Consider the following 72,089-nt stretch of genomic DNA (forward strand, 5'->3'; position numbering starts at 1 on the left):
ATTTATATATTCATTATACTGTGTATACATGTGAAAATGTCTTGGTCCGCCTGTTTGCCTCGGTGACAGGGAAAAAATGGGTGGAACTGACGTCAGCACGCCGACGAGGTCCTCTTATGGCTCAGATGACGTCATACGGTGTCGCGAGCGAAGCTGTGCTATTATGACGTCCTCGTTGACGTGGGAGAGCTAGGAAAGAATTTCCATGGAAAGCTCGTGCAGGGGATATTCACCTAAGTGTTCAGGCTAGTCCTTTGGGAGCAACTGTTTATGTTGACACTCCAGAAACCGAAACCCGTGATCCGAGGGCAGAATAACACAGGATCTTCTCTTTGTATCTGGCAGGAACACCGGAATTAAAATGCCCAAGTGCCAAAATCTAGAATTAGTGCTACAACGGTCTTCAGGAGGACCTGCGATGCTGCTTCTGCCTCCCATACCCTGGGGCGGCACATGGGTCACGCAGTACGGTCATACTGCGGTGGGACGCACCCTCGTTGACCTCTCATGACACTGCTCCACACTTCAGGGAGGACGCTTTCCATTAGCTATGTTTTCTGATGATGTGTCACGCCGGCCCAATCCAACAACAGAACTCCTTTAGATCCAAAAAGACTCTTCCACTCTCTCACCGGAAGTGAAACCAGGCCACGCAGAAACTTTCACAATACAGCAGCCGCTAATGCACATTTCAGTAAAAAACACCACATTCCTTCCTCCTAATTAATCAACTAAACATCCCACTGAAGAACAGGGGCCAGCTTCAATCGGTAAACAGCAGTTACAACAACTTTTTACTTTGCGATACCATTACAACGCATGCATTACTACGCATGCGTTGTACATCACAAAGTCATTACTACGCATTTTTTTAGAATGCATGGTCATTTACCACGCATGCCTTATTAACCAACACAGCAATGCTCCACTATTTCGAAAAGACCCACCATGGGTCTTTTCGAAATAGTGGAGCGTTGCTGTGTTGGTCAATATTTCCGACAAACGAGGTGATTGCCTTCGTAATACTTTTGGATTTGGAATATATTTTTTGCATAAATATATGGAAACATACTTGGATAAACGTACCTTGAGAACGACATAATAGAACTCAAGCTCACACCTACCTAATGGATAAAAACATAGGAAGTAACTGGATATCTAGTAACTCTGATTCATGATTGTTCTTATTTGACCGGCATTGCATTACAAGAGTTGAATATTATTTGCTGGCTTTGGATAAAGGATTTTTTGATATTACCAACTTTGACATGACATCGCCCTGAAGAAGTTCTGTTATACAGAACGAAACGCGTCGGCTGGCTGTGGTTCATATTTCTAAGGAACATTAAATAGCATTGAAATACACATCAAGACTCAGCGTCCTAATAAGGACTTTAAAATTTGATATTATTGTTTGTTTGGACTCATTCTTTAAGTGGTGCTATTCCGAATTCAAGAATAATCTTTATTTACCCTGCTGAAAGGGTGGTGCTCTTGGACAGAGGGCACTTTTGGAATTGGCACGCAGAACGCAAACTTTTGGATTTGAAATAGTGATTGGTGTTTATAAGCCATAGGGTTGGTGCTTTTGTTGTGTGTGTGGGTCCACAGTCCAGTGAAAGTGTTTAATCTTGAATTTATGTTCTTATGGAATAGGGAAGATCACCATGTGACAGATGGGCTGCCGCCTGCATTTTTTTGTATTAGGTTTAGTCAGTCCCACATCTACTTCCTCTGAACCATAATAGCTCAAGGCCCTGTTGAAGAAAAGGTAAGGTCCACCTACTGAAAAAGAGCTGCATTGGGTCGTGTGAATCTTTCCAAAAATGTAATTTCATCTGTCACTGAACCTATGTGACCTAGGTTCCATGTAAGTTAGAAACTATGCTATGCAAGTTTCTCTGGACCAGCTCACTTGTGAAGCGAATGGCAGGAAGAACTTTTATTTATCATCAATTCGCTATTGGTTGATTCAGCAATGACTGCATATTTACCATCAAACACAAATGCCCCATATCTATTTCTTTCTTCTTTAGTTTCAAGCATGAAGAGCCTTATTAGAAGTAGTGGAATTTGACTTGAAGCAACAAATCTGGACTGAATTCTGCCACCCACAATTCTGATTGTTTTCAGGCCTGAAATGATTGAATTGATTAGGTCCACACACTCTAGACCTGTTATCACTGGACTCTGTACCATGCAGCAGGGCCTGCAGGTACCTCCCAATGCTACAAGCTCATTAGACTTCTAAGGTTATTGTGGGTAACTTCCAAAGCTACGAGTGGATTAAACATCTAAAATCGCTTGCCCAAAGCTAATCCCATTCCATTCACCTTAGTACAAGTATTTTGCAGAGACATTATTGCACATCCAAGTCTTCTTCCCTTTGGATTTTCTCTCTCCCCATCTCCACCTGGACACACACCCACTGTAGTGCCAAAAGCTACTAAAGCGTGTTATGTTTGAACTACGCATGGACTTGACAACCTTACGTTAATTACCCTGTTGTGAAGTGAATGCCAAGTGATGCTGGTGCTCGGCAAATAAACAAATTAAATAAAACGTTTGCAAACATAATGTAGGGTTGTTTTAAGAATGGGCTATTTCTTTTGTAATATGTAAGCTTGAGAAGATGATTCAGTCATAGAAGCATTTGTATTCCTCTGTGCTACCCAGAGGTACCAACAGACAATGAGTTAAATAAACATGTAGACTTATTATGGTTGAGACAAGAATTTTTTTATTAGGATTACAAGCCCACATTTCTATAGTACCAAGTTGTCACTCTTTTCTGACAAAGGCAGCAGAAAGTTCTAGCAGCACTTTTTTTTTTTAGCAAATTTAGTGCCCTTTCTTTAAAACATTTGATATCCTTCTCAAACATTCTCGTTCTTATGATGCTCAATTTTATCAATCTAATAATGTTAAAGCAAAGTGATGAGGAGGGGTCATGCTGCAATGCAATCACGGTTAATTCTGCAAATAATTTTCAGTAAAGCTCTGCTTAGCAAATAACAGAAATCTCCTGATGCACGTTTCATGCGTTTGCCAATCACTCAAGCACATTCAAATCTTTTCAAGGCGAAGGTGCCAATATGGTGTTCCTTTAATTAATTTCGGTTCAATACTAGGAAACAAGGCGCCCATACGAAATGCTAAGACAACTCGTATCTACTTAAGCATGTCATGATCTAGCGAGGCCATCTGAAAATGAAATCTGTTGACCAGTGAAAGTTAAAGCCTCATTTTTTTTTTTTTTTTTTTTTTTCTTCATACACCAACAACGAGTATACATTTGTCAAAAAAATTGTTATAGGCACATGCACTAATCTAAAGTACTAAACAACTGAAGCGTAAACGCCTGGAGAGGCCACAAACATTATTCAAAGATTCAAAGATACAGTAGCAACACAATGCTTCAAATCAGTATTTACAGACACAGGTCCGAAATAGTACACTAGTCAACCAAAGCGTATCAATTCAGGGCTGCAGGACCAGCCCGAAGTCCACCAAATCACCTAAACCACCACCAGGGAGACCTTCCCTGCCCCTGTTATAATTCTTCAACTTTTCTTTCAGATAGTTTCTGAAAGGGCTCAAGATGTCACTCTGATGGGACGAACAACGAAAAAATGTTGCACCTGTTTGAGCTGTATCAATGTGCTGTGCTAAATTTTTAACCCAGTCTCTTTTTCATGCAGGAACCCATATCCTTTTTATAGCCACTGCCTCTTAGCCTAAAGGAATCTCAATTGTGTCAACTTTCTTACAGGTATAGGGAATCTGCCTCTTAGCCTAAAGGAATGCCAATGATGCCAACTTCCTTACATGTATAGGTACTTCTGCAAGAGCCTAGTTTGGCTACACTTCGGGGTTTGTAAATGTTTAATCTAAAAAGCTAGACAAGGTGTGGGACACCTGCTTCCACTCAGATTGCATATCTGGGCATATCCACACCAAAGAAAAAGTTAGCCGGAGGCCCATGATACTAGAGACAGGTAGAAAGCCCATCTGGATCGAGTGTGCATAGGAACTGTGGAGTGTGCATGAAAAAATAGAGGAGCGTAAGCTAAAGAAGCTTGTGTATACCGTTGTTGTTTACATGTTCAGTCTACTTCAACATTACTCGTAACATGCACCTGATAGTGGTTGTCCCAGATCACTCTCACAGTGTCTTCTAGTCACACCTTTTTTCAATTTTTCCTCTAAGCGGTTGTCAAATTACATAAAAAAAGACCACACACATGCAGGTGTCCACACACAGTATAATCTATGTTGAATGTGTGAACTCATGCTGTTCATCTGGAAATGCTGGATTTTATGTATGCATTGTATATTACAAAAGATGTTACATAAATATGTAAGTGCAGCCCTTCTCCTAAAATTGTATAAAGTGAGCCATTTCCAATATGGCCCAGTTCAGCGCCCTCTTAGACAGAGCTACACATTTTATTGGTTTCTTGGGGTTAGCTAATAAATATATCTTTGGGTAACAGAGCTGTGAAGGTTCCTCATAGTCTATCAGACTGTGCCACGCTAGAATTGAGTATGCCACTGGATTAATTTCTGTAAATTACACCACTGACCTAACTATTTTAACCGTCTACGTGGTTTCAATCACAATGTTTTCTCTCTGTGGTATTAAGAAGTATGTAGTTGCAGGTGATACCAGTAGGACATGATTTGTGCTTGTGAAGCTAGGAAGCATTGTTCAAGGAGTGAAGAAGAATATGTCAATATCAATAGGTCCCATTTAACAAGAGCCTACTTCCCTGACTAGATGAGCTTAATAAATAATTGATGTAAAGTCTTAAATAAATATTCTAAAAATGAGATAGGTATATTCATAAATAAGTATAATAATTCAGGTGGTCGTATCACCTTTATCACAGCAGTATCCTTCACAATCAGTAAAGCATTGGGTCATAAATATCAGAAACACAACATAGGTATTTTAAAGAGCCTGAGCAGCACCTTGAAGGATATGCTAGCTATGGCTGTGATATAGTAGTAGTGCTTAGGATTCTCCTAGTGTATCTGCAGTCCTGACAATCATCCAAATTGAATGATATACCTAGTACCGTCATCAGATTAAGTTTGGGCACTCAGAGGCAGATTTACAAGCCCCTTGCAACACTTTTACGCCACTGTTGCGTCACTTTTGTGCAGCAGCGGCGTAAACCATGTGCCATGTTGTGACTTATTTACAATGTGACGCATCTAAGCAGATGCGTCACATTTTAAAGCCCTGCGCCACATGAAACCTGCATCAGGTTTCATGTGGGCGTTCTGTCACAGGGTGAGCGTTCCCTCGCAGGAAAGCCCTGCAAAACTGATGCAGTGAAATCTACAAGGATTCACTGAGTCAGTTTTACGACGCTGCTGCGTCAAATCCTTACACCTGTTTGAAGTGTGAAGAGTGATGCACCACGTTAAGTATGGGTGGCCCCTGTGCATTGCAGGAGTTGCGTAGTGCTTGCGACGCGACTCCAGCAATGCGCCATCTGTACGCCACAAGATGCATTATGCATCTGCCCCTCCTTGCACCATGGTGCACCGCATTGTAAATGCAACGCATTAGTGGTCGCACAAGGGGGGATTTCGTGACACATCTATTCTGGCGCATCCCTGCTGATTTGCAGAGATGCGCCAGAAGTTGTAAATCTGCTCCTCTATGCACAGTAGCCCATCATCTGCATACATCAATATCAATATGCATGCCCAAGCTTACATGATGTTCTCATGGCATGCAGCCAGTGGCTCAACTGCTGCAGCAAAAAAGAGACTACTGAGGACATCCCTGTCATGTATCTTTACCAATTAAAATGCTGGTAACCATTTATGTGTAAATGTGTCACTGGGTTTGCATATATCAATATGTTCAAATAGATTGTCCCACAAACCCATTCTGCTTAGCACTGACCAAGAATGGCCATTCAATCAAGTCAAATGCCCTTTGAACATGTAAAGGCATCACATGGTTTAGCGGTTCTGGATTCAGCTGGTAAATGATTGCAAAAAGAGTTTTCACATTCTTGCTTTTTTCTAGGCGTGTGAGAAATTTCAGAAAAAGGTGAAATTACAGATAATTGTACAAAATGTAAAACTGACACTTAGTGCTGTATTTTACTCGCTTCCAATCCAATCCAATCCAAAAAATCTTTATTTCGGTCTTTTAGACCATAAAAGATGCATAGCATATACAATTACACGTTCATATTAAAAGAAACAGAACATGTTATAAACCACATTATATAAAATTGGTTAGCAAGAAATACCATGCATGATAAGGATTAGAAAACAATTAATAATTTGAGGAGAATTCAGAAAGATAGTTCATGGCTAAGAAGTGATGGTTTCATATTTTCGGCTTTTGTGCAATTAACAGTTTTTTTCTAATCTGCCACATAGCCAGAATGAATTTCGCCACTGCAAAAACTATATGGGGCAGAGTACTGGTTTTTAGTACTCTGTACGCATGCATATTGGCTCCTGAAACCCAAGTTCCTGCAAAGGGGGACCAGCCAGTATTTCCTTGGTCTAAGATATGCAGGACAAAAGAATAAAAGATGAGTTTACTCGCTTCCAGTTTGGATGCATCATGCAAGGATTCATTTCAGCTACAAAAAATTGGGAACAAAAGCTGCTCATATTATGCTGTTCACAATGTTTTCATGCTTTCGCCATAAATGTTTTCAGCAGATAACATATAAATACACTGCATGACATGGCATAACAGTATCATATCGGGAATCTTGCATAACAATTGCAAAACACATTTTTCTGAAATTATGCTAGATTACACAAATTTTTCACTAATTTCAGCCAGGCATAATTGTTACTCAACTTGTAATAAAACCTGATTGTTCAGAAAGTGTAAAGCGTCACATCAGTGCCATAAACCGATTGGCAACAATTTGGGCAATAATCTGGCTAATGCATTAATTAAGAACATTGGTCTTAATAACTGACTTCTCTGCTTATCCTTACCTGGCTTTAGGAGAGCCAAAAAGACTGCCTCCCTCAAGGAGTGGTAAAGGGTGATGTTCTCCAGTGACTCTTCATATAAGACCAGGAGATGAGGAGCTAGAATATTTTGAAAGTTTTTATAACATTTGGCTGTCAGGATAGCCACTTCTGGTGCCTTCCCATTTGCCAGAGGTGTTATAGGGAACTTAATCTCCAATGCAGACATTTGCTCAATAAAGGTTTCCCTATTTGCCTCATCCACCCAGGTCAATATGATCTGAGCAAGATAGATACAAATCTGCCAATACCATCTCATATTGCTGTTATTGTAGTTAAGGCATTGCGTGTCATAATAAGACTTGACAGCATCTGGGCAGGGTTTTGTTTTTCCCGTATTCTTCTGAAAAATATTTTCCTAAAAACCATGCCTCACTATAATTGAGTTCTCTATTCATAACTGGAGCTATCTTAATTTCCTCTAGGCTCTTTGCACCATTACAAGCCAAATAATTTGTTTCAAAAATGCATATAGAATTCTTCAAACAGTCCAGCTGACTTTGATTGGAGTTCGTAATGTCAGTTTATTTAGAAATAAAAACAACTAATTGTATGCTTTAAAATCCCCGACACAGTGGCTTGATGTTGCACTATCCTTATGTTTACCTTAAAAAAAACTGTGATTTATAATACTGATAAAATGCACCTATATTCCTAGTGGGAATTGCCAAAATGTAACTCAGAGACTTGATAAGTGGGACTCATAGGTTCAACCAAACCAGAGTGTAAGGACTGGGCCTGGCAAGATATTGAATAGCTGTCGTCTACAAGGTCAAAACTTTCAGAAGGATCAAGCAATCAATTCATCAATCTTGTACTGCCAAACAGAAAACGGTACTCTTCTCCACCCGCCTTATAATTCACCAGGCATACACTAAATGAAGCATATCCAGAATCTGCTGCACTGGTTTCCTCATTAGGCACCATGGATATTTTTGCTCAGCTCTATTGATCTATTACTGTATCCAATATCAGAGCGGGTTGTCATTCTTTTTTATGGACATTGTCCTAATGTCCTCAATCTAATACACCACAGATACAGAAAATTCAGATGTCTTAATGGGAGGTCCACGGATATGAGTGAGAGAAGAATCAAAGAGAGAACTTTGCTGGACTAAAAAAAGCCTTGTGCTGGTCAGTGTACTGTAAGCCTTGTTTTAAAGTCAATAGTTAAACATATCAATATTGCAACACCCCTGGATAACTGCTTTATGAATTAAACTATCTGTGGATTCCATATTTGGTTTCAAACTGGGGTTGAGAGAGTACGTCAAGGTGTATCACTTACAACCTGGTTATTTCCATGTAGTAAGTTATACAACCTCTAAAGCGTACCAGATCGAGATAAATCTGTACCCGTATTCTCTGGGAACTTCTCCTCTAAGGATACCTCTTTTCTTGGATAATGGACCCTCAACCACAGACTGTGGTATCTTATATCATAGGGTTTTATCTCATCCTAAATTAATGTTTGAGAAAGTCAATTAAGCTGTGTGGCTTCAGTGGCCTTCCTCAGGACTACCAGATCTCTAAATAAGGTCTCCTTCCCTAAGCTAAGAAGCATGAAAATACATAAAAAAGCATTCAAATAAATTCATATACTCACAGGATGCAACTGTAAACTATTTCTTAAAAAACAAAAGCAAAATGTGCATTTAAAAAATGATCATTACCATGCTCTTACACAATGGCCATTCAAATTCACAAGTGCCCCAAACAATATGCTTGCACCATAGTGTTTCACAGCAAACTGTGTGTGAATTTAATGCACTCTAGAGATATATGTCAGAGCAAAACCCCTTGTTGATGCTATAATAAGAATAAACAAGCTGCATGAGGGTCAGAAGTAGACATCTCCCTATAGTCACATACTCAGAAAAATAAAACATGAACATAATGCCTAATTCATCAAGGGTAGATGTCAAGAAAGAATCTATATGCCTCAGGTCTCGTGCAGTCACAGTGGAGAAGCCCACATTTGCATTTTGCCTTTCCTCAAAACAGTGTTCCACTGAAGTTTTATAAACACCTGAAAACAAGTGAGGCCACTTCTGCTCAGGCCCCCTGCCCCACTCAGTATGCACACATTAATTGGCCGGTCCAGCGAGAGAAAGGGAGTGACACCTCTGACTGTTGATAACAGGGAGGTAATGGATGCCCCTCTGCCTCTAGAAAGGCCACTCAGAGCCCCATGGGCCACTGGTGACATCTGAACACACCTGACACAACCCAAATCGGCCTCTTGGGCTTCCCTAAAAGCAGCCAACAGCTGGAACTTCGATACCAGCCCCTCTGCCATTTTCCGGTTGCCAGCCTTACCAATCCGACCCTGACTAAGACATATTATCTGGTCACTCTATCTAGCTATGCCAAGATTCACTCCCTGAAGACTGGGACGTGTCTCTTATCACAAGAAATATGCAAGGTCATTGTAGTGAAGTAACTAAGGATTTATGAAAGGAGATGTGGGCAGAAGCTGCCCCAGAGAAATCAGTATGCATCGTTCCACAATAAGTGTTGATATTGTTGCATTCTTACAAGTGTCTATGCAGTGTCTATGCATCTATGTTAGTAGTGCCTCATATTTGTGGAATTATTAAGACCCTATACATTCCATGTTAGCATGTTAGGCACAGATTTACTATGATTTGGCATCAGGGGTGCATCACTTTTATGATGCATTACAAAATTATTTTGGGCATTTACTAAGCCATGCAAAGCCACTTTGTGTGGCTTTATGTGGTTTAGTAAATTCAAAATAACACAAGACAGCACATTGCACTGCAATGTTTTATTTTGTGTCTGTAGGTGTTACATGGGTAGAGCATGGGAGTTCCCATACATCCACCCACATATTTTGACACAAAACCAGATTTGCAAAGGCTTGTAAAACTGAGTTTGCACCTAAATGGTGCACCAACCCGAAGAGCCATAATAAGGATAAATATCTTTATTTCTCTTTACTTTCTTTTTCCCTTTTCATGTGTCCTGCATTCTGCAGTATACATAGAAAGGACATGCCTTTAAGGATTGTTCTTGTGCAGGATGGTGTACCTTCCGGCCCAAACACAATCCTGCCCTTATCACTGTATCACAGGCGCCCTTGCACTAGGGTGCAAGGGTGCTTGTATTGGTGCTTGAGAACACAAACTGCCTCCACGCAAAAAAAGAGCAGAAATGTTCAATATCTTGGTAAATATGGATCATTAGTGCTCTCTGTCTTTCACTCAATGCAACACAGCAAGTTTCCCTACTGTGCTTTATTGCTTGAAATAATATTAAATATGCCCTTTAGTCTGCACAATTGACCTTTTCACTGTCATTAGCATGCTAAATTAATATACAGGGTAGTTTCTTGACTATGTGTGCAAATTTCTTATCTTTGCATGTAGGCACTAAGCAAATAATTGATAGCATTGTAATGGTAACAAGCAATAACTTCCACAACCCCCACTATGTACTTCAAGACTCATAGGGCATAATTACAATGTTGTTCAGAGTTGCCTCCAACCAACACCATTTCGATGGAGGAGCCGACCGACTGCACTCATCGTAATGCGTCAGTCGTAACGCAGCAGTAGATGCAGTTCAGACCGCAACTGACAGGCCGTCGGTTGCTATCAAAACGGCATCATAATTAGGTCCTTCATGATTTCCATTATCAATTACCCATCTAATGCAATACATGGAGATGATGGTTCACCTTCACCTGATCTAATTTTCTGTCTGTTCAGGAACTGCATGACTTCCTTGGAGTGAGTGAAGTGTCTGGACTTGCTATCCATTCTTATCTTAATGTCTGCCAGCTAAATCATGCTATATTGACCACAATAGAGTAGAGCTAGTTTTTACATTGGTAAACTAGCTTTCTGTGAAGATTTTGTAACATCAGATGTAGGAATATTGTGGTTTCTAGATACCTCAACTCCATCTTTTCACTAGTCACTCAAAGGGCTGCATTTCGGTTGTGTTCATTGAGAAAGTAAGCAATCAGGGGCAGTTTTAGGCACACCACAGATTGCATGGGGAGCAGCGATAGGAAGGCAAGCTCTATCACAAATAGAGAAGTGCGGAGTGTCAAGCAGTTCAGCCAGTAGCTCCTCTGCAAACTTTTCAGATTTACTAATGTCTGTACTCTCCACTAATCCCACAATCCGAGTGTTATTTTGATCAAGGTTCAAACTTTCATTTTGTACCTTAATATTGGATAGGACTTTCTCTTTTTGAAGTAACTTTTCTCTGCAGGATTTTGCATCATCTTACATGTATGATATATGGGGCTCATGTATATAATAGAGGAGTGTTTTTTTGGATGCTCCTTCAACTGTTCCGTCTACTAAGTCAGGGTGACTAGCTTACTCTATATCATTTTTAGACATTTATTTTTATGTCTAGCACTATGGAGCACATGTTGTCCTTTCCTGATGCAGCGTCTTCTTCCGTGGTCATGTGGTGCTCCTGTTACTCTTTCTGGCTCACTGTTGGCTGTGGTGTCTTCTGCTCATAACATATTTTTGTTTGTCTTGAGTCATGGCCTCCCATCATGTCACCAAATTGTGACAGACTACATTCTCTTGTGTTGTCTAGGCCCTAACAGATCAGGTTGCATGAATCCTGTTGCTAGTGTCGACCCACTCATTATCGAAGACTTTAGCACTTCTGTTTCCAATAGCAATCCAATCTTGCAACAAGTGAGAATGCCCCTCCTCCTTAGACAAGCCAGGCAATAGGTTCTAACACTTTTCTAGCTATGTTTTTTACAATAGTGCAGTACAGATCCCCACAGATGATCCCCATTAGTTTTAATTATCTTGGTGCATGTCACATCCCAATATTCTGCAGGTCCATTCCGTAGAGATAGTGCTCCTCTCAGTCTTCATATGTATCCACACCAGGGGACAGTCAGGTAGTCAGCCATCAAATCCAAGTCTGCGGGTATTAAAAACGTTGATTGATCCACCGCAGTATATTTGTGCTTTCTCCTTCAAAATCCAGTTTTCCTAAAGGTGTAATCATGGCTACAATACAAGTCAATTTGGCACCCTCTCTCCTCTGAATTAGCTATCGTCCATTATACCCTCATGCCTGCCTATGCCTCCACTGGGCCACTTCGCATAGATGCCTATCACTTAAGTTGGTTAACAGAAGCGCTTCTGACCTGCCAAGCACAGCAGAGCAAGTGTAGGAGTGTGGGGGTGGTCTCAGGCGGATCAATGGCCCCTTGTAATGTAGTTCCCCAGTGGGTAGGGCAGTGCAATTCTTACCTCCAAAGCAGGACAGAAGGATCATTAGGGGAACTGCCACATGATCCCATCAAGGTAATACTCTCAAAAGTAAACTGAAGAATCATTTTAGTACAATGCAGGTCATCTGGCACAGAGCTCTGTGATCAAGAAGTCATCTTGGTGGGACTCTTGGCCACGCACTCAAAGCTTACTGATCATACCATCTTAAATAACACGGCTGTACGTGATGCAACAAAGGTTTAAAACATGGATTATTTGGAATCTTAAACGTATTTCAAATGGAGTACTAGTTCTCAATTATCCATTTGTTAAAGGCCACCATTCTTGTTTTTCTAAAGATGGAGCAGATATTCACCATTGAATTCATCAAATAAAAGCCCTCCACTGCAAATTAAAGCTGGTGAGAATATAAAATGGACAGTGATGGTCACCTATTTATTTGGTCCCAGTGTTAACCCTATATAATGCATAGTATTCAGTAATCCTTGTATATCTTCTTTGTATTTGGCTAATTGTGATGCACTAAGTTGCCACTTATAAAGAAAAGATGTCAAATCAAATCAAAATATTCTTTATTAGGTTTCATGTTATTAAACCATAAAAGCACACATTAAATATATTAAAGCGATCCTCAGAACATGTCAGTTGGAATAAAGGCCTAATCTGGGCATAAAAAAACACAATACAAATGATATCAAATTCACACAAACAACACCAGGTACATAAAAAACCAATGCTGCCCATTAGCTTTTGTAAAAAGATAAAAGCGGGGCACACTTGCTTAAATTTAGGCTTTTTCAAGATCAGGACTAAAAAGGTCTTTCTAGGTAAGTCATGAAAGCTGCGGAACATCAAAAAATGAAGCATGTCCTGTGGGGATTTTCCATCACAACCACGGAGAGGTAAAGTCTGGCCCTTGCACTGCCCCCTTGGATTGGCAAAGAGGAGATAGAAGAGGTCGAACCGAAACCTGGTCAGTAAACAATGGTTATAGGAATTTACAAACCCTAATAGGTACGTTTCCGCCATCTACGTAGTTCTTAACATGATGAAACAACGTACACTGGACTTGAGTAACTCCTTGTCTTCCCTGCCAATTGACTGCTGTTTATGAATGACATTGTGACTCTCCTGCCTACTGCGTCCTTCATAAGTAAGTCTACCACTAACTTACCCTCAAACAAAAGGAATTCAAGCAAGGGTGTCAAAGCTTCTGGCCCGGACGGGATCCCCATTGACTTGTTTAAGTCCAACACTGATCTTTGGGGTCCCATTTTTACTCTGCCCTTTAGTGCCTGCCTGGAAAACGGTTTCTTGCAAACCTGGCCTGATTCTCTTATTGTTCCCATATACAAGAAGGGGGACCATAATAGCCCATCTCAATATAGGCCAATTTCCCTCTTAGATTCCCTGTTGAAGGTGGCTGGGTACATTCTTTTAGATCGACTGCAGGACTGGCCACTAACCTGAACCTTCCCATTGGTAAATATACACACATTAAGGAAGGAAATCTGTTTTTAGCCATTGTGGATTTATCTTCTCCTTTTGACTTTGTGGTTCATGAAAAATTATGGTTCATTTTGAGCAGTCTGAGAGTTGAGTGCACCATTGTAAATTTCTTTAGAGATCTGTATGTTATAGGTGGCGGCAGAGCACGCTACGGCCCGGCATCTGTACCCAGCCATTTAACATAAGAAGAGGGGTACGACAAGGTTGCCTACTTAACCCTTTCTTGTTTAATCTCAATCTTAAAAGTGTAGGTGACACCTTGGCAAGCAAGAGCACTGACTTACCTCAAGTAGGTCAGCGTCCTATCCCAGCACTTTTTTTATGCTGACAATACTGTTTTAATGGCTCTCACTCCTCTTGGACTTCAGCTCCTAGTCGACACATTTGTTAACTTTATGCAGAATCATGGCCTGAAAATCAACATCGGTAAAACCTTTCCAATGAAAATTGGGCACACGGATTCTCAATCCCTTGACAATTTTATGCATAAAAATGTATCACACAACTACCTTCTCTTACCTTGGGATAGTATTTAGTCATACTGGAAAGTGGCAACGGGAAAATAAAATCAAGGCAACTTCATTTTGTTAAAACTACTATGGCCCTGCTGCAGTTTGCTAGTACTCAAGGAATTAAACATCCAAGGGAAATGTTGACCATTTACAAGGCTAAATGCTGACCCACTGGCATGTATGAGTCTGAACTATGGGGACATGGGCAGATTGATAGCCTTCAATTGGAATAAAATGCATTCTTAAGGAACCTTCTCGCTGTTCCGATAAGTAGTGCAACTTATGTCTGTCACACAGAATTAGGAGCCCCTTACATTGCTGACCTGATCAGGATACAGCCAGTGCTATTATGGCATAAGATTTGGTCATCAGAACATGCCACGCTTAACCAATCTATCATAACTGATTGTCCTAGATCCATGTCGACCCTCAAATTCCCATGGCTCAAATTTTCTGGCAGATATTGGTCATCCAGAGTACTTCGACCATCCGGAGACCTTGGTTTCTGTTTCAAGAAAAGTACTCAAAATTAATGTTTATCACTAAGAGAGGAAACAAGGCTAGCATCTGAAATGTTGAAACCTTCTGTCTTGAGGAATCAGATGATGTTGACTAGCTTTAATGTGCAATTTTACTTAGCCAATGTGTATAACACGTGCCATAGGTTTGTGCTGACCCGGATTTGCTTGGATATTTTCCATAATCTAATCAGTTTCCCCAGCACTAATAATTGATCATCTGACCTGGGGAAATGCACATGTAATGACATCCCTCTGCAGAGCACTATGCACACTGTCATGATTTGTAAACACTTTTCTGTGACGAGGAAGAAACATGTAAAACCCTTGTTACTGCAGCTGGCTCTGTACAATGCCGTCCAGCATTTTTGTACCTGCAAATGCTACCAAAAAATTTATATATGTGCTGTAATGTTCCGATTCCTGTGGGCCGGCATTAATCGCAGGAAGCAGCTATAGTTTGTAATGGAAACTGAAATTGATTATGCATTTGATGATTGTATTCATGTCTACATACCACAGTTTTTAAAGATTTTTCATCTGTTTTAATTTTTATACTGGTTTTTAAATAATTCCGCTATGGATGTAATTTTGTAGCTTTTATAATTCATGAGTGAATGCAAATAAAGCTTATTTTGATTGATTGACTGCTGTTTAAAAAAGGCCACCTTAATGTTAATCAAGTCCTTCTTATTACTCAAATCAGAATTAATAAAAAGTTCAGCTCTGCCCATGCTCATAAGACTCTCCTTGATGTATTTGAGACAAAGGACTCGGGAGACAGATCGAGGGTCATACAGTCCCTTAAAATCATTTTGTTTAATGATGTGCCCTTGCCCACCCAGATTTTTAGCTATAGTGATACCGGGCAGTAAGCTATTGGGTTAGTGATATAGGTCAAACGAAGTTCCTCGTGGACGGTGAAGGGGGGGGTGCCCTGGGGAATGAATAAAAGCCAGCTCAAGAAATTATGTTCAGCAATTTGGAGATCGCCGGGATAGAATAACCCTAGATCTCACTACCATCCTGCATTTTTTAGATACACTTGGCCTTATAAAGCTATAATATGGCCCCACCAGTCTTTTTCCCGTTTGGAGGCGAAGTTCAAATAAGCTGCAATCTCCCGGGTAAGATCATTCTTCTTGCAAATTATTAGGGGCCCCCATTTCCTTTTAGCATCCAACAGAACCCCCAGGTGTTAGAATTGGGGGTCTCTAGTTGACACAGGTAGGTACTTGTGACAAATAGGGACCCTCTCCTCTAGTCAGGATAAGGGGATTACACTCCTAAAATAACCCCTGCTCAACCCCTTGGTAGCTTGGCACGAGCAGCAAGACCTTATCTCAGAGGCGTTATAAGTTAAGCATTTGTGACCACACAAAGTAACCCAGTGACAACACTACAAAGGGACACCACGCAAGGTTTTATATAAAAAATAAGTATATTTTATATAGAGTTACCACAAGACCAATAACGACGAAAATAATCCACAGTACTATTAGAATTCAAGAGTTCTGGTTGAAAAGGCTGAAATCAAGGTCGGTAGTCCGGTCCGGCTACAGCGTTGTTGAAATAACACAGAGTCTAACAAATCCAGAGGACCGCGTCGGTCCAGGCCCACTCAAATGTCGACAGACTCAGTAGCAGTACCTTTTACTTGAGGCGTCCAGTTCCGGTGTTTGTCGCGGTGCAGAAAAGGAAGCGTTGCAGGACGCATTGCCCCTTGATGCGGTGCAGGCAGCAGCCCGTTGACTGAGTTGATGGATCCAAGGCGTGCGGTGCAGGGAGAGACGGTGCTTCGATGCGGGGCTTGCAGCTTGCGGTGTGGCAACAGAGCTGGAATTCGGGAGCTGGCATTGATCATTCCGGACAGCGGTGCGAGTCGGGCAGTGCGTCACGGAGCGTGCGAGGCGGTGCCCAACTCTGGCGCGTTCACAGGACTCGAAGTCGGCAGCAGTGACCTCGCCGGTCAGACCACTACGAGTCGGTTAGGGTTATAAAATGTACTAATTCTAACAGCCCATTGTGGCCTATGGAGAACAGGTAGCCTTGCAATAGTGAAAAACGAAAATGGCTGTAATTCACTATTAGGACATGCCACACACATCATGGCTGGTCCTACCTTATACTTACAATGCACCCTGCCCATGGGCATAGCATAGGGGTGACTAATATGAAGAAAAGGAAAGGTTTAGGGATGGCAAGTGGGTGCACTTGCCCAGTTGGCATGACAGTACCAGACTGCACGCAGGCTCTGCAATGGCAGACCTTAGACACGTTTTACAAGGCCGCTTCTGTGGGTGGCACAACCAGTGCTGCAAGCCCACTAGCAGCATTTGGAATTACATACCCTGGGCACACTCAGTGCACTGTACTAGGGTCTGACAAGTAAACCAAATAGTCAATCTTGGAATCACCAATTAATACATACATTTACAGTAGGGAGCACTCGCACTGTGGCACTGAACAGCAGTGGCACAGTGCCCAAAGCATCTAACACCAGCAAAAACACATGTGACAACAGTGAAAATGGAAGAGCGACCCACGCCAATGGTGCCAGGTCTAACACCAGGTATGAAAAAATGCTCGTCCTTGGGACCGGAGTAGACCCTACCTTGAATATATAAGGCCTACTAGAGTGTGCACCTACTTGCATGACATAGGACTTTGAATTGTTGACCAACAGGTCCTGATCTCCCATAAATTGTACAAAAGAATTTAACAGTGTTTGTAGGTCCCACTCAGTCCTAGCCATCAAGACAGCATTGTGTAGGTATAGCAGGAACGGAAGGCCACGGCATCCCACCTTAGGGTAATCCACCTTGGTCTCCAGAAGTACCTTCTCTAGGTTGTTTATATATATGTTAAATATAAGGGGGCCCAAAATACAACCCTGACGGACCCTTCTCAGGTTAGGGAACAAGCTGCCTTCGTGTCTCGATGGAGATCTTGTAAAAAGAGGACTATGTCCCTGTCCGACCCCAGGAATAGCAAGGTCTGCCACATCTTGCATCTGTTCACACTGTCAAAAGCGGAGGAGAGTTCCATAAAGGCCAGGTAGGTGGCACCAGGGTGGACAAGTGTGTACTTATTCAAGACCATGAAAACATTTGGATACTGGTCTATCCTTGAGCGACCTTGGCGGAAGCCGTATTGGACTTCTGACCAGATATTGTTCTCTAGACCCTATAGTCTATCCAGTAAAATCCATCCAATCACTTTGACCACAGAGTTCAACATAGAGATATGCCTATAACAATGTGTGCTATCTCTGTTTCCTTTTTTAAAAACTGGTACACTGGTGGAAGTGGCCCATGAGACCGGGGACCAGCCGTAACAGCCGCATTGATAACAGAAGTAAGCACCGGGGGCCAAAATTCCAGATTGGAGATGTAACAATCAGGAGGGATTCCATCCGGTCCCAGAACCTTGTTACGTGACAGCTCAGCTATTCCCAACCTAACTTCTCCCTCAGAGACTGTCGCAGCTTATTTGTCTGCGCCCAATCCACAAGATGCCCACTGGGCCGGAAGACCCCCCAAACATTTCCGCAAAGTGGCTAACCCATTCAGTCTCTGTGATATGGGCATCAAGAGCATTAGCTGTATCCACTGCCATGAAGAGACTATCAAGAATGCTCCAGAACTTGGTACTACTCTCAACTGTACTGGCTTCCATGAGCTTACTCCAGGCTTCCTCCTTACTCCTGGCCAGAGCTATTTTATACTGCTTTCTACAGGTTCTTACTTGAGAGCTATCTCTAGGGATGGCACGTAATGCTTCCTTGAGCGTCCTAGCAGCACCTGAACAGACAGTATTGAACCATCTTGGGGACCTATCTGAGCGTCCTTTAGAAGCAGGGACCGTTGATAGGGCAGCGATACAGTGTGAGATGGACTGTCACTGATCTCTTCAGACTCTGACTGTGCAGTCAGACATATCTGTATCTCATATTGACATTTAGCTAAGAGGGTCGTGTAAAAGGAATCGGGATTATCTGGGCCCATTTGAGCCTTCTGTCCCTATCTGTAACCTGCAAAGAACCCTCCTGCCTCCCCAGTTCTTCATACCTAGTAAGGGCCAGCTGGCTTTAAAGCACAGTGGGTTATGGTCACTATAGATACTCGGTTTCAATGAAAAATTAGATTGTTATATTCATTCTCTATGTCTTATTCCTTGTCTCGTTCTGAGCTCGTGACAGCTTCCTCTCGTGCCTGCGAGCCGAGCGTTCTGGTGACAGCCGTTGGCAGGGGAGAGAGCCTAGCACTGCGGTTGGGTTTTTCTCTGCGCTCTTACTTGTGGAATAAAGCTTAACTACACTAAAGAAACCTGCCTCCTTTGTTGAATATACTACATTTTCTGGAGACTTGGTCCACGCAGCAGTAACTCGAAGGGCAGCCCAAAGGAGAGGCAAACGAGCGGAATACAACAGAAAAAGAATCCAGGAAAACCCGACAGTGTGCAACTCGCAAGGTACTTCGTGACTCTTGTGAGCAGAAGGTATGTCGCGCATTTCATTTTAAAATGGAAATTTAAAGATTTACCACAGCAGTAGCGGCGACTGTAGAACAAGATTCAAGGTGCAGACTCGAAAGACCTGTTACTTCCTACCCCTACGCCAGTGTTTAAAGCGACGATTAATGTTGAAACAGGGAGTTCAAAGGGAAATACCTTTTAAAGCGGCGATGTAAGAAGCTGCGGGCCCCACTAACTAACTGTAATTTGTAATGCGAGTTTGGCCAGCAAAGGTGACATAGTGTACCGCAACAAGCATGAGGTAGCAGCTATACCTGCTTAAACGGGAAGAAAGTCAGAGAGAATTGTACAGTGGGCCCCACCAAATAAAAAAAAAAGACAATTTTGTGAAAATAAAAGCTAATGAGCTGTAAATCACATAGTAAACTCCACCAAGTGAAACTTATTGATACAAGGGCAAGTAAAGGAGGCGGCATTGCGTGGCAGTGAATTGTTTTTGGGTGGAAATACTTTCAAAATCAGCATCTGTGATACACACACATTAAAAAAACGTGTATCATTTGAATTACGATTGTATAAGTTTCAAAAACAACATCTGTGATACACACACATAAAAGAAACGTGTATCATTTGAATTACGATTGTACAACTTCTGTGATACACACACATTCATCAAATTAATTTGACTTCTGGTATAGTGTTTATTGAAATAGGATTACACCTGTTTAACTGTTCGAAAGTTCAATTCAACCACCTGTACAATTTTTGGTTGTTCCTGGTGAACCTGCTATGGAGTGCTATGGAGTGGGATGACTGGTGTGAGGCATTTGAAAATTATATCATGGCGCTAGATGGTACAACATTTTCAGCTGTCAGGAAGAAATCGTTGTTGTGAGGAGCATTAGGCAAGGAGGTTCAAAGGATCTTTAAATACTTACCAGCTCCACCTGTTGAAATTGATGATGTTTATAAGGATGCATTGTTCAGATTATACACTAGATTTGCAAAGCAAGAAAATGTTGTAATGAGAAGACATAAGTTCTACACCCAGCCGCAGAAACAAAACGAATCAATTGATGATTTTGTTTCCAGGCTAAGGGAGTTGTCCATTAAGTGTCAATTTGGTGGCATACAGGACGAAATGATCAGGGATCAGTTAAGTGCAGTGTCACAGTAAGAAAACTCAAGAAAAATTATGTTCTGTTAAGAACCCCACACTAAATGAAGCCATTACCATAGCGAAAGTGGAAGAAGAAAGTGACAGGTGTGTGAGAGAATTTAAAACTAGTCAGCAAGGTAATACCACAGAGATTGCAGCGGTACAAGATGAGAGTAGTGAAACTATAAATCCCATATGCACAAAACATGTCCCTAATAAAACAAGCAATAACGGTGCTACTTCATTTCCTAAATCACCTCCACAAAGTAGATATAAACAGAATGTACGTTCTTGCACTAGATGTGGAAGTCCATTTCATTTAGCTGACTCAAGGAATTGTAGTGCTTTAACGAGAGACTGCTTGAAATGCAGAAGGAAGGGACATTTTGCACGTATGTGTAAGACAGGAAACACTAAAAAGATAGCGATGGTTGAATGTGACACAACGGATGACGAGGCAGAAGTCATGATGATGGTTTCTAACCATGATCCAGGGGAAACAGGGCACTTTCTCTTGTCCCGCCCAAAAGCAGATTTTGATGTGAATGGGAAGACGTTGAGTCTTTTAGTAGATACTGGTTCACTGTACACGATCGTCCCAAAGAAATTGTATGACACTTTTTGTTCTACAGAAAAGTTAATTGTAACTGATGTTGTTTTAAAAGGTTATCGAGGGGTGAGCATTGGTGTTTTAGGGTATTTTGAAGCATCCATCACCTTCAAAGGAAGATCCACTCACGGTAGAATCTATGTTTCGCCTCATGGTCCCTCTATTTTAGGCTGGTTACATCAATATGCTTTAACTGTCACGCCGACAGTGACTGTTTTCAAAAAACACCTGAAAACTCACCTATTCACGAGTGTAGGCTAGGAGGATCCCCCGATGTCTTGTTCTCTGCCGATTTGTCCCTTTCCCCGCGCCAGGATACTCACCAGTAACAGAGCGCGTTACAAAACGGTTTATAACATAACATAACATAACATAAATATAAGAATAGACCCTAGGGCTGATCCACCAGTTGATGATGATAAAAAATTATATATATGTTATTTTAAATAAGTATGAGAAGGTCTTTAACACCGTGTTGGGAGAGGCAATAGGATACCAACATGTTATTAAAATAAAAAAGAATGCTGTACCAGTCAAACATGTTGCGCGAAAGATACCCTTGTCTGCCAGAGATGAGGTGAGGGAGATCATTAGTCAAATGTTGGAAGAGGACATCATTGAGCCAGTAGAAGCAACACAATGGTTAAGTCCGGACGTCATCACTCAAAAACAGGATGGCTCATTGCGCTTCTGTGTCAATATGAGAAGCTTGAACAAAGCAGTAGTGATGATAATTTTCCTCTGCCCAACATCAATGACATTGTATTAAGCTTAGGTGGTGGTAAGGTGTTCTCCAAACTTGATCTACGAAGTGCCTACCACCATATAAAACTCCATCAAGATTCTAAAGAGTACACTTCGTTCATCACCCCAGAGGGCACATATCAGTTCAAGAGGTTACCTTTTGGACTTTGTTCAGCTGCGAGTGCTTTTCAAGGATTATCACTGACATCCTCAAGAATATGGAAAGAGTTGTTTTTTTTCAAGACAACATATTAATATATGGTCTAGACTTGAATGACCACAATTGCATTTTGGAGAAAGTATTGTCATGCCTAACACAGGTTGGACTGACATTGCGCAAAGGCAAATGTGTCTTTGCAGCTAAAGAAGTTGACTATCTAGGGTACCATGTTACTGGAAATGGTATTCAACAAAAAGAGAGCCTAGCACTGCTGTTGAGTTTTTCTCTACGTTCTTACTTGTGGAATAAAGCTTAACTACACTAAAGAAACCTGCCTCCTTTGTTGAATATACTACATAGATATTGCATAGAAAAGGGGGGTAGGAAACAAGGATGAAATCAATAAAAGAATCACCACTGTTCACTTTGAAGGTGGGGTTAATATCGGTCAGGTCCGGATCCAGTTTGCTCATTGCTGATAAAAGGTTGAATTCGTACATTAGGGCATTTAAGTTTTTACCCTGACCACTATGTTCTAAATGCATCCCTGGAAGACGAGGGCTTGGGTCTCCACATATATGAATAGTAAAGTCTCCCACCAATACGAGTTGAGTCATGTTGCAAGTGGAACCATTAAAGTTAGTCAGTAAGGTGCCCAACCAATGTATGTTACAGATCCCAGGGACCGATATATGTTACAGACTCGGAAGGAAGAAGTGGCAGTATAAAAAAGCAGGAGCAATAGTTTACACGGCCTACCCGAAAATAACAAGGCCTACAGACATGGATTTACTGTGATCAATTCAACAATACTACATTTTAACCTAAGGGAAACATAAACAGCCAGGCCTCCCTTAGATCGAGCAGCACTTGAGTGGGAGGCATGCATAAACAAGCATTTGCAATGCAATCGGTCTCGCTTTTAGGCCTTATATGTATTTAGCTATGCAGCACGTTAGCCTGGGTGCTGAAACATCTACTGTTCTTTAACATGGAGGGAAAGTAAGAACAAAACTGCGTGACACGCCAGGTATGGGAACACATGGAGACAAATATTGCCTTTCAGTGGTAAAGGGTATAGGCCAAAGCTCTGTTTTTAATATAAAAGCAGGGCCTTCAGTGGTCCTATCACTGAAAATACAAGATTTGAAAAAATATATAATTGTCTCCTGGTGATCGTGGAAGACAATTTCTATGGACTGGAATCTAGAGAATGCTAATGTGATTCTGGTATTTTACTGACCCCTGTTGGTCATTTTCTATCAAGAAAGTTAAATAGAGGCAGTTGCCAGAAAAATTTAAAAAAGAAAGTCCCTCAGCAGAAAACAATTTTGGTATTTTACTGACCTCTGCTGGTCGTTTTCTTTCAAGACAGTTAAATAGAGGCAGTTGAACAGAAGAAAAAGTCCCTTAGCGGAAGCAGACAAGTCCTTGGGCTGATCTCCAAAGCCCACAAAGTACATACACATATAAGTATATACTATAGTATATATACTAAAGTATATACTAAAGTATATACAAGAGGTCTTGAATGCGCAACCTAAAAAAGACTTATAACCCTCCAAGAACAGTACATTTTCGATAGCCCATGTCTCCTTTAAACAAATAACGTCAAACTTTTTGACAAGACAACACCACCCTGCATCCGTAAGCTATAAGGTTATTACAAGTTGAGTTATGACATCACAATGCTTGCTAACAAAGCCAGCTGCTGAGGTGAAAGACAGGTCAGGTCATGGGGCACAATGAAAGCAACTATTTAAAGCTGCAAATAGAAGGTTGCTTTTCCGTCTTCTGCTCTATTTTAATAGCGTACAACGAGAAGCAGAGTGAATATGTTTATTTTTTGCAGTCTTTAGAAAGAGAATAGTGTTGTAAATAAAAGATCCTCTGTAGCCAAGTGGTATATTGGTATTTTGTAGATTTATTGATAAGATGACAGCTTCAGATAAGTTACTGGAAGATGTAAAGTCCTGGTGGGGCATCACCAGATCATAACAAATAGCTAGAATCGTTCTGAATGTTTCCACATGTATGAGCTACTGTAACTTTTTTTTAAACTGACTTATATTGAACTGTTTCTAATTTCTGTTATCAACAAATATCAAAAAGGATTTTGATGTGTTTAATTTTGCACTAGAGGGTTTTATTTTTAATATTCATGTTTGCAATCATTCTCACTCTTTCATATGAAAGAACTACAAACCAAGGGGCATATTATCAAGAACCGCTTTAAAATTACCGCCGGTTTAGAGGCAGAAAGCTGCCACTAAAGCGGCGATAATGGGCATGATAATATGCCCGGGAGAATTCCAATAGAAGCCCATGTTCACACCAGAACATGGACTTCTATTGGAATTCTCAAGGGCATATTATCAAGCCCATTATCACCGCTTTAGCTGCAGTTTTCTGCGGCTAAACCGGTGATAAATTTTAACGCCGTTCTTGATAATATGCCCCCAAGCTTTTAAGTGGTTTCAGGGAAAGGTGATGGTGTGACCATGTATTGTATGAGCTAAACTACCCCCTGGCATACATGATAACGCTATTGCAAGTCACCTTGGAGTCACAGTAACGTATAAAGGAACTTAGTCTTCGGTCTCATTCCTCTATATCAGGGTTCTTCAATGTCGTCTTGGCGGGCTGGATCCATGGCAAATTTTCAAGATAACTACATGTAGCTAAATGTGAATATGCTAAAAATCTATCATGGATCCGACCCTCTAAGACCGATATTGGAAAACCCTGCTCTATATGGGTATGGAACTCCTCAGTGAATTGCAATATCCTAATAATGTATTACACAGGGGTACTTTATCCCTCATGTAATGCTTTCATAGATTATAAAAGACTGTATTTTAGAAAAGGTTTCCTTTTATGATTATTCCATCATATGGTATGTAAGGGTCATTTGTTACCATATCAAAGGCTACATTTTACACCACATCATGTGGATTTTAAAGAATGGTCATAAACACCCATAGTGACATTCTGATTAGAAAAATTATTTCTTGCATACTGATTTGTACTCAGGAGGACTGCAGAGATGAGCAGTGACAAAAGTGGTCTGTTCAAACCTATTTATTAGGCCCAGCCGACACTATAACGTAGTTTAAATGGCAATTATGATTTCACAGTGTGCTGTGGAGAATTCATTATGTCACTGTAAGCATCAATTTCATCGCCTTTCTTTAATTTGCCTCGACCATGAAAATAACTCAGCATTACAAATGATGAATATGGTTTCTTGCGATTCACACTGCTATTTTTGGTATCCTTTTATCTTTTTAATTGAATACTTGAGGGCATAACAGTCAAATCTTCTCTCTTGTATGAAAAATGTTGGCACTAATCTGCACACAAAGAAACACTGATGCATAGACATGCACACACAGGCATGATCAAACATGCCATTCTTCACACATGCACAAACACACACACACACAAAGTTGATGTCCTCCTCAGCATTGTTCATTGTGATTGGCAGTCCGACTCTCTGACTGTGGCAGAGGCCCATTTAATGCTGTTCATATGTATATGGTAGTATGCTTGTCCCACATGAATAAATGTTTCACAGAACACGGCGAAGCAACCAAAGTTCCCGCACTGTGCTGCATTGCATGAGAGGGAGAGAGCAGGAAAGCACCATATCTACAACGATATGGCAGTAGCCTGTTCTGTACCTAGCGCTGGTACACAATTAGGCTATCGAGCACCAAGCAAACGCATTTGCCCCATTATGCAAAGGTGTTTGTTTGAGTCCAATATAGGTTTTGTTTTGGAAGGGTGCTCTAGACAAACTTTAAAACTTCTACCACTTCGGATGTGTACTCTACAGTGTAGCACACATGCGAAGTGGGAAGAGTTAGGGGAAATAATAGCATTTCTTCTTCATAACGCCTGCCTTCAAGTTATTTTTGGGAACAAAGCCCTATCTACAATTGTTAGTAGATAGGGTTTGGCATAAGAAACTGTGGATGGTTGCATGGGAACGCCTATGTACCATAAACAGAATGCCCCCTTGATGCAAAGTAACGCAAAGCATTTCCTCACTTTCAGGCGACTTTTAGGTGCAAAACAAGTTTGTGCTGGAAAGTAAATCCAGAAAACCCATTTTGTGCAGGTCGACGCAAACCTAGCCAAAATGTTTGTTAATCTAGGGCGTTGTACTTTATTATCTCACAATTCACCCACTCTTCACGACCACTGAGCCACTTCACTTCTTTTTATATAACACCTATGTGTGTAAATATGTATACTAATGAAAATGCTTGAATTAATATATGATTTTGTATTTTTTTTAAACCATTAAAATAATTTGTGCAGAAATTATTTCAGTAATAGTTTGCTTTGGGAAGATACTAGAAGCAGCCTCACTATAAGTGTACAAAAAATTGATAATTATTGTTTTTATGCACTTTAAAAGACGTGGTCAGATCATTATTTATGTGTTTGGACATATTTTATTATCTGCTTTTGTTTACAGTGTATGCTATGGTTATTATTTTACTTCAAATATTTGTCTCGTTTTCTAATGTATTTGTCTTCCTGGATCCAATCTTATTTGATATTAACTTCATCAGTAAATTCAAACACTTGTCTCCCCTTCAGCACTATGCACCTTTCACACCATGCCCTTACTACTTTAACCACACATTGTGCTTGCCTTCTAGTTCTCCCCATTCCAGGGAACGTGCACAAGACAAGATCCAATGTTCGCCTCTACTAATAGAACCTTGTCACACGAGCAGAGAAAGGCTCCATCTGAATGCGCCTTAATGGCAGAGGGCCATCTGGATCTATTACCACAATCCATCAAACCACTTGCCTTCCATGGCTCTTAGATAATGTGTGCCAATATACAATCCCATATTACTTTGGTGCAGGATTAGAGGACACTGATATCTGTGTGACATGGGCACAGAGCTAGGGCACTTGGCTGTGCCTGTTGCACCCATTGCAAAGGAACTTACTTAGAAAGTAAGCATTTCCAGGACCAATCCAATCATCCTTATCACGTGATCCTAACTGTCTGGGAGAATCTCGGACACAAGAATAGATTGGGATGGTGTTGGCCCAGGTAAAGATCATTGCCTCTGCAGTTTGAACCCAAAGGCCTGCACTACCCCTCAGAGTCCACATTCGTGTGGTCGAGCTGAGATTTTTTGTCTCTGGAAAAACGCTGAACTGGAAGAACTAGGACACCTCTGAAGTGGGCAAAAATAGGGCATGGCCTTATGTTTTTCCCCACACTCCTTGCCTTGCATAGTTCCAGTTCCAGAGAGCCCAAGGCTGGGGTGCACATCTTTGGTTAAAGGCGACTGATAAGTAGATTCTCTAGAGCCTGGGTATTATTTTTACTGTGAGATGATCTGGTCATGACAAGGTCACCCTAGTCCCTGTGGCATCAGTCAGGTCCCTTCAGCTGATCCTCACTCTCCATGGTAGCTGTCTTCAGGAAGGACCTCAAGACCTGGCTCTTCAACTCAACCGGAGCCGCTGCCCCCCCTCCCCCAGCGCCTTGAGACCCTCACGGGTGAGTAGCGCGCTACATAAACCCCTGATTGATTGATTGAATATAATGACTTCGCTGAGGAGAGGCGAGTGTACATTCCATGTACTGGACGTGTCCCCGTGCCCATGTACTCACCAGTCCGCAGTTCATCTAAGCCCTGCAATTAAGTGTGAAGACTGCTGATAGCACTTCAACACTTAAGCTACTCGATCAAAGGGATTCAGATCTGTGCAAAACATTCTGCAGTACTGATGCAACCGACAAGAAAATCTAAAACAAATTTACATTTAGAAAAACCTTCAAAGCTTGTACTGCAAGTCTAACCCTTAGCTTTCTCTATAGGGTAATTTGAAACCCCCATTCTACATCAAACACTGCTATAGTGAGTCGTCAAGCAAAGCAGTTTAAGTGGTGACTCAGCATACAAGGAAACGGATGTATTTATTGACTCACAAAGACGTCGTCATTCTCTTTTCTCCCTCATTTACCTCTGAACTCATGAAACAAAAAAGAAGTAAGCGCTGAGGGTCATTAAAAGTTACAAGCAGAAGTGCTCCATTGCACAAGTGAACCAAAAGGTAAAGTTTCTCTGGTGTCTTTCATTAATAATGGTACCACTATTAGAGCAGATTCTACGAGTAAAAGACATACACCCAGAAATTTACCAGGCAGATTATCTGCATCGTGTAAAGCTTACAAAAAAAAAATTCTAATATATATATCAAAGTCTGTCCATCCATAAACAGTTTATTAAATCTATGAAAGGCGTGGACATATTTCTCAAAGAAGAGCTGGAACAATGCTCTTGGGAGGGGGGGTTGTCATGGTAGCCCCGGTGTCAATGATTGTTTAACGTTTTGGATAAAATGGTTAAACAAAACATGGATGTGCTCTGAGGAGCTGCACTTGTGTTGCTGAAGGCGCTTTGCATTTTTGCCACCGGACCTGCTTCCAACCTCGCCGGACCCGCTACGCGGGTCCCGCAGCGTGGTATCTCCCGAGGGGCTGCTGTTTTGGGCTGTTCTCCGGACCGGCAGGGCTGCGAGCAAAGCAGGGACTCCGTGGACCAGGAGCCCCTGCGAGCCCCATCACTATCAGCTGGGCTGCTCTCCCTGCCGGCCGCGCCCCCGCCCACGAAGTTTAAACAGGCGGGATCTCCCGCGCTCAAACGGGACACTCTGAGGAGCTGCACTTGTGTTGCTGAAGGCGCTTTGCATTTTTGCCACCGGACCTGCTTCCAACCTCACCGGACCCGCTACGCGGGTCCCGCAGCGTGGTATCTCCCGAGGGGCTGCTGTTTTGGGCTGTTCTCCGGACCGGCAGGGCTGCGAGCAAAGCAGGGACTCCGTGGACCAGGAGCCCCTGCGAGCCCCATCACCATCAGCTGGGCTGCTCTCCCTGCCGGCCGCGCCCCCGCCCACGGAGTTTAAACAGGCGGGATCTCCCGCGCTCAAACGGGACACTCTGAGGAGCTGCACTTGTGCTGCTGAAGGCGCTTTGCATTTTTGCCACCGGACCTGCTTCCAACCTCGCCGGACCCGCTACGCGGGTCCCGCAGCGTGGTATCTCCCGAGGGGCTGCTGTTTTGGGCTGTTCTCCGGACCGGCAGGGCTGCGAGCAAAGCAGGGACTCCGTGGACCAGGAGCCCCTGCGAGCCCCATCACCATCAGCTGGGCTGCTCTCCCTGCCGGCCGCGACCCCGCCCATAACGTGCACTAGTACTTTAAGACCTTAGCACGCCCGCTGCGCGGGAGCGCGCGGGAGCGTCCCGGGAGAAGCCCGGGACAAGGGCGGGACCGTCTTAGGCCGTCCGGGGCCGAAGGAGGCCGGGCTGGGCCCTCTCTCTTGATTCCTTCCTGTGCCATAACCAAGGTAATGCCCTCGCCTACACACCGGGAAACCCCCTCAAGGGATGGAGCCTCCAGCTCCGGGACTTTGGATAACTATTTCAAACCCAATAAAGGTGAGGCGGACATGGACGGTTCACTTGAGAAACGCAGGGCGGAGCGCAGGCGCTCCATTGAATCTATGAAAAACAGGCCCTTGATTGACATCAGCCCCTTCCCCACCACTCAAGAGGGAGGCGTGCTATCCAGCAGTCTAAATACTTCGACTCTAGAGGATTTCCCTGCCCTATTAAGGGAAATCCCCCCCATTCCAGGGATAGCGCTTGTACAAAACATAGAGCCAGTCCCCCAAGAGACTTGTCATTCTCATGTCAACTTGGTAACCCAAATTCCACCTATCCAATTGGCCAATAAGAGCAAGCCCAAAATAAATGTAGTGGCGGAGTTACACAGGCCCCCACCCAGCAAACGTGCTCGGAAAACAACGGGGGGGCGGGGGAAACCCAAAATATCCCATCTGGATTTTGGCAAGAAACGGCCAAATATTGTTCTACCGGGGAAGCATACGGAGGTAGTGCCTCCTTCTAAGCTCTCAAATACCGGTACCACTGCCACCACCAAAGAACAAGAGGATACTACACCAAATCCAAATAATCCACTCTCTGCTAAGGGGAACATTGAATTCCTACTCCGCTCCCTTCTACAGCCCATCACCGACAGCTTAAAAAAAGTCGAGATTAGGCTCACCTTACTAGAAACTTCTCTCACCACCCTGAGCACTCTAGTAAGTAAGCGGACAAAGCTAGTGGAAATCCCTCCCCCGGCTGAGGAACCTTCGAAAGAAGATGTCGCAACTAATGCCAATAGAGCCCCCCCCAGAAGCATGCCATCTGCTCTCCCTCTGCAACCCCTTATGGCCATTCAAATCCAGGCACGGCACAACAATCAAAGCCCCAGACCCACTCAAGGCCAGGTCAATGTTCCCCCACTCACGGCCGCTTGTCCAACTCCCAGACCACGGAGGCCAGACCTTCCACCTGAGGCCAATAGATTAATGGTGGTTCTAGCGGGTGCCCCGCACTTAAGTTCAGGGGAAAATGAGGATTACCAGTCCCTCAAGAAAAAGGTAATCAAATGGCTCAACTGGAACCGACCCTTGCCTCCCCAATATAATAATGAAATCATCATGGTGAGAAGGGTTCCATGGCTAGGGAAGACCAGGAAAACTATAGTGGGGGACTGTATCATGGTAACCTTTAAGGATCCAGGCACGGTTCGACACATTTGCAGAGGAATGAACCGATCCCTAGATTCCACCATACAGACCCTCCCAGTATCTTTTTTCTTTCCCCCGATTCCTAAGCGCCAGGCCCCAATGTACGATGATTGGACAAGGGTGGAACATAGACGCAATCACAAAGGCTCTGTACAACGCCCGTATTTTCAACCACCGGATACACCTTTTTGTGATTTCAATCGCTTCAACTGCCTGGATGGCTTGGATGGGGTCGACTGACTTACTGCCTGTAAGACAGCGCCAGGGGTTTTGGGTTCCCGTGGGTCGTTGGAGCATTTCACTTTGTCCTCCGGCCCAAGTTCCGGCCCATTGAATGATCCACCTGCCATAGATCACGGCAGAATCGAATTCTCTCACCTAGACACTGATGGAGCAGTTGCTGCCGAGGGGATAACTTTGGTTCCCCTCCCTGCGGGCGAGGGGGAGAGGGGATCTATGGTGCCACATGTAACCAATGCTGCCCTCGCTCCAGGCCTTGCAACACAGGAGGAGCCAGGACCTACCTCTTCCAACCCTTGCGCTTTGACATCTCCCACTTCTAAACATCTGAGGATAATCTCCTGGAACATCGCGGGACTAGCAAACAAATTGGGAGAGCCGACCTGGGAAAACTACATAGAAACTGGCGACATATGCATGTTCCAGGAAACCTGGGCTAGAGAGGACCATGGACACCAAGGCTACACATCATTCTTTATTCCAGCTAGGTGGGAAGGTAAAGGCCGCCCTTCAGGGGGCCTTGTGACATGGGTTGCTGCTCACCGGGGCTGTGTGGCAACACGGCTCCCATGCAACTCTGATGACATCCTGGTGGTCTCATTAACATGGCCAAACAAAGCAAACCTCTTGTTGGTTAACATCTATTCTAGGCCGATGGGAAAGGCAAAAGAATCACCGACTTTCAATGAACTCTCGGACCTTTTATCTGAACTGTCGACTGATTCATACTATGTGGTGGGTGGGGATTTTAATTCTCACTTTGAGCCACTCCCCGGCCTCCAGGAAGGGTTCTTATCAGATGAAGAAGCTAGGTGGGCAGTACCAGGGGTTGATGTCCCATCTCCGAAGGCTTGGACCCCATTAGCGTTGCAAATCACTGCCCTCACCTTAAGGTATGGACTTAGAGCGTGTAATGGGAGAGTTAACTCGGACATACCAGGTAAAAATACCTTTAACCGCCGGGGAAGAGAGTCACACTTGGACTATGTTCTGGTCCAACTAGCGAGGTGGTCAACTATACAGGATTTTAGGGTAATAGACAGGCTAGATAGTGACCACAATGCCCTTGAGTTAGACCTTGTTCATCCAGCACCTCAGGGCTCAGTGACCCAGGAAGAAGGGAACCACCCCACGCTCCTCATAGATAACAGTAGGAGAAGAATTAGGTGGGAGCATCTGGTCACAAAAAAGGATAAACTCCCACTGCTCTATGCAGAGATTACCCCTATCCTGGAAATTGTTGGGGACCTCAATAGTGTGGCAAGTAAAATAGATATAAGGAGCAAATTGTCTGATGCCCACAAGGAGCTTATAAAAGTTGCGGCACCCCTCTTCACATGTAAGGTACGAAAGTCAAGAGATAGGTGCCAAGGCAAAACTCAATGGTACAATGTGGCCTGTAGACGGGCCAAAACAGAACTCCTCGGAGTAATAAAGGAGGGCAAAGGAGGGGAAAGCCTTAAGCAATGTAGGCAAGCCTACAAGAAACTTCTTGCCCAGGCTAAAATAGAATGGGAGGAATACCAGTGGGAAGAACTCACTAAGGCCCTAGCAGTGCAAGATCAACGCCTGTTCTGGAGAATGGTGAACGGGGGATCAGGGAGTTTACATTCGGCAGTGGAGCCTAACATAGCTCCTGGAGTGTGGCAGGCCCACTTCCAGTCCTTATACAGCGCTGAGTCCGGAGAACTTCCTGTGTCAATTGAACCAGAGAGGCAGGGCTCTCAGGTGGATCAAATAACACTGAGCGAGGTCACTGCTGCCATTTCAGGCCTGGCTTCGGGGAAGGCCCCTGGGCTGGATGGGCTACCGGGAGACCTGTACAAGCAGGAGCCCACCGTCTGGGCGCCCTACCTCGCTGCTCTTTTTAATGGTATCCTCGGTGGGATGGAAATCCCTAGTACTTGGCTGGGGGCTGAGGTGGTCCCGATATTCAAAAAGGGATCCCCCCTCCTCCCAGCCAACTACAGACCGATTAGCCTGATAGATGTAGCGCAGAAGTTGTTCGGCAGGGTTCTCCTGAATAGGCTTCAGGAATGGATCGAGGAGGCAGGCGCCCTCAGTCCATACCAGGCAGGCTTTAGGAAAGGGGTATCGACTGTGGACCAGGTCTTTAGATTGAATCTGGTCTACTGGAAGACAGTGAGGTTCGAGGGTGGCAGTTTGTACACGATTTTCGTGGACCTACGAGCCGCCTTCGACCTCGTGCCCAGGGGAAAACTCTGGGTTATTCTGGCAGGGATGGGCGTACCACCAGACATCTTATTGACCTTGCAGAGGCTGCACCATAACAATTATGCCCAGGTGAGGTGTGGGAGGTCGGGGGAGCTGACTGATAGATTCCCCGTGGGCAGAGGGGTAAGACAGGGCTGTGTGCTGGCGCCGACCCTGTTTTGCCTCTTTGTCAACGGGGTAATCGCTCATCTGAACGCCACCGACTACACAGATGCCCCCAAACTAAATGGCAACAGTGTGCCCGCAATAATGTTTGCGGACGACACGCTGTTGGTATCTAAAACTCCCATGGGCATCCAAAGGATACTTGATGCCTTTGTGGCCTTCTGTCAGGACAGAGGACTGGAAATCAATGCCACAAAAACCAAATATATGGTATTGAATCCAAGCCCCAAACAGCGCCCGAATCCCCTGCTGGGAGCAGCACGGCTGGAAAGAGTAGCCACGTTTGAATATCTCGGCGTGACACTCAACGAAAATATGACCTGGGGGACCCATCAAACCAGGGCTAACCTTAAACTAGTACAAATCACCGGGGGTATCTCCCGGATGATGACCAGCTCGACCTATCGCCCATTGGGGGCCCTAATTCAGATATATAAGGCACAGGCCAGGGGGGCGATCCTATATGGGGCTGAACTGTGGGGCCATACTCCATGTCGGAATCTGTCATCCACGGAAAACAGATTCATAAGACAAATTACCGCACTTCCTCCTAGCACCCCACTTCTCCCTTTGAGGCTTGATCTAGGGCTACGGCCTCTCGCCGACGAGATAAGTCTAAGACCCATTGCCTTCTGGCGCAGGCTTTGGAGCAGCGACGATCTCGCCGACTATAGGGCGGAACTGGTCGAACTATTAAAACACCCCAAGGCGCTCAGTATTCCCTGGGTCCAAAATATCCAGTCAATTTGCACAGATCTGGGGCTCCCCGAATTGTGGACTAAACCAGCAGATACAGCACCTAGAATCTCTAAGAGATCTCTGGCGAATCTGTATCATGAACACAAAAGGGTAAGGGCTTTAGCTACCCAGACAGAGGGGTCCCTTTCTTCCAAATTCCTGCAAAATAAGGACCTTTACGCACTTGAAAAGGCTTTTGATCCCATATATCCCGTACTCACTAGAAAGTTATTTTTTCAGTGGAGATACGGTACATTGCCTTTTCGCTCCTTTTCTAGCACCTGGTCGCAAGTCCCTTCCACCAAGTACTGCCCCCTTTGCGCTGACAAAGAGGAAAATGACTTGCATGTGATCTTTTTCTGCCCAGCATATAAGGCAGCCAGAAAGTACTGGCTGCTGCCTTTGATTAAGAACTTGGGTGGCAGGGAATATATACCTATGTACAGGATTTTAAAATGCGATGTTTCCGGCCCAATTGTTTTTGCGATTGCCAAATTTTTTACAAATGTGTGGTATACGCGTAATCGTCTTTTAAAAAATGCTGGGTAGTCTGTAGAATTGCTTTATTTTTTAACATTGTTAATAATGTTTGATGTGGATCTTTAAATCATGCACTGATGTTTTACCAAATGTGACAGAATTTATGTGATCTTAATCTATGTGTATCTTTTATGACCAAATGGTCGAAATAAAGATTGAAAATGAAATGAAAAAGAAGTAAGCGCTGAGGGTCATTAAAAGTTACAAGCAGAAGTGCTCCATTGCACAAGTGAACCAAAAGGTAAAGTTTCTCTGGTGTCTTTCATTAATAATGGTACCACTATTAGAGCAGATTCTACGAGTAAAAGACATACACCCAGAAATTTACCAGGCAGATTATCTGCATTGTGTAAAGCTTACAAAAAAAAAATTCTAATATATATATCAAAGTCTGTCCATCCATAAACAGTTTATTAAATCTATGAAAGGCGTGGACATATTTCTCAAAGAAGAGCTGGAACAATGCTCTTGGGAGGGGGGGTTGTCATGGTAGCCCCGGTGTCAATGATTGTTTAACGTTTTGGATAAAATGGTTAAACAAAACATGGATGTGCTCTGAAGCCTTGTGTGCGCTTATACAAAACTTCCTAAATGTAAATAATACAACAACTGGCAAGGAAATGAAATGAAATGGAAAGGAAAGGAAAGGAAACTCAAACCACTTCTTTCTTTGTAAACAAGGAGTTGAATGTGAAGAGCAAGATTAGCTGGTATCAGGAGAAGTACAGCCACGTCCAGGAACCAGTCCCCTGACTGAAAGTACTTAGACTAGACCCTGAAATCAAATAATAACACCACTGTCACTTCAGTGTCTCTCAACGCAGCAAACAGGAAGGCTGCACTCTGTGTGATGGAATAACCATTCAAAAGATTCCATTCCTGGGTAACAGGAACTCGCCAAGGTCATACATCCACTCCTCCTTTTTTCCTTGTAGAATTATTAAAGAAAACAAGTACAAAATATGTTCTACCTTCATTTCTTGTACTATTCTTATTCTTTCCTTGGCAGCTTTTATCAGCCCTTGACAATGGCAGGCAATCTCTCCGGTCTGAAAGATTTGCATTGTGACGACCTTGCATTTTAATCTTCAATGGTGACTTCAGGGGCGGCCTTAGGCATGTGTAAGCACAGGCACCTGCACAGGGCCACCAAACCCCAGGGGCCACCACGCCAATATATATCCTTAATATATTAATCCTCTGAGGATGGATACATATTTGCGTGGCAGCCCCTGGCAGGGATTTGGGAGCCTCCAGCTCTGTTCCACTTCCAAACACCTTGACCCCCCCCCCTCTTCACTAGCCTCTGCGCTCCGCCCCACCCGGACCCCCTCTTACGGGGCCCCCTACCTACGCTCCCTGCCCAGGGCCACCATGAGCCTATAGCCGCCCCTGGTGACTTGCAGGTTCTTCGATGATCCTTGCTCCTTGCGACCTCCTTTTCACCCCTGCCCCAGTTAGATGCTGCTGTTGGGGTCAATCTCTATCTCATCTTCAAACTCAGATGTATTCTTGCTTCAGTGCCTGTTAAAAGAAACAGTTTATTTGGTTGTCGTCTTCTAAAATGCCATGCAACTTATAAAAAATGTACTCTGAAAAAAAAATGAAGGTATATTTAAATAATGTTCTCGTGAGTCCATCACAGTGATCAAGGCTTACTCAGAATCGCTTATTTGATCCTGAATTTCTCCAAGTCCAGTAAGAGTACAACGCGGCCCCCCAACTAATGGGACCGTCTCCTCTTTCCGGGGTGTCTCCTTGCGATTGGTTGTCACGGGGAAACACTTTAAATTCTTCTTTAATGCACACTGACATCATCGTTTTATAGTGATAACATTCAACAACTGTCACTTTATTTGTACAGTAGGTTATGAATCGTAACTTCCAGAACACCACATTTAGCAGTAAATGCTGAAGAAAGGTTACTGGTGAGGCAATCCGAGGCCTCAAGACAATATTTGATTGACCTTATTTGTAAATGGCTAATAATAGCCGAAGATATGTAACTTGAGAATGGCAGTCAAAGACTCATTTTCCTGAATTCCTTTTGGGGTGTTGAAGAGCATTGCGACCAAATGCCACTAGCCAAGTTCAAAGGAGAGGAGAGGAGGGGAGAGGAGAGGAGAGGAGAGGAGAGGAGAGGAGAGGAGGATCAGCAAATGTGCATGCGGTGTTGCTTGCTGATAAACAAAGATGATGTCCAACTCTCTCTTGCACTGCCAAATGCCAAGTATGAAATGTATACAAGCTAATAAATGATCTTAATATCGATGCTTAAGCCTAGATTCATTGGTTGCTGTAATTAATAGCTCAGTGTTCAGCCGAATTTACCAGAAATCAATTTAAATTAGTCACCAAAGCAATTACCTTTTTTCAGAGTTCAGGAACAGGAACAATAATAGCAGATTGTTTACCCATTCTATAAACAATAACCATTGGCACAGCTAATAAATCTAGCTTTAATGTGCTAACATATGCAAACACAAGAATGTGCAAACTGTTTACATTCATTTGCACATTAAAGACAGACCTATTAAGTTATAGCATTTGAACTACACCCTACAACCTCATCCGCAATTACACTACCACCTACTGCATTCACTCTACCTATTGTGAACCTAATGCACTCACAATTCTTCCAAAAACACTTTTGCTGCTCCCCAAACCACTTACATTGCTCCCCAAATCACTGGCATTGCATTACAACCCCAATAGACTTTACCCTTCTCTGCAAATGCACTCACATTGCTCCTTAAAACTCTCATGCTACACTCCCCTGAATGCACGCACAACACCCAGAAACACACTCTAAAGATGGAAGAACGCAGCCACTATCAACATAAAAAGTTGAACAAACTCCCAATCTGACTGCTGAAATTAACTGAAAATGTGAATTTACAGAAAAGCCCTCCGCATTACTGATGTAGAAGATGATCCTGTTCCAAAATGGCCACTGCGGATGGAAGCCTAATATTGCAGAGGCAGGGGGCTTATTGCAATGCCCCCTGGTCTCTGCAGTTTCTGCAATCAATGTCTTGCATCTTTATAGCAAGCCAACAATTACAGATGTGCAGTCCGAGTCATTGGACGAGCTGAAGTATGCTGCTATTGTCCAGTTTCATCCATCGGCGGCACAAATCAATGTATCTACACACACCCATCAGACAGCACATAAAAACCAAGCCCACTGGACCACCTTCCATCTATATGATGATCACAACATCTCAAAAATGCTATCATCCATAAAACCCAAACCCCACTTCAATGACCCGCTCCCCACCAATTGTCCATCCGCAACCTACCAATTTATCCTACCCATCTGGACTACAATAATCAAAGCCTCCCTAATGCAAGTTTTCATACCCGACTCTCTAAAAATTGGTCAAGTCATCCCCATCCTAAAAAAACCCACATTGAACCCTGCTGAACCTGACAATTTCCGACCCATTTCTAATATTGCCTTTCAAGTAAATGTGCTTGAGAAATGTGTGCAACAACAACTTAGCTAACACATCGCCAAGTTCAACCTGCTAGACAATTGTAAATCTGGTTTCAGGCCAGACCACAGTACTAGTAGTAGTAAATTTAGTTTATTAGTCAATTAAAACCATAAACAAAATCCCACGGTTAACAGTACATAACGAATAAAAAGGTAAATAGATAAAAAGTGGGTATGTCATACAACTAATACAACCGTGACTCTTCACGCTACATACCCTTTGCTTTCTTAACTTGCTTTCTTAGAGTTTTTAATCGGGATACCAAACATTAATCTATGTTAGATAAAAAGTGACTAAACAGGAATCATTCGCTCCCTTGATGTCTAAAAAAGCAAGCTTTCCGCACGGATAAAGAAGTCCCTTAAGGAAGTTAATATCTGTATTTAAAAATGCCTATAAGCAGGACTAAGAGAAGTATGAATTCAGTGCCAAATGGACTGTGAGACCCACTATCAAAAACAATTTTGCAAGAATTCACATAATTAAAAATACAGAAATAGGTAAAGTAGTTATCTGAGTCTAACGGGATAGGGAACTACTAATTTCAGTCCCTAGCAGCCCGTTCTTCACAGTTACTAGGCATGCACGGTTAAGAATAAAGGTTTCTGAGTTATTACAATTTAAAATTACATACAGGAACCGTCTCCACATTACACATCACATATCCTGTTAACTGATCATTTTCTTAAACCAGATCAATAACTGAGTCAGTCTAATGTTCAGCATGGTGTTGATTGGGTTCATGGACTCCACCAATGCATGCCTGCATGACCTAATTCCCCGTTCAAGAAACTCCTGCCTTAATAAAGCTCTTTGTTGAACCATCAAAGAGGGACAAACACACTCAATGTGAAGCAGAGATTCAGGACCCTGGTCGCAAAGACGGCAGGACTGGTCTTCACTTTTACTGGACATCCTCCATTTTGGCATAAGGTCTAGCGTGGGTATTTCTCCAAATCTTAGGGCAAAAAATGACTGTTTGATCTTCCAGTGTTCTTGCAGTGGTAAGGTACAGCTGGCAAGGCTGATTCTCTTAGAGTGGAATACAATTTCAGCACCAGCCACCTGTGGCGACGTTTTGACAGGATTTCTAAGTCAGCCATCTAACTTTGCAGTTTTGTAGATTTATTTACAAACTTCCTAAAGGTTTGCCCTGAGATTTTAGAATTCCAAAGGTCACCCAGTTCAAGCGTTGTAATACTGTTTTCAAAAAATGACTTGTAAGCACAATTGCCCCTTTGGAAAATAATTTCAATCCAGACTAGATTTGCCAGAGTGTTTCCGCTGCTGCTCGCAAATTATAACAAGGTTTTACAAACGGCACCAGCCTAGTGAGTGTTTGTTTTGTGAGCAGAAGTTCTACCCGGATTTGTGCCGGAGAAGCCGACTTGGGGAGCCTAAAGATTATTTTATAGGCTCTTATCCTCAGTACTGAAACTAATATTCTCCATATAGTGGATGATGCCCTTCAAGCCTTACACCAGGCGAAAATGTGCCTCTTAATTTTTCTGGACCTTTTATCTTCGATCGACACAGTTAACGATGAGTAGATACTTAACCGGTTCGAAAACAGGATGGGTTTCAGGGGAACCGTTCTCGATTGGTTCAAATCCTTTTTACTGAACCGCTCTCAAAGATTCTTAGTTAATTGTAATATATCCTCTCCCTCCCCGATTACTATTGGAGTCCTGCAAGGCTCAACTCTCTCGCCAAGTCTTTTTAACCTGAATCTGGAACCTTTAACTGAAATTTTGCGTAACATCAACATCTCTTTCCGTATGTATGCAGATGACACACAGATCTACATCAAAGTTTTATCCCCAGAAGAGATCAAAACAATGAACGAGGTTCTAAAGCTGCCTGTGCATTGGTCAAGTAGCAACCACCTCAAACTTAATGTGCAAAAAACAGAATTCTTACTAAATTCCCCTCCCAAAAGCTTAACTAACACACTGGAATGGGCCAAATAGATCTCCATGCTGAACTCCTCCCCGATCACAGTGGACTGAGCCAAACCACTAGGAATCACACTGGGCAAGAACCTGAGCCCACATCAACACACTGGCCAAAAACAACAGGTTTCACCTGACTCACCTTAGAAAGAGAAAACCATTCCTAGATACGTCTGACCTCAAAATGGCAGTACAGGCATTAGTTATATCTAGGATCGAATAGGGATGCACAACCCTCTCGGGTCTGCCCAAGATCTCAACGTCTCCCCTAAAAGCCTGTCTCACGCATCCGCAAGACTCTTAACAGGCCCAAAAAAATTCACCACATCTCACCCCACCTGAAGGCCCTGAATTGGCTTCCATACGAAGGCAGAATACAACTCCAACTGGCTTGTATCACACACAAAGCGCTACACTCTAAGTCGCCTTCTTATTTTGCTCATAAAATTAAGGTATCCGTGAAGGTAGGCACTGATGGAGTGCCAGGAATATTATGCTGAAACAACCCTCCTTCCGTAAGAAGAAAACTTACAACAGAGCTTTCTCTGGGGCTGCACCTAAAATCTGCTACTCGCCAATCATCAGAAGAATACCATCTCTGACTAAATTCAAGAAGTAAGCTAAGACTTTTCTAATTGGCAAATTCCTACAATACTCTACTTTTTATGGTTCCTAAAAAATTATGGAAACTGAATAAAAGATATATGACTGACTGACTGACAGTCAGGCACTCTCTCCTTACAATAATCTCTTTCAGAGCCCTTTTGGAATCTGTAAATCTGCAACACTGTATAGCTCTCAATATGTTTACCACCCATTTTAAGCCTCACTAGACTTTGTAGAAGTAACTTACGCGATTCTAGTAGCAGGGACAATGTTTAGCATATGGCATACTTGTACATCTCAGTAACTTTACTGGGCAGAGGCTGATGTTGTGCCCCCCTTGCTCCTGTCTGCATTTTCTCCCTCAAGTGTATTCATGATCGTCTGCTCCTAATCTTTGATTTTAGCTTATTATCACTCTAAAGCGCTCTAATACCCCAAGATGTCACATTTACGCTCTATAAAACACTAAGGGCCTCATTTATGAGGCCCCTTGCGCCATTGGAACATCAATTTTTTTTACGCTCCGTGGCGGAGAAGCCTGCGTGATATTTATTAGGCAGCACTAAGCCACTTTTTTGGGCTTAATGCTGCCTGATATATGTGAGTCCCTTTAACGCAATGTTCTGTGTTAAAGGGGCGTGCAATGGGTGTTGCTGGGGGTGTTTCCAGCAACATCCATGGCCTTTTGACATTGCCCAAGATTTACGAGAAATCGTAAATCTGAAGCAGTGCCAAAAGCTTACGCCTCCCCAGGGGAGGTGTAAGGGAGGCGCAACGGGGAGAAATATCTTTATTTGTCCTGGTTTTTCCTTTTTTCTATGTGTGCTGCATTCTACAGCACACGTAGAAAGAGGAAAAGCATGTTCTGATTATTTTTGTACCGAAAGGTTTCCCTTCATGTTCAAAAATAATCATCCCCGCCATGCAGGCACCCTTGCACCATTGTGCAAAGGTGCCTGCGTTGGCGCACGGCAGCCCATTGTGCGCTGGCGCAGGGGAAAAGGACAAGAATGCGCCCTATCTTATAGATACGGCGCATTCCTGCCTTTTTTGTTTGCCATAGGGAAGCGCAGCAGGAAGGCCTGCTGTGCTTCCCTACGGCAACACCTCATAAATGAGGCCCTAAATAAATTGGCTGACTGTGCTGGAAAGAGAACAGGTATGTCACAGGCTGCTCAGAATAGTAATAGACCAGCTCAGGGAGTGCAGTAGACAAGTCGTAGGGCACTCTGAATGTCAAGAAGTACAGTGGGAAAAGCAGGGAATCCGCCAATGTTCTGAGAATTAAAAGAGGGCCCTACTGGGGAAAGGTGGGTGGCCACTGGGCACTCTCAACGAGAAATGAGCAGCCAGATGGGAGAAGCAGGTAAGCCATTGGTGCTGTGATTTAAACAATGACCCAGCAGGATAAGATGGCAGTTTTGAACAACTTGGCATCACAGCTGTGAAGCCCAAGACAAACTCCTTCCACTAATCAACAATACAAAATGTAAACATAAGCAATACAATGTGGGCTGAGTTGAGATGTGAAGGACAGTTCAAATGAACAATATTTGAAGCAGCGGTGGCCGGCACTGATCTCAGGTAGGGGGGCAGAGATGGGAGGATGCGGGATGTAGGGGGTGGGGGAAGGAGTTGGGGAGGACGCGGTGGAAGCAGGAATAAAAAATAAAAAAGAAACGTACCTTCTCACTGCTTCATCGCATCCGCACTCAACGCTTGCTCTGCCTTACTGCAAGCACACCCAGGCGACCAGTCAGCCAATCACAATGCTGCCTTAGCAGCTTTGTGATTGGTCTGAGCACCTGTTTCGGTGTTCAGATGTTGACTGGGGACCTGGACATGTTCTCCACGTAGGCTGTAATGCAGACTGCATGGAGAACATGGGAGATGCGCAACACTGTCTTGTGTGGCCCTAGAGGGCTGGCCAAGCAGTCTCTGCACACTTTAGGAGGGTGCTACCACTACTCCCCTGCCCCGCTCCCTAATGCAAAGTGGGCAGATGTAGGTGAAAACAAAATGATAATAACACAAGTTATTATTATTTTATTTTCCCTTTGTGTAACTGCAAAAAAGCAGAGGGGCGACGCTCCCCCGCACTAGTGGAGGAGCCGCCACTGGTGGCCTAAAAGGAAGAAAAGCTGTAATCTTGCTAGACTGTGAGATGGCCATCATAGTATCAGGCCATCCTGATGTGCAAACGGTAAAAGCATAACATTAGAAGGCCATGTTAGTGTCAGACTCACACTCAAAATGCTTTTGCTTCCCGGGCTGCAGAGAAACAGAATTGCTTTATTCAGAGAATCCACGACTGATAAAACATTATTGAATCTGATAAAAATGTTGATTGATTGCACTTTTGAAATTTAAAATAATCCCTCATGCAATGCAATGGAAAGACTCTATGAGGTGGGAATGATACACCAAAGAGTCAATAGCACATGATGAAAATGTAATTCTCTCACGCTCACTGTCTGATGGGAATGCTTAGATTAGTGGTGACAAAAACTGTGGCAGACAGTAAAAGCCAGACATAAAAATGATCACAAGTGTTTGAAAATGTACGTTCCCAAGATTATGTTCGCTTTACAGTCATTCTCTTGAATTGTGAACAATGTTCGGTTGACACATGCACTTGATGCAACATTATTTACTAGACAGCCTTATACTAGTTATTGGTTTTCTTCTGACTTATGGGCTAGAGCACAGCTTTCCAAACTTTTCATGTTGGTGACACACTGTTTAGACATGCGACATGGTAATGCAGTGTAGCGAGCGAGCGTAGCGAAAGAGCCTGAACCACCTAAAGGGGGTTCGGGGGGTACTCCCGTCCAAGATTATTTTGAAAGAAGAGTGGGCAAATGGTGCATTTTCAAGCAAATTTGAGAAAGCAGGAAGGTTAATAAAGCACTTGTGAATCTGTTCTAACAAAGACAGTGACTGGCAAAACTGGGTGTAAGGTTAGGTTTGTGCCTGAAACAAGAAACATAAGGTGGGACAGAAGTAATAACTGCATTGACACTGGCTCGGACAGACTCAGGGTAGCAATTGACCTTGGTATGGACAAAGCTATTGATCAGTCTTTGTGTCAAAAGGTGAAAAGACAGTGTTTGCATAATAAAAGCTAGAAGACCAGGTGCTCAAAATGGCAGAATATATACTGCCTACTGATGGGAAGTGGTACTCTGACTGTGGAAGTATTTAAGCTGTGCTAAAAAATACAGGCACACACCTTTTTCAATGAAAGTGTAGGTGTTTGAGAGTTTTTTATATGAGCAGGCACTTAAAGTTTAAGTGCCTGCTCATACAAAAGAGTGTATGAGAGAGTGTGGAGCCTGAGAGGGACTATGTGGCAGTCTGCCTGTGTGTACATGCAGTGTACATGGAGCTTTGCCTTAGAACACTGGCTAAGTGTGTAGTTATGCGTGTTCCTTTAAAAAAAAAAAATCAGAAGTAGTTTAAAAGTGTTTAAGAAGCTGATACAGGTCAGATCATGCCTGAATGCAAACAGCAACTGTGCACATTCACACACACTGTTCGAACTAGCGATCAGCTTCTGACTAAAAACATTTTTAAGTACTCATGTATGGTCATTTTTAATTTAAGCATATCTTTACTTACTTTATTGATACATATAAGAAGTACATTGGGGCAATACAACAGAGCTCATGTAAATACTTGAAAAGCCCGCTTTATGGCATTACCCATTGAAGGGGAAGAGATGGAGACCCAGGGTGGACAAGGCAGAAGGGGCAGAGCCAGCATAGGCAGCAGGGAGGAACAAGGGCTACTCAGGAGAAGCTGGCCCTTGTAGGGTGCACACTAGCAGGAAAAGTCGAGAAAAGAGAAGTAAGGTGAGCAATACCCATCCGTCATAAAGACTGTTCGGTGTATAATGACTCTTGATGTCACTCTTTCTAGTTTCACATAGTTCTCGAAGACCCTCTTGACTGGTGACACCTGCTGTCAATGGTGTTGGCTGGAATGACTGAGAACGAACAACCATTCCGCACAGACAGACCTTTAACTGAAGTACACTGCCTTCTCGTGTGTTCATTGCCAAAGACTCCATGTGTTCACTGCCAGTGCGAGTTCCTTTTTGTTTAGACAAACATATTATAGTCAGGGCTACTGGAATTAAGTGACAGGGAAGGACCAAATTATGTGGCAAGGCTGAATAAATTATACAGCAAGAAAAGGCATACTTTTGTGGCAGTATTACTTCAATATTTTGTCATTTTCACCCATGTTAAGACACGCTCTGTAGATACACATGGGTGCACCAGTTTAACACCCAAATACAACGATAAGCGACTGAACGATTACCAGTCAATCGTTGCGAGAGGTTTTCCAGTGTGCGGTAACATGAATAGTGAGATTTTCCGTAACTTTTTATCTATTTGAGCTAGGAACATTTTTTTGTTAAAATCTTCAAATTATGCAGGAGATGATGGATAATGGGGCAAATGTGTCAACTCCATTATTATACGGACAACTATGCAGAATCACATAATTCTAGTGTTCCTGATCATAACTGACATCAGAGCAACAAATGTCAACATTTGAATGACACTTCTGTAACCATATTTGGTAGCACTACATTCCTTTATTTTCCTCCGTTGCATCCTTTGACCAGAACACTCAATACACATCTCAAAATTGTGGCTTTAAAAGCTTTTTAAAAACAAGATTCTTGCAAAACATCCATGGAAAAGAACTTAGAATGCAAAACTCTGGTGCGACGATATACAGAACTGACAAGGAAGACACTCATGTGTTATTGGAATTGGAAGTAGCACAACAATTCCAAATAGTCGTTCACCACCAGACACTATAAATGTGGGATTGTCAGTATATTGTTAGGAAAGCAATAAATGCCTGCCTTTTTCATTGGATGACATTTTCTATCCTTCTTCACTTCTGTGCTGGAGCACTGCTCAATGATTTAATATTTTTCTCTTACTTTCCTTTTCTATTCTTCATTTTTTTTCTCATCTTATCACTTTTCTCTCTATTTTCTTTACCTCTAAACCAGTTTACATATTTTCTCATATAGATTATTTTAAACTAAGAGTGCACACCAAAAACAAGCAACCGCCTTAAGAGAAGGGCGAATTCACATAGATTAAGAAGGGTGACTTGTGACAGGCACACCAACTCGGTCCTTTCATGAACGCACTAGAAGACACTCACTGTTTAAGTAACTTCTCCCAGCTGACACAGCCCCATGCTTGCCCTAAGTGGGGTTCAAGGTGCTTTGGAACTACCTGATTGACAGATGGATGTCCGTTGGTCCATCCACAGTCTTGGTAAATACAGAGTCTAAGCTTCCATATTTGCAAGCAGCAGGAGTCCTACTGTGTATTTAGCCATGGCGCAAAGTACACATGAAAGATAATGCAGCCTGATGGCCACATTCAGAAACCCTCGCCTAAACTTCTCGGACAGCTCTGTGCATTTTCTTTCTGGTGTATTAAATATTTATAACCCATACTGGACGTGCCAACGCTGGTATAGGTACCGAGCTAAATAATTTATGACCTATCAAACATTTCCATGTTTGACGAGCACTCAGATTTAAAAGAAAAATCCTGAAAAAATGTTTTATGGCTAAGGCTAGCAATTAATATACCGTCGGCATCATGAGAAGTCCTATGAATCCTGGGCAGGGCTAGAGAAAGGGGAACTCAGCCACGTTTAAAGCTGTTGACAGCTGCTGGCAAACTTAAACGGCGATGTGGCGTTGTGGGAACAAATGCAATGTGCAACAGTTGCACTGTTTGAATGGCAAGCACCTTTATGCTAACAGAAAGCGGCATACTCGTGCGGGCCCCTCAGCGGTCCAGTTATTCACACGTTACATTCAGCCTCCAGACAGGGGCAAACCAGGACCAGCGAATATTCAAACACATCAGGCAGAAGGCTAGGACTATGGCCCTACCCTACCTACTTGAACACCCAAACTTGTGAGAAAGTCCCGACTGTCAAGGCCTTACTTACAGTGTCAAAATGAAGAGTGCAGCAGGTTGGTCAGGCCAGCTGGTGGCTCAATGCTCTTGGTGCAGGGGCTAAGACAGACAGCGGAGTTTGGATTGTTTTCCGGGTCTGCTCCTTCCTCCTCATGATGGGCTAACACTCCTGCCGGGAATGGCTCTGCGGACCGAACTGCGCATGTGCCGTGTGCTCACACGCTCGCCAAATGGTCTTCCTCTCCTTTCTTCTTGTATGTCTGGTGTACGAACTGCGCAGTACCAGCGGCATCCCGTGACACACCCACCATTCGCAGGCGACACAGTACTGTTTGGAAAGCTCTGGGCTAGAGCCATAAGCAAGATATAGATGGATACTAGGGATCAGTAACTGTGAATGACCAACTTCAAGGTTGATAACGCACTGATATAGCACCTCTACCTAAAAACCATCAATGAAGTGTCTTGTTAGCCTTCAACTAATATAGAGGACAGAGGCAATGGGCCGCATTGAGGTTTAGGGATATTAATTAGAATTATTGGCCAGCCCCAATGTCCGTATTTTCAACATGAAATTCATGTTCCAGTAGTCCTGTGTCTATCTAATCGGTTTTGCACTGTATGAGAGATTTAACTGAGGGCCTGTACCAATACCAATTGTTGCAAACTGTGAGGCAGATTTACAAGTCCCTTGCAACACTTTTACGCTGCGGTTGCATCACTTTTTGTGACGCAGCAGCAGCGTAAACAATGTGCCACATCGCAGCCCATTTACAACGTGATGCATCTAAGGAGATGCGTCACGTTGTAAAACCCTGCATCACATTATACCTGTGTCTGATATAATGTATGCAGGGTGGGCGTTCCGACGCAGGAAAACCTCGCAGAAATGAGCTGTGAAATCTACAAGATTTCACTGTGCTACTTCTAGGATGCCACTGCATCAAAACCCTACGCCTGCAGGCGTAAGGAGTGACTCAGTGTATTGGGAATAGGCCTCTCCATGCATTGCTGGAGTTGCGTCATGTTTTGCGACACAACTCTAGCAATGAGTGACTTTTGTCCCAACGGTTGCATCAGAATTACTAATGCATCTGTCAATCCTTGCGCCATGGTGCTGTATTGTTAATACAGCACATCCATGGTGACGCAAGGGTATCTCTACAGATGAGTCCGTTTCTTGTAAATCTGCCCCTGTAATTTTTTACAACCTGACAGGCTGTCCCAATCCCCTCGTGCCAACCATGTGCTATTTTTCCTAGAGACACGTTATTACGCACCTCTCAAATGATCGCCATTGCAAAACCTATACTAATACATTGAATCATCTTTCCTTTCAGCAAAATGTTACTTATGTTGTCAAATCCCAGCGCTCCAGGGGGCATATTATCAAGCATGTGCGCTAAAATTATCGCCGCTTTATCGGCCGAAAACGGCCGATAAAGCGGCGATAATGGGCTTGATAATATGCTCTATGGAATTCCAATCGAAGCCCATGTTAGATGTCTTTACATCTAACATGTGCTTCGATTGGAATTCCATAGAGCATATTATCAAGCCCATTATCGCCGCTTTATCGGCCGTTTTCGGCCGATAAAGCGGCGATAATTTTAGCGCACAGGCTTGATAATATGCCCCCGTGTTCTCTGTAATGATATAATCTCGTGACCTGAGATACATTTTACTGGTTAACCAACCAACCATGAACGCAGGTCACTGCTGTGGAAGTGGGTTGTTTATATTAACGCCTGTTCTCAAATAACAACGTGACTATTTAAATCAGAAATTGTAGAGCGCGTGCCTGGGCGCGCCTGTATCTTGACGGCGGTCGCTGTAGTATGCTGATTTATGATTTGATTTTTTTTGTCCTCGGATGAAAAGCGTTTGCTTAAAAAGGCTTGTTGATTATCCCGCATCCAGACCCGTCTATAAATTACAGAATAGTGAGCAAGCACTTAAGTTCCACAGGAAAAATCTATGGTTATTATTTTTTTTTACGAATCTCAAGCGACGACATGCATGAGACGAAATGCGACATTAGCAGACCTGCAGCGGGTCCACTGCCCCGTCGTTGTGGTCGGGAGGATTTGCATTTACATCAGACTCACAGCTTTGTTTTGCATCATCAGGTGAACCACTTGAAAGTTAATACTCACTGAAACCCGAAGACCATCTTACACTGCCACCTAGCGTGTAGAAACAGCAAAATAAAGCACGTAGCCTCTGTTTATTTGATAGAGCTTCCGCTGCAAAAGCAGGAAAAAAAAACCTCGGAAGGAGACAAGGAGGCATTTTAGATAGTAAAAAATAGCTTTGTTTTCTTATCTTAATAGTTACTCTGTCATTCTTCATACTGTGCTCTTCTGGATAAAACACGCTCGATTTCAGAGATCACAATCCCGGAGAGCAGCACTCATTTTTCATAAAGCCCATTAGAGGTTCCTCTGCCCCCGAACAATATGTATTATAATTTCTTCTGACCCGTTGGCTCCTTCAGGATTGCATGCTAAAGGGTGCTGGCTTGTTATAATAAAGTAATGATCTTTATCCCGAGTATTCTGGAGTTTCTTTTGTCAGTAAAGATTTATAGTTTCACCCTGATATATTTTATGACGATGGTAAAGGCAGGTTTACAAACCGGCGTGGAGCCGTAGCGCCCCCTAGTGACAACCTCAGCCGTCTCTAAACCGTGCCGCGCGGTGAAAGACCGCACGCACTTATCGGTTTCGATAGCCTATTTGGACTGCAAAATTATATAGAAACTGGCAGACTCTGAGATGTTGCCAATTGTGACCCATTTTTATTGTCCTTGTTAGTGTAACCCTGTCCGTTGTTCTCAGCTTGTCCCAGCTAGGATTCGGTGTTTGCCTCGTGGTTCTTCCTGCGCCACTTAACACACACTTTGTGATAGTGTTATTAAATTGAGTGGAACGCATGTTTGCTAATTTTGTATAACAGGAGTACAATAGATGTAAGAAAAAGCTCACGGATAATAAGCTTTTTTGTTGTCACAAAAGGTATGCAGTCATACAGCTGTCGAGAGAAAACGCAGGCGTATATTTACTGCTTTCACAGATAATGCGTTCTATGGATTATTGCGTTACAGGCTGGGGTATGTTGTGTTTCTACCTGTCGAGCAGCGCCACAGATTAGATTGACATGCTCCGATCATTCGATAGAGCCGTGGGACGCCAGCTGCTGTCGCAGTCGCCATGCACCGCGTTAAAGGTTCTATTAAATACTGCTAACGGAAGACCCTTGCCAATTTCTTTTTATGGAGCGGAGTTAGCACTTTTTAATATCAGAATCTCCATTGACGCAAGCCAATGGGGTGAGGCTTATCACACTTCTCCCTGGATCATTCTGTTCAATAGCTACGCTGCCGCGGTGCCATCCTGCCATGAATCGCAACGCATGGAAAGCTGTCGACATTGTATAGCCGTTCTATACTCATGGCCTACTCTCTGTCCCAAAGACTTACGAAGTGGTGCATAGTCAAGGGAACCCTGGAGTACCCCTTGAGGAAAGGGCATAGGGGGGCTCGTATCTTAGTTGGCATACAATGCGCACTTCACTTTCCCCTCATTCCCATTTCCCCCATAAACACCTGAGTCAGTAGTTGGACTTCACAACGTAGGGGCAGATTTATGAAGGGCTTGCGCCACGTTTACGCCGCCGTTGCGTGACGCAACGGCGCGGAAACGTGGCGCATCCCTGCGCCCTATTTACAACGTGACGCATCTAGGAGATGCGTCACGTTGTACAGCACTGCGCCATGAGGAGGCGTTCCTGCGCAGGGGGGGGGCGTTCCTGCGCAGGAACGCCTCTTGAAAGTGGCTGAGTGAAATCTATGAGATTTCACTCAGTCACTTTCAGGGCAATGCTGCGTCAAAACCCTGCGCCTGCTTGAAGCAGTCGTAAGGCTTGAGGCAGCATTGAAAGAATAGGCCCCCCCCAGAGCATTGCTGGAGCTGCGTCGCGCTTGCGACGCAACTTCAGCAATGCGCCACATTTCCGGCACAGATGCGTCACGCATCTGTGCCGTTTTTGCCCCATGGTGCGCCGCATCATAAATGCGGCGCACCATGGGTGGCGTAGCTGTGGCGCAATGTGGCGCATGTTAACTGGCGCATCCCTTGGGATGCGCCAGGTAACATAAATCTGCCCCGTAGTCTTTATTAACTTTATACACTGCCAATTTCAGCATTGGCGTTACTTCAGCTACTCGCTTGACCAACTTTTATCATTGCTTTATTAAAACACTACAACACGCAAATAGATATCAGGGTTATACATTTCCATTGTATTTACAATCGTCATTCCGCAGGTCCTTTTGCTTTGCCTTCGGGTTGTGCCAGCAGGCCACAACCAAGATACCCTGCTCTCTTTGTGTTGACCGCCCCCCGGCCAACAGAGCCGCAGGTAGATAATTTGCCACTGCTTGTGACAAGCGCCGGCTTCCTGGGTAGGGCCAGAGAGTCCAGAGCCACCAGCAGGTCAGCCCCCTCTCCCGCCAGCCCGGAGCCCCTAATAGACTACATGCCCTATTCCGGGGCCAAGCAGCCGCCGCCAAACTGAGTCCCTGTAAATTCTCTTGCCCAGGACCCCGCCGAACCAACACCAAACATTGGGATGGGTGAGTGGGTGATTTCTCCGCGATGATCCAATCTCCCCGCAGGCAAGTAGACACAGAGGGCGGCGTTATTGCCCCTCTGCCTTTTAAAACCCCCACCAGTTCCCTGCTTCCGGGGACCCCGCGTGACGCGTTTCTGGTTGCGGGGTGGTTTTCTGTTTTTCCTATGCTTGACACCTTGCACTCGGCTTCCTCTTCCGGGTCTCTTGACCCGGAAGGGATTTGTCTACCCTTCTTCCCGCCCTTTGATGCCATTAAAGGCACCACGCCCCCTAAGAGAGGTGGTGCCCGTCAGTCTTTGGGGGGATCCCTGTCTGCTCCTAAAATGATGACAGCCCCCTAGACACTGCTGCAGTTTCAGAATGGAACTCTGCCTTTCACTGTTGTGCTCACACGCAATGAGGTGCGGTCTGCCAAAGTTCACGCCTGTGGTGGGGTGAGCAAATTTTTTAGCCCCCACCCACCTCCCTCAATTGGGCACAGTACCATGGTATGGATCTTGTCACACTCAATGGCGTGCCAAGCAGCGACCCATAATATCAATGATGTACAGGACATACCTACCCACATAAACAGAAGTTTATTGAATGAGAGATGCATCATATTTGCCAAGGTACCTAATTCCAAGTAAAACTGGCTCCAACAGCCCAAGTTGTTTCTTTGCATCTGGGTCTTGTAGTCCCGGTTTTATAACGATAATTAGATATTCTGTTAACATTTAATTATGAATCAAATTGATAGTAATACCGATTGCATGTGAATATGCGCCTGTCCCCACCAGTCACACATTTGCATCACATGATATTTGATATTTGATATTTATTGACATTTGTAAAGCGCTAACTTTCGCTCCGGAGGGAGCATCTTGGCGCTGAGCACGTAGAAGGTCGTCTAGGGGGACATGGATCAAATAGCTGCGAGGACTGAGGAGTCAGACTGAGAATAAATCCAGGTTTTCAGAAGTTTCCTGAAAAGGCTTTCTGAAGGAGCGTGCCTAAGGTTAGGAGGGAGACGATTCCATGCCTTAGCCGCCAGAAGGGAGAAGGTCTTTCCACCCTTGGATTTTAGTTTTATGCGAGGTTCTGAAATGAAATTGGCACCAGAAGACCTCAAGCAACGGATAGGAGTGTAATGCTGGAAGCGCTTGGTCAGGTAGGATGGACCCAAGCCCCTGTTTGCTTTAAATGCAGTGACTAGGAGCTTGAATAAGATTCTCTTATGGAGGGGCAGCCAATGAAGAGTGTTTAGAGCTGTGGAGGCTGAGGACCTACGGGGGAGTTTCAAAACAAGCCTGGCTGCTGCATGTTGGACAACCTGCAACTTTTTCAGAGAGGACTTCTTGATGCCTGCTAGGAGGCCATTACAATAATCCAGCCGGGAGAGGATAAGTGCTACCGCGACTGATTTCCTGGCTGTGATAGGCAGAAAATTAAAAAACTTCTTTAATTGCCTGATCAGACTGAAACAGCGCCCAGCGGTAATGCGCACATGTTCATCGAAGCTGAGGGAAGCGTCAAATTGAACGCCCAAGTTGCGGGCTGAAGCAACCGCGCTTGGAGGTGTTTCGGAGTTATGAGGCCACCAGTCTTTGGGGGAAAAGAATGTGCCTTTACCTAGGGGAATTATTTCTGTTTTGGCGCTGTTGCATTTTAAATGATGCAGGTTGAGCCAAGAAAAGACTTCTGACAGACAGTTTTGGAATCTGGTGGCAGCATCCGGGAGTTTTTTATCGATAGTGACGACAAGCTGGGTGTCGTCAGCGTAGGATGTCACGAGAATCCCATGTGACTCGATCAGCGTGAGGAGGGGGGCCATATATACATTGAAAAAGAGGGGGCTCAGGATGGAACCCTGGGGTACCCCCGAGATGATGGATCGTTCATCGGAGAGAAAGGGGCCCAAGGAGACTGTTTGTGAGCGATTGGACAAGAATGAGGTTATCCAGGCAAGTGCGGAGCCCGAGACACCAATCTCACGCATCCTATTAATTAGAACAACGTGTGAGATGGTGTCGAAAGCCGCAGTTAGGTCGAGCAGGATGAGGACGGCCTGCCTGCCCTCATCCTGCAAGAACTTGATGGTGTCTGACAACTCAATCAAAGCAGTCTCTGTGGAGTGTCCAGAGCGGAAGCCAGATTGCTGTGGGTGCAGGATGCAGTGATTTTCCACAAAATTCTTTAATTCCTCATGAACTAGTTGCTCAGTGATTTTGCCTAGCGCAGGGAGGAGTGAAATTGGGCGCATATTAGACAAATCGGTAGGAGATTTATTTTGCTTTTTCATGAGGGGCTTGACTGTGGCCTTCTTCCACTCAGAAGGAACAATACCGGATTCGAGGGATTCGTTCACAATTGCATTAATTAGAGGGTTGACGGCCTCTACAAGATGGTGCAAGATGACTGGGGGGCAAGAATCCGTGGGTGCACCTGATTTGCAGGCTAATATGGCTTTGTGCGTTTGCATTAGGGAAACTGGTTTGAATTGGTTTAATGAGGGAATAATTGTGTCAAGCTCTTGGGTAGAAATGGGTGCAGGGGGGAAGTCCTTGTGGATATTGTTAATTTTCTCCTCGAAGAAATCAGCAATTTGATCACAGAGGGCCTGCGAGGGGGGGATTTCAAGTGCCAGTGCTTTGGGATGGGTGAAAGACTTTACGATATTGAAGATTGTTTGTTGTTTCTGTTTTGCAGAGTCTATTGCTTGAGCGAAGAATGCCTTTTTTTTTTATATTTGAGAGATATTGTTTTCTCTGGAGGATGTAGATGGATCTAGACGTTGGATCGTAGGTTTTTCTCCATTCTCTCTCCAAAAGCCTACACTTAAGGTGGCAGTCTGCGAGGGCCGGAGTATACCATGGGGCATTAGGTTTCTTTTTTCCTCGGACAGGTTTTTGGTTTATGGGTTTTACATTGGCAGAGATTACTCTCTCCATCCACAGGTGGAAATTTGTGGAGTCTAGAGACACGTCACCCGTGATGGAAGGGGGTGGTATCCCTGGTTGTGGGTTGAGTTTGGTGTACTCAGCTACCTTTTTCCAATTAATAGGAAAGGGGGTGTGAGGGAGTTTAATAAGAGGGGGGGGCGAGGTTTTGTTATTGATGGAGAAGGGAATGAGACAGTGGTCTGTCCAAATTTGAGGCAAGGCGGTGGAAGCAACTAGGGGGGTCAAGTTTGTGCAAATGCCGTCCAGGATGTGTCCGGCACAATGGGTAGGGAGGGAGACTAATTGGGAAAGACCAAAAATCTCAAGAGAGTGGCGGAACTTGAGAGTGTGGGGATCAGTATCGGATTCCAAATGAAGATTAAAGTCTCCAAGAAGAGTGAAGGTAGGGTAATGGGTGAGGAAAGCTGCCAGAGTTTCATCAAGGGAGTCCAGGAAAGTAGTGGCATTTCCGGGAGGGCGATAGACGAGTGCTCCAGAAAAGGCGGAGGAGGGACTAGTTTGGATTACAAATCCCAGGGATTCACAGTCCTTAAGGGAAGCCAGATCAAATGTGTGGCACTTGAGTGCATTTTTTAGAATAATGGCCAATCCGCCTCCCCGACCAATGGGTCTGTCTCGTCTGAGGATGGTGTAATCCGGGGGGAGAGCGGTGGCAAGGTCGGGATTAGAAGCATCGTGCAACCAAGATTCGGTAATGAACAAGGCGTCAAGATTGGCTGTAATAATAAGATCATGGATGTCTTGTCCATGTCGAGCTAAGGATCTGGCATTGATTAGGCCGCCATTAAAGGAGGTTATCTTATGCTGAGGACGAGGGGGAGGGGAAGTGATGGGGCTGGCGAGACTGGAAGAGGACCAACCACACGATCGACAGGTGTAAGGGCCACGCAGGTGGACAGAAAAGGAATGCACACAGCAAGAAGGACTAGGTAAGGAGGGGCGCATGGACAGCAGCTCAGAGAGGTCGTACCTGAGTACAGGGGAAGCGGATACAAAACATCCAATCCCAAACAAGAAAGTCCTTCTATTTGCCTTTTTTTCCACCTAATTTACACACTTGCAAAAATTGGCTTCTTGCCCCCCACCCTCCCCTATTCACATTGTAAATTGTTTAAGGGGAAAAAAAGTTTTGATCATATGCATCCTTGAAGCATGTTCTCTTTTTATGTAACGATGAGGCATATTTGCAAAACAAATTCTGAGCGTAGAGCTGGCCAAATTTGGCAGTGCTGCGCTCCTACATTTTGAAAATGCAGGGATGCATCACATTCACAAGAATACGGCGCACCCCTGTGTTTCCCCTACTGCTGGTGCAAAACAAGCTGCCTATCACCAGCACATACACCCTGCCACCATGTTGCAAGGGTGCCTGTGCGGCAGGGATGATTGTTTATGTGCAGGAAGGGAGTCCCTTCCTGCACATAAACCATAATTAATAGTGTTTCGCTCTTTCTATGTGTGCTTCAGAATGCAGTACATATGGAAAGAGTAAAAATGAGGAGAAATTAATAATTTCCAATAGTATTGCCATTCTAACACCTGGTATTCCATGCAGATCGTTTTCGGTGCTGCCACAGGCTTGTAAATCTGGGTCAGCATAAAAAGCACTGAGTGTTGCAGTGGAACGCCCAGAACAACACTCATTGCACTCTCCTTTGCCACAGTGGACTGCGGCGGAAAGGGGCATATTTACAGGGTGGTGGTAAGACACACTAAGTGTGTTCGCTCCGCCTTGTAAATATTGACAATGGTGAAAGCCACTTGACCACCAAAAAAAGAGATGTTCCTGTGTCGACAGGGCCTTGTAACTGGGCCATGTCTGTTGTCCACTTGCAGAAATTACCATTTTATTAACATTAACATTACCTAGTAGGCAATTTATTTACAATTCCACTATTCAAATACATCAAGTTCCCATGTAGCTCTGTTTCACCGCAAGGTGCGTTACTCTTCGTATGCGCTTCGCAAGGGCATAGAAAGATATCCGCTTCCCCATGACCCACAAACAAGTGCACACACCCAGAACTACTTTGCATTTAAATGAGATACTTCTGAGTGTGTTTCATCTCAAGGCACAGATATCAAGAAATGTAAAATTTGTTTTCTTCCTTTGTGACCCAATATGATCCGCACTGCTGCAGAAAAATGCCAAACATATTCTGTTTCAGCGAGTAGGCTGACAGACTACGGCCGTGATGTATTAGATATATTTCAACAGCCTATACTTCAAAAGGACATGAATATACTAGCAGGAAGGTGAGCACAAATTCAAATTAACTGTGTGCTTTTATTGCTAAGGGATCCGAATTTCAAGTTCCTGCCGCTAAAGTCAATCCTGTTCTGCTAACTGTACAAATGGAATCAAACTAAAAAAAGATAAAACATTAGTACATATATTACTGTTACCCAATGTACTGTACTCTTTTTACAGGTCCCGAATGATGGCATTCTAAGTTTGTATTGCTGGCATTTGAATGCATGACTTCCAGTGCGCTGCTGTATTCCAGCCATGAGCCTTGCGCTCACTGATTAATTTTGTCTGGTAAGATAACAAAATCGTATAAGGCCTGGGGGCATATTTACGAGGAGTTAACGCCCCTGCAGGGTCACTTTTTGGACACTGCAGTGTTGTTTTTAGCATCTTATTTACAAAGTGACGCTAGTGCCCCTCGAAGTCACTTTTACACTGCTAGCGCCAATGTTTTTCAACACCAGTTCTGCTAGCGCCATTTTCTGAAAATGATATGCAAGGTAGGCATTCCCTCAGAAAACCATTGCAAAACTGAAGCTGCTATATGTGCAAGGATTTTCAAAAACGCCGCTACTTTTCCAAAAATGCAACTAGGTCCCAATAGCTGCATTTTTTAACCTCTTAGAATAGGCTGGTTTTAAAAATGATGCTAGTACAATTGTAGAAAAGCAGAACAGACGCAAAGCAATTCGGCAAGCTCAACTGCGCCATGAGTCTACTGATATTGCAGCTAGAAGCACCAATTAGACCACCACCACAGAGGTAGCACAGGAGAAGGGAGCGGACATACAGCCAGAGGATTCACCTCATTGACCTCATGGAGGAAGAGGACATTCCCCATTTCAGGGTCAGGAGGGAGTCCATTGTCCGCCTCCTGCACCAGATTGCGCGAAGGCTGCAGCCAACATTAAAGCGCTGCACCAATATCTCTCCGCAGGCCAAGTTACTGGCTGTGCTCCACATGCTGGTACCTGGAACCTTTCAACCCACCACAGCCAGAGTGGCATGAGTATCCCAGTCATTCCTCTCAAGGTTCCTCCCCACTGTCCTAGAATGCATCATAAGCCTTACGCCCCAAACAGCACAGCAATAACAGAAGAACAAGCAAGGTATTTATGCCTATTGCAGGATTCCTATATGTGTTGTGGGCACTTGACTGCTCAAATGTGCAACGTGTGCCTCCAGTGGCTATATCACACATCTACCACAACAGGAAGCACATCTATTCCATGAACATGCAGGCAATAGTGGACCATCTGGGCCTGTCCATCAACGTACTAGCAAAGTAACCTGACAGTGCTCATGACTCATTCATCTTCCGCCATTCTGCCATCAATGAGCGCTTTCAGAATGGGACCTATCGGAGCGGCCTGCTGGTTGGTAAGTACATCTCAAGCACATGGCAGTCAATTATATAGGAATATGTTGACATATCAGTCTTGGGTTGAATGAGACAGTGCATACGTAGTTAGTGTGGGACTATTTACGTATGGCATATACGCGACACATCTCCCACAAGCCACACATATAAACACCTCCTATGCCACTGTGGCCCACATGTACAGGTGAACTGAGCTGACAGAGTATCACTAATCATGATGCTCTGTTGGGACAGGTACCCAAATCATGAAAATTTGGCAATGGTAAATATGTCTGCATGACATTGAAAGGCCTCATGTATGCAGTACAGCAAGGCACATTAAAGTGCATCTGTCACTCACCTTACATTAAGGATGTCTACCATGGGCCTTGCGGGGACCTTTCCCCTCCAACACCAACAAAGATCACACATGTTTACATACATCCTATGTACAGGGACCCTGGGACAGAGTGCAACAAGTGTGCCTCCCAAGGGGAGGTGAAAAGAGAATACATAATCACATATCTCATTCTCTTGTCCAGTTATTATGTGGCTAACATTCCACATGACACACAACCTATGAGCTCTTTGAATTTCCTTGTCCCAAAATCAGGATTGCAGTTCGGGGAATGAGCCCTTAAGAAGTGTGATCATGAATTTACTGGGATCATCCTTTTCAGCACCTTCTGGACTCCCTAGGAAGCGGAGGTTGTGGTGTCTCTGGTGGTTTTCTTGTTCCTCTAGTTTCCACATGATGTCCTTAACCGCCCCCTCATGCTCATCAGTTTTAGTTTTGAGTGAGATAACATCCTTCTCTAGTTGTTCTGTTCTTTCTTCCACTGAAGCAATTCGATCTATAATCTCAGCGCGTGTTTTTCCCACTTTCCTGACTGACCCTTGCAGCTTCTTAGATGCCAGGCGGGATCTGCAACTATCGGCTTTCGTTTCAGCCTGAAAACTTTTGATACACTGCAAAATGTCTGTTAAAGCAGGTTCGCTTCTTTGATCGCCTAGTGATCCCCTTTGATCAGCGCCAGTGCAATGATTGTTTGGTTGCTCCCAGAGGTGCCCATGGTGTTAGAGCAGATCGTGAGTGATGTATCATTGTAATTCCAATTCAGCTCTGCGGTGTCCTCTTTGTCTGATAGGTCATATTTCTTTTTATGGTGGTCCCTGCTCTTCTTCTTTTGTAGTTTTTTAGAGAGATGTTGATGTTTCTGTAGGTCCGAGTTGGAGCTACTATACCACTTACCTTCCTCCTCTCCGCTTGACAAAGAAATAATCACATCTCACATCGCGGAATTATCTGTAAGAGAGTAGTATTGGTCCTGATTGTCAGGCGTTTTCGGCATGTCATCTTGCTGTGCGCTACATATGGCTTGTGATGATTGTGCAGCATTTGACCAAATCCACCTCTGGAACATTTGGGCTACCCCTTGGGACAGTCCTTTTATTATTGTGATTGTCAATACTGCCCACAGGAACGCTTTCTAGCCCAGCACAAAGTACCAGGCCAGCTGTTTTTTTGTCATGAACTGCGGGGAAGTGGAAGTCAGAGAGCTGCAGAATACTAGATGCAACTGGTGAGGAATGACTTATTTGTTCTCCTCCCATCTGTACAGGCGCATTTATTTATTACTCCAGGAGGTCCAGCAATCTGCATAGAAGCGCCCCCCCACCACTCACAGCATGGAAGCTAGAAGTAATAAATGGCTGACAACAGTCAATCTCTTTATTCAAGCGAGCAGGGACTTTTTCTGTAATAGTGCTGTTTGCTGTGTCGTTTTCCCCAGGGCTCTTATTAGCGCATTCCTTTTTTCTCCTTTCTCTTCCCCACTTTCGCCTTTCATCACCAGGGTGTCCTGTTTCTTCTGTCATGAGGCTGCCAGAGTTGTGCTGGGGTGCGCGGTAACTATGGCATTTTTGCCTTTCACTACGCGTGCCCCTTTACTAGACATTCTTACTTGTCTCTCCTGGGTGCCGATGTGAAACTGTGCAGAAATTTTGTGAATGCCACAGCGTGGCTGTGAAAGCTGACAGTATCTCCTCTGGAAAGGAAGCAACCCTTCGCCGTGCTCCTGCAATTCCGTCTGCAGTGCCGCCGTTCCGCCAGAGGCTCACGCAGGCCAGAGTGAATCCAAGAGATCAGAGCCCGGCAGACGTCCTCGAGACAAAGAGGGTGCGTGCAGTCGAGCCACAGTAAGCAGGTAAGGGAGATGAAAAAACGCTTTTTCTGCTGTATTCCCTGGGTGGGTTTCTATTTTGGAGTTTTTCCCAAACTTCAGCTTTGTCAAGAAGGTTTTTTCCGCTTTCTAGGTCAGATTGTTGGGGGATGCTCAGCGGAGCATCACAGCGGTGAAGTTAACCGGACGCCATCTTGCCTCCATTTACTATTGCATTACCTTTCAATATATTTCCTGAAATTATACCTGCCTGATTTGAGAACATGTAACAGTAGCTGGTGATGTGTCTTACTTCTGTCACACATATTTTGTATTGATAATTTTAGTCAACATTTTTCTATGTGTTCCGCCGTGGGAAGGATAGCAGGTGGATATTAATATGGGATTTGGTAGTATAAACATGGCAGTACACATAATATAATATGGTGACAATATAAAAAGGGTTTTAGATATGTTTTGATGTTGCACTGTACAGAGCAACAGGTAGACTGTGCACGCTACAGTGCCACACGTCTTGTTGACGGTTTAAGCTATATCTTCCACATGACTCTGTGTCCATGGTTGTATGTCTACGCTGGCTGAACCATTGCAGCATACCTTCAAGACAGTCACATTATTTCCCTGAGAACTGTATTTTTGGCTTTCATAGGGGATGTAGTTTGTGCATGTGTGGGCATCTTGCTACACAGCCTGGCACCATGGATGACTGCTGCAGTGGTTTCCAAACCACAAATATACATTTTGTGCACATAGGATGTGATGTCTGTATATGATGTGTGATATAATTTAGTGTAGTTGATGTGAGCATACAAGGTTCATATATGCCCATATGTATCAGTTTCACAGGCCTGGGATACATCTTTATGCCTAATGACCATGCTATTTACATGTGAGACATAGACTAGAGAAAGGGATTGCCTTGCTTCAACAATGTGTTTGGTAGCCTCATTTTACAAGTTATTACATTTGTTAGGGTCCTTGACACAATTGATTGCACATCAGAACATCATGTAGCATTTGTAGCCACTGGGCATCAATGGACGCGAAATAGCTGAGCTAGCCTGCATCCAAAGTGAAGTGATGTAATGTACCTTTCAATTGACAAACAGCACATCCACTGTTTATCCACATTCGCAACATCACATGATAGTGACTAGTGCCAACACCACCAGAACACAGAGTCAGGTGGCAATCGCAAAGGCCGCAATCACTAATATTTTTACTCCCAAAGCCGTAAAAAAAGCAGCAGCCCATAAAGAGATGTTATATGAGGTCATTGAGCACGTTGGCCATCAGATGGCTATGCGTATGAAGCAACAGTCTTCAGTAAATCTGATACATGAAATACAGGACCCAGTGGAAGGCCAAATATCTAACCCAGAACTGATCAGAGAGGCATTCTGGCGATTTTATAGTACTTTGAATACTGAGGAGGGGGGGGGGGGACCCAGAAAGAATCGAAAGCTACTAAGATAGAGGAGGCTTTGACAGGTTTAACGAGGAAGATCAGTCTACCTTAGATGAAATCCCTAAGATAGAAGAAATTTTAACTACTGTTAAAAATTTATCGAACGGGAAAGCAACCGGACTGGATAAAATTACCTTCTGAATTTTAATTATTATTTCCAAATCAGAACAAAGGTACTTTACTTGACTTAATTGTACACATGGTCAAAGGGGGGCAGCCCCCAAATTCTTGGTCTAGGGCGAAGATAGTCATCTTCCCCCAAAAAAATAAACCTCCAGATCAGTTAGGTTCATACCGCCCTATCACCCTCATAAACGCAGATTTCAAAATATATTCAAAAGTTATGGCAAATCGAATCACCCCTATCATCCATAAAGTTATTGCTAAGTACCAGCACAGTTTTTTACCAGGGAGATCGACTAATAATAATATTCAAAGAATGATTACCTTATTCTATAGCACAGAAGTTGCAGGAGACTCTGTGGCATTTGTTCTTCTTGATTCCAAGAAGGTCTTTGATAGGGTCTCCGGGCAATTTTTGTGGGCTGCTATGTCCAGGGTTGAAATTAATAAAGGGTTTATCCAGGCAGTGCAAAAACTATATATTAACCCCAGGGTCATGGTAATGGTAAATGGTACTGCAAACACAAAGAAACCAGGGGGTCTGAAAAAGGAAACTAAGAGTCAATCATATACTCTCAACTTATGAGGCTAAGAGGTCACCAATATACAACACAAATAGCCAATAAGTATTATACAGAATTAATAACCCAACGCATATAACCACCAGCAAAAGTAGGTGAGACCCAAGATCCAGAGATGGATTCCCATCAAAATCTTGTTAGCGATCTAAATTTCTCATCTGGTCATCCAAAGGTTGGGCTGATATGTCTCTAGATCTTTGAGACTGCTTACAGACCCACCCAATAGGACTGGGGTCAAACCCACCTGTTACTTGTAGACCATGCGTGTGATCACTAAATGGGACCAAGTGCAGTGCAAAGCGTGAGTGTATAAACAAAAGTGATAAATAAAAGTAGAATAGAGAGCAAACAGTAAGACAACTTTAATTGCTGTAAGCCTCTTTCTGAATAAAAACCAGAACAGCGCAAAAAAGCAATATAAACAAATAACTGCTTGTGGGCCGACATGTTTCTGCCATACATGGGACTACCTCCTAAGGCTTTCTTCAGGGCCTCTGTTCTCAAAAATTCTTTTTGCAACTGCTAGTGTGAACTACACAGAAAAAACCATATAAACTGTGAATAAAGTAACACCATAAAGGATATGAGTTTCTATTCCTCCATGTCATCTGGTTTATCAATCACCTATAAAAAGATGCAAAATGGTATCAGTACATTGGGTATACTTCTATATAAAAATGTGTAAAGGGCAACCAGAATACCTTACTCACCCATAATGACAGGGGATATTACCTCACCTCGCCTGGACCAAGCTCAGGGTAAGGGAGGCCAGGCTCTAAAAAGGTAAGAAAATAAGCGCTGCTCACATTAGGAGGAAAGAAAAGAAAAAGAACTGCTCCTTTCTCTCACTAATGAGTCCCTTATAACTGTCTTAACTATAGAGCATATTCTCACAAAAAGTCTCCATCTAGGCTCACCCACCGGATATCTGCCTAGACAATCTAAAAAGGGGGAAATAAGTTTCTCTCCCTTCAGTGACTCATCATCAGGAATTAACAAGGTCTTCATCAAGCACCAGACGCCGTGAGGGTCAGACGTTTACAGAGGCTAATCTCCATCAGTACTATCGCAAAATATCATTGTGAACATCGATCTGGCCCCCATTCATTATTAGACGCTCACAACCTCAGAGCCAAGGTTTACATTTCTGATATCCTTATGGCCATCCGACTAGCACTATCAGATATATATTCAACCCGAGTATCCAAAAGGAATATTAGACGCCCACAACCTCAGAACCAGGGTTTACATCGCTGATACCCCTGTGGCCATCCGACTACTACTATCAGATATATATCCAACCTGAGTATAAAAAAGGAATTTTATGGCACTATCATCGATGTTGAAGGTCACCTTATTTCTATCAAATATTTGAATCGATTCATTACCTACAACGACGTTTGGTACACAAGACTGAAGAACTATATATGTATAATTTTTAATCAGCTCCTCTACACATCTTGAGCTGCCTCAAGTCAAAGACGGGTCACCTGATGAAGGCTCCCAAGCCGAAACACGCGTAGTGCATCTACTGCTTTGCCTGCATCATGCCTCTCTTTCATGTTTTATGTCCAGTTATATGTCTGTCTTTATATATTTGAATGAAAAACTCTAATTTATCTTGAAATGTATTGAAATGTATTCTAAAAATATTTATCTATAATAATCAAAAATATATTTTTCACAAAAACAAAAAAATGAATTTTGAACAAATATATATTTGTGTAGTCAGTGATATTCTATGTATAGTAGGCCTCTAAATATTTATACCCAATTGACTTGTATGTCTATTTATAGGCCTTTTTCAAACTAAATAGCACCGATTTTGTCACAGGAATATCTGACCAAGACCTTGGCGTACGCCCATGACATAGCCGTCATGACAGCTGATCCTAACACAGCTATGTCTGTTATTGGAAGCAAGGTTAATACATTTGGGGTAGTTTCCGGGTATGTACTCAATCAGGGGAAACCGCAGGTTGTGCTGGACAACAAAAGCGAGATGCACAACCCCGAGTGGTAGATAAGGCTACATACTTGGGTATTTGCATTACATCTAAACTTGAAAACATGGTGGACCTAAACATGAAGCCAATGCTGAGCACAATGCAGAAACATCTCCGTCGCCTGGACAATCTACATCTATCCTTAATTGGTAGGGCGAATGCATTGAAAATGGTCTTTTTCCCTAACATTTTATATCTTTTTAGAGCAATATGTTTCGAATTTTCAGATCAATGGTTCAAATTTATGGAGAGTACCTTCTCAAGTTTCATTTGGGCATACTCGCAACACCGGCGAGCATATACATTTCTGACCCTACCAAAAGAAAGAGGAGGATTAACTCTGCCAAATCTAAAAGCATACAGTTTTACTATTGAAACACCGCCATTGGTAGCCAGATTTGATGAAACAGACAAAAGCATTTGTCCTCAAGTGTGACATCTGTCAGCAAATGAAGGGTTCCACCATAGCAAACCCACCACAAACATCACTACTGATATCAGACAGACCTCTAGCTTGTGACTATTTGGACCACTGGGGCCCATTATAATCTGATGGGGCTTACAAATATATCTAGTTTGCAGTGGATTCATGCTATAGATTCCCATGGGTTTGGTCTCGGCGCTCAGCTGACACCCGAACTGTTATAAAGGATTTGCTAGTCTTTATAGGGACATTCACAGTTGGGACATCACATTCTGACCGTGGCCCCGCGTTTAGCTCTCAGGCTTACAAGGAAGCCATGGGAAGTTTGGATATTGCAGTGCGGTACTCATCTCCATATCATCCCAAGGGAAATTTGATTGTGGAGAGGAAAAACCGGGACATAAAGCAATCCTTAACAGCAAGGATATTAGTCTCAAGTAGTAGTTGGGTCAATCACCTATATGGGGTCCATAGGGCACTTAATAACATGCCAGGAAGTTCTCTAGGAGGCTGCATTTCCATATGAGGTCCTATTGGGATGAGAATGAGGATACCCGACCTCGATTGTGGCAGCACAGTGGTGGATGAAAAAACATTTGACCTCCATAATCATTTGGCTGTTTTACATGAACTCAATGAATTCCGGGCACTATCAAGCAACGTCCACTGGGGAAGTTAAAGCTGTTCCGGCAAGACCTGCCTGGGTCTCAAAAGTCGGGGATCTGGTCAGAGAAAAGGTTGTGGACAAGAAAGAATTTGAATTACAGAATGCCTGTACCTGTCCTGGCTGTCAAAAGAACAACAACAGCACTTATTCTGCCTCTTGCCGGAAAAAAGAAAAGAGATTCATCTCAATAGATCTGATCAAACCACACTGTGTGGCCGATATTGAATAGCAGACCGCGTGGGCTCCTGGGTAGCTGCTGCTCTTCTCTCGCTACCATACAGGGAGTTCAGACAGAAAGACTAATGACTTTCAAAGAGTCTTCTATACCAAATAGTGGAGTTACCAACAACGACATGGAGCTCGTACCTGTTGAAATTGAATATCAACAAAGTGGAAATGAAACACAGATCTAAATTTGGCCAAACACCAATATCTATTGAATATGTCTCAAAAAGAGTCATCTGCCAGATCAACAAAACCTGCTGAACGACCTAAGATAGAAAAAACTGCATCCGGCTATTTCATTGATTTTGACACCTTCTTTCCGGATCCAAGTGAACTTGAGTCACCATCAGCTCCAGTTCCCCGGAAAAAACAACTTCATGATTTCTACCTTTGACTGAAAAAAACCTCACCATGGCTACAGCTCTGGATAGCAACTGGCATACTGTTCCTAGTCCTCTGAATAAGGTTAGTGGCTGTCTTTTTCTTGCTTGTGAATGGACATCATCTACCAGAATGTTACGTACTATCACATGTGAACTTGGTCCTGAAATCACATACATCATCTCATCGTGAACAAAGAGACCTGTCCTTTGTGAACATTACAAAACCAAAGGGGATGATGGACGGAGGGTTGAACATTGCAAGCACTCATCACCCAATTAACTGATCTGGGTTTAATCCATCATCATTCTTTAGCTCACACCGCCACCTCTGTTCAGACATGGCCATATGTAAATCAGACTGACCCTGTGCCTCATGGGAACAGTCCAGCCCGAAATGCAAAGCCATGTCTTCCCTGGACCGGAAACAAGCATCCTGGGACCGGTTTCGGGCTAATCAGCAGTCATCAGCCAGGCTAGCTTGAATCCAGTGGCAAAGTGAGCAAGGGACCCACGCCTGGGCATACCCTGCCAACATAGGGCGAACAAAGCAAAACCAAAGGGGATGATGGACGGAGTGTTAAACATTGCAAGCACTCACTCCCAGTCAACTGATCTGGGTGGACATAACAGCAGTTCCTGTTCCTGAAGGATTAGTTTGGGATAGGGTTTCATATGACGTATTTGGTACCACTGAACTATTGAAAATACAACATGTATGTAAAATTTCTTTGAAGGATATCATCACCTCCAGTACATTAGAATTTATTTTGAAACTGTAAATAGTTTGCTGTCTGATTTAGAACAATCTGAAATGTATGATACATCTGATTTTGACACCATGTATTATTAACAACATTATGTACATCATTTTCTGCATAAAGCAAGTTTCCCACGTAATGTGTTCACATACCACCAATTGGGTACATTGCCCAACACCAGCAAAAGGTAGTTCACAAACGTTTGCACAAATGTTTGCTAATTTCTGGGTTTAACACCTCAGATCCATGCTAATATTATTATAAGCTTGCACCTACACCAGCGAAGAAAAATATGCTTACCAACATGAAACAGACATACTCTGCTTCTTTTTTCTCGCACCTTCTGAACAGGGTTTCGGCGTATGGAAAAACACTACAGTTATAACATCAGTCTCCAAATGAAGTATGGAAAATCTCAGGATGCTGCAGAGGGATTGTGTGAAATTGACAGAGTTAACTTAGAAAAGGCTGTGGCAGTGGTTGACCACACTAACATCCAGGATTTATTCAATGGGCAACATTGTGTCTCCTGATATATATATAATAAAACAGGACCTGTCCACTCTTGAACATGGGCAATCGCAGTTACGATCCATTCTATTACTAAGCTGGACGCTACAATCATTGCGCTCTGGTTATGGGCCCTGGATATATATTAACAGTACGTCTCTGTTCTCTGCATATAACCTAACAGAAAGGCAGATAAAAATGGCACAAAGAGATTCAAAATATACAATGCTGCACATTGAAAAATTGGACCAACTACCTTTTACCGTGGCAGAGACACCGTCCACAGAATGGTTAATTTATGGCCACATACCATTGCCAGTAACAACTTTCCAAGTTCAATATTGCCTAGAAGTCTTGGGAATTACCGTATAGATTTAGATGCAGGAATGGGGACACTGGAGTGTTGCTCACCAGTACAGACTGCCAGACTTCGTTGAGTGGGTCTCTAATTTTCCAGGATATTATGCTTCACGGAGCCGGCAATGATTCAGTTGCAAGTAATCCTGTCATTTAAAGGGATTCCCAGCTGCAGTGGTTAATCCAGTGTTCAAGTTGCTTTCAAATGGGATTTTTCTTGATGCTGAATGATCAAGGGTGTTGTGGGATGCTTACAGGCATCGCATATCTAGTCACAGTAAGTGCCAGGGTTACTTGTTGTATGCAAGTATTGTTTCCACTGGCCCACACAGTCAGGGAGGCACTGTAATGGCCTGCGTTGAATGTTTCCTTTATATGTTTTTTTGATATTCAGGATGCAAGGTCCTCAGCTGAGATATAGTCACTAGTCCGAACTAATTGCCCTTTCCATTTCCGAGAAATGGTACAACGTATCCTTAACATGTCTGATACGATGTGTATATTACACCTATTTAAGACCATAGGTTCTGGACTGTAAAGCACCTTTCAGACAATCTTCGGAGTGATTCCAGCTTACATACACTCCGTATTGAGAAGCGTTTTTGGTGGACTTCCGCTAATCCTACTATTGACAGTGAGTATCCTGGTTAAAAATTTTCTCCTACACAATGGACGTCCCATTCACCAAAGAGATGGAAAAAAGGCTCTTGGAGTGATGTTGCCGTGACCGCATGAGCTTCTTCATTAACACTTCCCCTATTTAGTTTTATTCTCCATAGATTTTCTGTTGAATTCCCCAGGCATGGATTAATTGTGGGTTCTTTTCACAGTAGAATCAGAAGTTGCCGTAACTTATGACTCACAGAAAGAAAATCTCAGTCAATTTGGGCTGGGAAATGCATCTCAAAGATTTGGGGAGTTGCCAAAGAACTATTCTGTCTTTGACCGGTTTAATCTAAGACAATGTAAACTCATACTCCATGAGACAGCCTCAAGCACCGTGAGGTGAAATCAATACTAAACATCCTGGGATTTTGCTACTCCTCCATTTGGCTGACTGGATGGGTGTTTCTGAGAAAAAGTTTGGGAACCAGCACTAATTATCTTAAACATTAAGCCGAGGGTGTAAACCAAGGGGTGAACCTTTAGGTTCCCCGTTGGAGGGGAGCCTTGAAAACTTTAAGGTATAAGAGGAAAGAAAGAGAACAGGATTATGTAAGGGTCAAACAAGAGCAATCTGACCTGGTAACAGTTTCAGAAACTTCAGAATAAACTCTGCATTTTTATTCCGTAAACCTTACTTTACCACAGAAGAATTCTGAGATGGTGTCAACCAGGGTCTGAGTGAATAAAATATTCTGTATTGTGGTAGAGAGATACTAGCTGATATATTATCCTAAAACATTCAAAAGGGACATTTGCTGCATTGGATATATATATTTGAAAATGTTCGGAAAGTTAAATTTACCGTTGAAAATCTCATGCATGTACATTTACCTGTATGCCTGTCTGGAAATCTCCAGAATAGGTGGAATTGAGCAACTCCAGGTAGAGATTTCTGCCTAGTGGTAGTAGTTTTTGTCACCACCACTTTTAGAAGCTGATGTGAATACGTGCAACTCGAAATATACCCATGAAGTTTGTACTAATACCTTTACAGGCATGTTTTAGCCATACATCTGTCAAATGTAGATCTACATAGCACATACTGAGATCTCTGTTTACACCACGTAGAGTAACACATTAAAATATTAGGAAAACAGAGATTTCCTCAGGAAAATTATACACACCTGATAGATCACTGACAAAAAATCGAAGGTCAAAAAATCAACCTACAAGAATATCGGAGCAAGAATATCGATGTCAAAAATATCGATATCCTATCTACAACATGGTAAGTACAAAAATATTGAGAAAAAAGATATTAACATCAAAAATATTTTTTGTAAAAATATGTTTTTTTTGTGAAACAAATATGTAAAACAAAACTAAATAATATGTATAAATAAAATAAACATAGTAAAAATATATTATAATGTTTAAAATTAATAAGTAATATATATAATTTAATAAAACATTAAATATACATATACATATAATGTATAATATTTGGTAATATCCGCTTTGTAATGCGGATATGATACATTTTTGCTCAACCCATGAAGGCTTAATTAAATATAGACAAAAATTGTGGTAGCCAAGTTATTGTAAAGCGGCATCATTTTTTAAGCCATTGGGTATGCAGAGAACCTCTCCCGTTATGTTATTTTGCAGGACACCATTCGGGCACAGTGTAACCCGCTGGGTGTGATATGGCTGCACAATTTAGCCTGTCGGTGCAGGGATGCAAGAAATTAATAACGAGTATTATCGTATTAACTGTATGGGTATTACATCACCTTGACCGTAAATGAACTGTTAAATCGAGTGTTGTATTACTGTAGAAAGGAATTGTTAACAAATCCCCTGTTATGTTTCCCCTTCCAATATGGCGCTTTGATTTACAGACTCATTGTAGTGGTATTTGGTACCTTGTTTATGTCTACACAAAGTATTTTGAAACTTTATTTATGCACATTGGTAATTCATGAATTGTATCGTGTGATCAAGAAACCGCCGGGTGTCGAAACGCATAGCGATAAACTATGAAATAAAACTGGTGATTTCTTATACTCCTCCGAGTGCGCATTGAAATCCTTTTTGACTGTTGACAATAATATATAATATATATACTTAAAATAAGTTTTAATAATTCTTTGAATATGCGTAGGGGTAAAAATTACTATTCCCACTCCAGTGAGTGCAACAGTAGGGAAAGTGTTGGATAGCGTAGGGGTAAAAATTACTATTCCAACTACAGAGAGTGCAACAGTAGGGAAAGCGTTGGATAGCGTAGAAGTTAAAAATAACATACTTATAAATAAATACATTTTTAAAAATAACTAATGAATTAATTATAAAATAATTCTAAACTATTTACAAATACAAATATATAATTTTTTAAAACATAATTACTAATGAATATTTAGTTAACAATAAATTAATAATAAATATCAATAAATATTTATTAATAAATATTAATTACCAAATAATACATTTTGAACAAAAAAATATGTTTTGTACCAAAAACATATTCATTATTAAAACCTAATTATCAATTAACAAATATTGAACAATTACATTTTTTCTATACCAAAAATATTAATTATTAAACATTAATTACACATTAATAATTACTTAATAATATATTAATTAGCTGCATCAATAAATAATATTTAATAATATTTAATTAGCAATTAATGATAAAACAACAATGAATTAAGTTTCATAACAAAAAATTAAAATTTAAACTATTTACCAATTATTAATTAATGACCAATAAATTATTTATCAATACCCAACAATAAATGTAATAATTACTTAATTAGATTTCAATTACTTCCAACACCATTCCTCTATAAACACACAAGACACTCCAATACAAAAATAATATACTTAATATAATTATCAATTAATTTCCAATTAATACAAATTAATTACCAATTGAAAATTAATTAACAATAATATAATTATCAATACCAATTAATGAAAATACAATATTACTCAATTACAATTAAATTACTTCCCACCCTATTCCTCTATAAACCCACAACCTGCTACAGAACTTAAATGCAAAAAATAATTAAAACTAATTTATAATTCCTAGAAATTAATAATTAATTTAGTATAATGGAATTACTTCCCACCCTATTCCCCTATAAACCCACAACCCGCTACGGTACTAAAAAAGAAAAATAATTAAAAAAAACATTATTAACATATAAAAATTGTATACATATATTTTAAAACAAGTAGAACACTTAAAAAAACACATATAACATACATATTAAATACATATTAAAATACATAACAATAAAATAAATATCGATATTAGTAACATCAATATATTTGATATCGATATTACTAACTTCGATATTACTTACATCTATATAAAAAATATTACTGACCTTGGGGTCGATATTCTGTCCATCGATATTCTTAACATCGATTTTCCGTCCCTTCGATATTAGTGTAGGTCAATATTAAATTTTGGGATATTTTGACTGCTCACCACATCTGACAATCACTGCAAGTAGAAGCACATAAATGTAGCCCACACTCTGCATCTGCCCTCTTCCCTTTAAGTGGCAAGACACTGCAGACCTTTTTATATTGTCGGGCAGATGTGGCACCATTGGGGAATCGGAACTGACCGAACTCCAGTTGGCGGGCTTGGCCCCAGTATTACATTGCGACCGCACATTATGATAGCGGTTTTCCCACATCCTCCGGGCCGGCAGAAGCCACCACCGGCCCGGAGGATGCGGAGCCTCGAAAGACCCACCGCCATATTAGGATGGCGGTGGGTCTTGAAATCCGTCCGCAGCCTTTCCGCCGCGGTCGCCTTCCGACCGCGGCGGAAAAGCTTTAACATGGCTGGCGGTGTCTATCAGACACCGCCAGCCATATTAGGATGGTGTAAAATGTATGCTTTTCCGCGGCTGCTTTTCCGCCCTGAAAAAACATACGGACCTTCTCTTCGGGGCCCCGTTGCGGGCCCCCTGGGTGAAGTGGGGATGGGTGGTGCACATGGGGGGTACCTATGGTACCCCCCTGCATTTGCGTAAACAAAG

The sequence above is a fragment of the Lissotriton vulgaris genome, chromosome 8 (genome assembly GCF_964263255.1).
Source record: "Lissotriton vulgaris chromosome 8, aLisVul1.2, whole genome shotgun sequence".
NCBI lineage: Eukaryota > Metazoa > Chordata > Amphibia > Caudata > Salamandridae > Lissotriton > Lissotriton vulgaris.